Source organism: Papaver somniferum, chromosome 2, assembly GCF_003573695.1.
Source record: "Papaver somniferum cultivar HN1 chromosome 2, ASM357369v1, whole genome shotgun sequence".
NCBI lineage: Eukaryota > Viridiplantae > Streptophyta > Magnoliopsida > Ranunculales > Papaveraceae > Papaver > Papaver somniferum.
In genome coordinates this window covers 151,984,047-152,056,135 of record NC_039359.1, presented here as the reverse complement: position 1 = coordinate 152,056,135, position 72,089 = coordinate 151,984,047, and the positions used below count along the sequence as shown (strand labels likewise).

Genomic DNA, 72,089 nt, shown 5'->3' with positions numbered 1-72,089 from the left:
CCACCAACATCTCAATTTTTCCCATAAAACAACATCCCAAGTCTGAATCCCCTTTCTAACCTACAGGACCATTTCTGTGCCAAACAGAAATTAAAAACACCAAGCATGAGAAGAGTGATCAACTGTAAACCAATTTATGTATAACGCATGCATCAAAACACCTGTATATATACTAGGCTAATTTCAGTTTTTAGTTTTCACTATTTATTTCATGAATCATAAGTAATTCATTAAGTGGCCTAAAATATGTGTCCAATAAACAAAACACTTCGATGAATCAATCTCAAAAAGTAGGAAATATAGTGCGAGTTACATCATGTTCTAGTGGTGCAAGTATTTTCTAGTGCTCATGGCAAGCTTGTTTTATCAGAAACATGGTGGTACTGGTAGACACCGAACCTCTAATGCAAGTAAGATTATCAATATAAATGAAGTCACCTAGTATAAATGAAGTACGATTCAGAAAGAACTTTGATTTTTTCTTTAGGACTTTTAATGAGATTACTTCTCCTACAACTAACTTCTAAATACAATCCCAAAACATTTTCAGCAGCAGTTTCTAAATATGTTACTTAAAAAGAAAATCACACCCTAATTATCATTCAAAATATTACTCCCTTGTGGACCAAAATACCCAAACCCAAATACTCCCTCCATCCCAAATTAATTGATCTATTTGTAATTTACACAGTTATTAAGGCAAAGAGAAAAGGGGAGTACGTTTAAGTATTTTACAATTATACCTCTATGGATGATAACTAGTAAAACGTAGAAATGATTTATATCTTAAACTATATCACGATTTTTCGTAAACTTTATAACGTTGAAAAGCATTTTAAAACACTTACGTAACAAATATAAACATGGCTATCAAATTATACATATTTCTTATAGTAACAATAATCAATTAAAATGGTAGGTTTAGAAATATCCCTTGATTAGTGAGATAGCTCAATTGTTTGTGGGGAAAAATTTAAAACCAATTAGATCAATTAATTTGGACGAAAGCTGTAACACCCGTGTTTTTTTTTCTTCAGCATGGTGCATGCTAAAAGATGTGCCATGGCCTGAGATGAAGCTTCATCCAAAGCTTCCGATGGTTGGTAAGAGGTACATTGGCTCAAGGACAATACCCGTCAAAATGGCGCATTGTGTTTGGCATTTGGCTAAGAGACAAATCTCGCATCAAATGATGCATTACGCCAGTTGGGTAGGTGGCCTTGAGCTTGCAGCATAATCATTGCGTATTATGAAAGCTATTGGCCTATATCCAATACCGCACAATTATTGTGCATCAGGCCAGAGAGGGCTGGCCGAACGAGTGTTGCGCAATCATCACACGCAATCATTGTGCTAATGCGCAATCATCACACGCAATCATTGTGCTAATGCGCAATCATTACACGCAATCATTGTACGGATACGCAATCATTACACGTAATCATTGTGCGAATACTCAATCATTGCTCATGAACAGTGAAGTAGGCATGTCAACTTGGTCCACTTTCCATACTGGTAGAAATTCCATTAAGACATATATAGGGAGGGGTAGTTGGTTGAAGGTGCATATGCAGACTATGTACCAAGTAAGCTTCACAGCTTAGCCGAAAGAGTATAAATGATGCCTAAGGATCATTTATAGTTGTGTAGCCTTGCGAAGAGGGCATTTGATGCTTTGGTATCACTATGCCATATTGCGGACCCGATAATGCATAATCATTGTGCATTTTGACGAAACGGCCTATATGGACCAGGCCATTATCATTATTGCTAGGCCACAACCTTGCAATCGAGTTGGTTTAAGTTGTTGTCCCTTCGTGGATGAACTACTGTCTGTGCTTGATCTCTTTAGAGTAGGGAAGGGTACGTAGGAAGCCGCAATGAGTTGCAACATTTCCGGTCCAACACGTTGGCCCCTCATATCATCTAAGCTCGGTAGATCGATGCAAGAGATGATTATGACCAATCTTGATGAGGTTTAGTTGCATGCCAATAATGGATGTTCATACTTCCTATCAAGCTACATAGAGTTGTTAAGCTACACAAAGTTGGCCTTATATTATACCCTTTCGCGGACAAGGGTAAGTTTGGAATGGTGTGGAAGCTAAGTTAGTTGCATCATGCTCCATGAGCATGCTTTCAGGGGCAAATGGCCGTGCATTTGCCTAGTTCTAAGACACGGATTGTAGCTTCATCATGGTGCATTGGGGGAGTTACGGCCTGCGGGCAACGCGCCAAAGACGTAATTTTCCGGTCTGTCACAAAAGCAATATTGAATTTAGGGATTAATAAGAATCATCAAAGGGAGAGTGGAGATGGAGAATGTTATCATGTCCAGAGAAGTGGTTGTTGCCTTGTTGGTGTTGCAGGAATGAAATTTGAGTACAAGTAGAGGTTTGATTACTTAAAGTTAACTTTTCTGCATAACTTCATGATTATTGTTGGGATTATCATGTGTCGCCTTTGCAAGGGCCAGTCGCACCCGTATCAATTTCTAAATTTGAACTTTGTTGTTATAGGCCTAAAAGCTGTTGCAGACACAGGTTTGTGCTCAACTTATCAAGGAGCTGAGCTTTAGTACCCTTGACCATCAAAACACCTGTGCAAGAGTAAAATAGATGCAATTCCAACATCTTGTTTGGAGAGATTAGGTTAGGTTTTTTATTCTTATTTTTTCTCTACGAAGCAGCTACGTTTTACTCCATCCTTACAGCAGCTATGCGAAATGATTCAAGGGAAAATTCGGTGCCCTTGATAGTATTTTTATGGAAAAGTCAAAGAACAAGTAAAATAGTTTTAGATAATACCAAAGATCCTCTTTATTTAATACTGATGATTACATATACATGACAGATCCCCGTGGATACATTTAGAAAAGGTATCCAAGCAGGGCAAACATCTTACTAGTTATTATTTCTCGAAGGCTTTATTGGATATGATTCTCCTTCGGTTCAGGAGATATAATCTGGGGATATGTTCCACCAAGTATGACACTTGGTGGCTCATGAAGTCTGTCTGCTTCACAGTCGTCTATAACGTCTGCAACTGCGTTGTCGGTCATAACAGATAATAAACGAATGACATCTTCGGAGAATTCTGATTACAGAATAAAATCATTTTATCATATATAATCTTCCAATAATCTTGAACATTGATTAGATTTCTTACGATGTACCCGAAAGCATTAAGCATAACTCAATTTCCACCAACATCTCAAATTTTTTTCCCATAAACCAACATCGCAAATTCGTAATCCCTTTTCTTAATTACATACAAGACCATCACTATGCCAAACTGAAATTAAGAACACCTGGCATGAGAAGAGTGATCAACTGTAAACCAATTTATGTAAATCATCTATCAAAACACCTGTATATACTAGGCTAATTTCAGTTTTCAGTTTTCCCTATTTATTTTATGAATCATAAGTAATTCATTAAGTGGCGTAAAATACATGTCCAATGAACTAAACACTTTGATGAATGAATCTCAAAAAGTAGGAGATGAATTAGAAGTATTTTATAGTACCGTTGTTGTTAAGAAGGGTGTAGGTACACATTTCATCTTCCGCCACGTGTCCACAAAGACACGCGTGGAGGACATGCGGGTGAGAGCATCAAGATATGATATCACACGTGGACAACCAAGAGTCACTTTATCCTATTCCCAGAAAGATCTAATATCTACGGCTGGGGATAGTCCGACTGACGCAGACAAGACAGGGGCAGAAGACAGCTGTCTACCGCGGACAGACATCTCAACTACCCGCATTAAATACCCTCAAACATCATACGTGTCAGTCAGCCAGTGGAGGAAGCGCAGATAACACTGCATACTCAGACAAAACACGCAGACAGAGCCGAGAACACGAAGACTTCTGCGTAAGCGGCACAAGACACAAGAGGATAAGGTTATAACGGGCTTCAGAAGTGGACCCCACGTAACCACCCTATAAATACCCCTCTCTCCCAAGTGAAGAGGGGGATCCGAGAACATTGAGAGGAGAATAGGAGAGAGACAGAGAGATAGAGAAGGTGTAAGTGAAGTTCCTCCTGCTACGCAGGCTTATGTTGATCTCAAAGTCATTCGACTATTTCTGTAACCATCATACATATAATGAAAAACCCAAACCCGCAGACAGAGATCTGAGTGATGAATCATATAATTTAATCGTTTCATCTATATTCATGCATTTATACTTTACATGTTCGATTCGATATTTATGATACATCATGTTCGTACGTTTTATACTTCATCCATTATTTATCTTATTATGCGAGCTAAGAACAATGATTGTAGTTGATGAGACGAGGAAGAGTTTTAGGACTCTGAGTCAAGGATTCGACATAACCAATTCATCCCCCTCATGTGCATCCTATTTACTATATTGTCATGAGTCTGTGCGCATTATTTGTGAACACTCAGATGATAATGATCTTTTTGTTCACAATTTGGCGCTAGAAATAGGGATCTTTATCTCGGTAAAAGATTTATCTTCTCCTGTGACTTGTTTCAAGCTTCGTTCTCTGAAAATAACGATGCATGGAACACTACGGTTTTGCCGTACATAATTTCAAAAAAAAAAAACCAAAATTATCAACAGATCTATGTTTACCTAAGCAGATCTGATTTTCCATGCATTTTCTAAGTTTTCACATCTTTGAAAATCAAAACTTCGAACAGATCTGCGGTCATCTAGATAGATGGGCGCCTTGTGTATCTTCAAGATTTTACACCTTTGAGAACTCAAAATGCTAATAGATATCACGTGGGGCCCATTATCTTCGTGATTCTTTTTCTCTCTTTCAGGAAAACATTAAAAGATAGATAAAAGCAAAGATGTCGGGAAGGCAAAATCTTCGTCAAAAGAGACGCCAAGGACAACCCCAGTTGTAACCAGGAGTAAACAAAGAGGTGAAAAGCTAAAGGCAGCGGATAGGGTACAAGATAATGCAGAAATCACGGCCCCCCATCAATGCCAACATCATCGCAGCAAACACAGTAAATGCCGTGGAAGCCAAAGCTGGAGCTTCAAGAGCTGGCGGATCCAAAGTTGGAGCTCCCAGAGTAACCAAAGCTCAACTACAGGAACATCAGGAAGTCGTAGCAGAGTCAGGAATACAACAATCCCTCTATGGGATGCCCTTAACCAACGAACATAACATACCCTTTCCAGCCAAACAACCGCTTCTAATAGCAGGTCAACCCGCACAACAACCGTCGGGGTCCCAAGGTACACGGTTATTCCCACCAGAACCAGTGATACAGATCGTGGATGAGGAACAAACCATAGCCGCTGATGAAAAATTGCGGGCAGGAACACCAAATCAAGGGTCAAATCATTCCACTCAGATGATGGCCGAGCTGATAGAATAAAGGAAGAACCAGAAGGCATACGCAGATGCTGTGGCGATATTAGCACAAGAGAACCAAACACTCAAGGAAAGAATCATTCATAGCGCAGAGGTAGAAAACCAACGCGACGAAGCTAACTCCAAGGCCCTAGCACCTAATCAAGATAGAAGAATGGTGATCGCAAACAACCCACTTCCATTGAATCGAAGAGGAGCAAGGAGCAGCCAAAGATCAGACCCTGATTACAATCCTGAGAACTCGGACTACTACGACGGTACCACCCTCCTACGAGCAAATCTACCATTCATGAAGAGCACCAGATCGCAATGGAAAATCTGCGTGCTGAGATGCTGGCAGAAATCAAGGAGCTAAAGACTAGGCAGGGAGGCGGAAGACTAGAGCAAGTGATGAAGGAAGCAAACACTACCCCGCTGACGCACACTTGGCCAGGGCTTCCATACCGCAGAAGTGTTCGGTTCCTGCCTTCGATTGCTATGACGGATCAACTGATCCTGCGGCTCATCTTCGATATTATAATCGAATGATGGCCCGTTGGGATAACGAAGACTCCATACTGTGCAGATACTTCCCATCAAGTTTAAAAGGGTCCGCGTTGTCATGGTTTGATAACTTGCCATCAAACTCCATCGACTCCTACGACCAACTCACAGAAAAATTTCTAGCAACATACATGTACAACAAGGTTGTCAATACCGGCATGGACAAGCTATTCTCGCTGGAGATGAAATACAAAGAGACCATCAGAGAATATACTGATAGATGGCACAAGATTTCCAAGCTATTGGCAACGTAGATCCCGTGGTTAGTATCAACTGCTACAAATGGGGGATGGACAGGATGAGTCCTTTGTTTGTCGAGATCCACGGAACCATCCCACCACCGAAGGAGATCTCCGGATAATCATAGAAAAGCATGCAAGGTTAGAAGAAATTCAGCGTGAAAATCCCAGAGCTCATACTCAACGTCCCACACGCACAAATTCCGTGGATCAAGCCAGCGGGTCCAAAAGAGGAATCACAGAAGAGCGTCCCAACGAAGAAAGGAAAGAACGAAGGGATGATAGACGAAGAGATGATCGAAAATTTGAAGATCAAGTCTATACCAAGCTGAATACCAGTTATTCGCGCATCCTGAGAGAGATCAAGGGAGAGAGAACTCGATTGGCCATGGTCCAAGGGAAAGCAGCCTCCTAGATCAGAAAAATCCAAGGAATACTGTGAATACCACTGTTTCAACGGTCATCAAACAGAAAAGTGCAAAAATCTCAAGATAATGATTCAAAAACTAATCGACGCAGGAGACCTGAAGCAATATATACAGAAGATTGATAACGAAGATAGAACCAAGAGAGGCAAGCAGGTTCAATTACCGAAGGCAACCGCACCCTCAACACGATTTCATGTTCAGAGATTCAAGGACCATCCCTAACCGCCCAGATTGGGAAGAGATTGAGAAAACAATTCGAAGATTATTGTGAGCTTTATAAGATCGATGGGAAAGAGGTAAACGAGCACGAACAATGGATGGACGCGCCCATGACTTTCGATGCAGACGATGTGGAAGAAGACATGGAAGACCATAATGATCCTCTAGTCCTCACACTCCCAATAGCAGGGTGCAATGTCAAGAAAATTCTCATCGATGGAGGAAGCTCGTCAACGTCCTGTTCTATGACACGTTCAAACGTATGGAACTCAACGACGAGCAACTGCTGTCATCTTACTACACCATCTACGGATTCAACGGCGCAGCTACAAAGCCCCTAGGGGACATTGTCTTACAAGTAGACGCGGGCCCATGAAAGTGGACACTCGATTCAGCGTCGTAGATGCACCTTCACCCTACAATGCCATCATCGGAAGAAGATGGGTTCACAAGCTCAAGGGAGTAGCTGCAACCTACCATCAATATCTCAGATTCCCAACACCTCTGGGAGTCATGGAAATTAAAGGAGACCAAGTAACTGCGCGGGAATGTCAGACCTTACAGAATCAGATCAATAATGAGCGGAAGAAGCACCAGTCCCGAAGAGCCAAAAATAAGAAAACCATAGATGCATATCTGGAAGAAATCTCCGGAAAAAGCCTTCTGAACGTAAGCACCACTGGCAGCGCAGAAGCAAGCACCTCCGCGACAAAAGAAGACGGAGAGCCTACCAAATAGCAATCAAAGAATGTTCCTCTCTTGGGGAACCAAAACCCACGTTTACACCCGTCGAAGCAGCTAAAGAAGTCAACATAGGTACTGAGGGAAACCCGAAGATGATCAAATAGGCACCTTGATGGATGAAGAAAGAGAACCGCGCTAATCAAACTTCTAAAGGAATACGCGGACATCTTTGCTTGGAAATTGGGGGACATGCCGGGAATTGACCCAAATTAGTTCATCACGAACTTCGAATAAAACCAGGTACCCCCCCCTTTTAGGCAGAAGGTGCGCAAAGTAGCTCCAGAATACCATCGAGCAGTTGAAGTGGAACTCCGCAAACTACTGGACGCAGGATTCATCAAAGAAGTTAAGTACCCAACATGGATCTCTAACATGGTCATCGTACCGAAGAAAAATGGCAGAGTAAGGATATGCATCGACTTTACCAACCTCAATAAGGCTTGCACAAAAGATAGATATCCACTGCCAAGCATTGACCAACTTGTCGAGGCAGTCGAAGGATACGAAGAAATGTCATTCATGGATGGATACTCGGGATACAACCAATTATTCCTAGCAGAAGAAGATCAGCAACATACATCATTTTATACACCACACGACCTCTATTGGTACGTAAGAATGCCCTTTGGACTGCGAAACGCAGGAGCAACCTACCAAAGAATGGTGGATGTAATTTTCAAACCGTGGATTGGAAGTACACTGGAAGTATATGTGGATGATATGCTCGTCAAAAGCAAGCTGCGCAAAGATCATCACCAAGACCTAAAAGATATTTTCCAAGCAATGAGAGAGCACAACATGAAGGTAAACCCAGAGAAGTGCACTTTTGGTGTACTTCCGGAAAGTTCCTCGGATATTTGGTGACGAAGAGGGGCATTGAAGTCGATCCCGCTAAAATTGAAGCCATCGTAAGAATGCCATCCCCAAAGAATTTAAAAGAGGTTCAGAAACTCAATGGTTCACTGGCTGCGCTGGGGAGGTTCATATCCAGGTCCTCGGATAGATGTAAGCACTTTTTTAACATTCTCAAAAAAGGAAGCAAATTCGAATGGACGGCAGAGTGCGAGGAAGCTTTCAAATATCAAAGAATACCTGCTGAGATCCCTATACTACAAAAACCAGACCCCGATGAAGTGTTGGCACTATACATAGCAGCAACAGAAGATGCAGTCAGCGCAGTATTGGTTAAAACCAACACGAAGATAGAGCAGCCCATCTATTACATCAGCAAGACTCTGAACGCAGCAGAGGAACTACACGAAGATCGAGCAGCTCATCTTGGCATTAGTATGGGCAACCCTGAAACTCAGAACTTACTTTTTGACTCACTACGTCCGCGTCCCATGCAAAGCTCCGCTAGAAGCAGTCCTTAAAAACGCAGGAAAGTAGGCAGAATTGCAAAATGGAATACTCACCTAGATCAATTCAATATCATCCATGAGCTACAACACTCTCAGAAGTCACAAGTATTAGCAGATTTCCTAGCAGACTTACCGTTGGATAACTACGAAGAAGTCATCATCGAAGGACGAAGGCAGCAGGACTACCAGAAATGGACGAAGGTAAAGACCCTATAGACATCTTGGAACCAAAAAATCCTAGGCAATGGGAAGTCTTCGTAGATGGGTCGAAAAATAAAGAAGGGGCGGGGATAGGCATCGTAATCACCACCCCAACAGGAGACAGGATCATACATGCTTTCAGGTTAGAATTCAAGGGGCATACCAACAACATAGTTGAATATGAAGCAGTGGTGCATGCCCTTCAGTTGATAATAGAAATGGGCATAACTGACGTGCGTCTGACAAGCGATTCGCAGCTGGTCATCCGACAAATAGGGTTGCAATATAATGTTTATGACAGAACATTGTCAGCATACATGGAATTGGTGCAAACACTGGCATCACAAATTCCAAACATCAAATTCCGACACCTGGCAAGGAAGGAACTCAGGCACGCGGACGCCCTGGCCTACATATCATCGATGCTCAGAAACGAGGACGTCAAAGCAATCAAAGTAACCAGGATTTACGAGCCTTCAATTGATATTCAAGAATCTGCGCTGCACAGCAAGGAACAACGCAGAAGAAGATATTGCAGATGATGACGTGGGAGAATTCATCGCGGATGATTTCCAAGAAGACGACATCATGACTAAGGCAGACCAAGATGAAGACTTCAGCAAAGAAGAAGATTGGAGATCTGAGATTCATCTTTTCCTAAAAGAAGGAATACTACCCTCGGATCTAAAGCAAGCCAGAAAAAACAGTCAAAGGCAGGAAGATATGATCTGAGAAAAGAATTTTGTACAAAAAATCTTTTCTCGGACCGTTATTACGCTGCCTATCCAGATCCGAAGGCATTTGATTTTGAAAGACATACACCGCGGCGACGCAGGCAATCACACACGGAATGAGATCCCTAGCAGATAAGGCGAAAACTCAAGGATATTACTGGCCAACAATGATACGAGACGCTGCAAGAATGTCACGAAGATGCGAAGAATGCCAGCGTTTCGCCAAAAAAATCCACGCACCCGCAACAATGTTGAACCCAGTAGACAGCCCTTGGCCATTCTCAAAATGGGGCATAGACATCGTGGGTCCCCTAATCGAAGGATCAGGGAAGAGAAATTTTTGATAGTGGCCACGGACTATTTCAGCAAATGGGTAGAGGCTAAAGCCCTGGCAAGGATCCGAGACGCAGATGTCTTCACATTCATCTTTCAAAACATCATTTGCAGGTTTGGCATACCAGCTGAGATTGTATCTGACAATGGCAAGCAATTCCAGGGAAAAAACATCGACTTACTCTTCGATACTTTCAAAATTCGAAAGAACAAGTCAACACCAATTTACCCTCAAAGCAATGGTCAGGCAGAAGCCACAAACAAAACCCTCACTCATCCTCAAAAAGCAGTTGACGAATACAAGAAGCGTTGGTGCGAGCAACTACACAACGTTTTGTGGGCTTATAGGACAACTCGAAGATCAGCCACGGGAGAATCCCCATTCTTCACCTATGGAGCCGAAGCTATTATCCCAACAGAAATAATCATGCCAACTACGAAGACTGAAGCATGGGAGAAGAACCTCACAGCGGACATGATGTTGGAAAGGTTGGATGATCTAGAAGAGAGGAGGGAGGCAGCACTACAAAAAATGGAAAACTATCAAAGGAAACTAGCAAGGGAGTACATAAGAGGGTTAAGCTTAGAAATTTCGTAGAAGGGCAGTATGTGCTGAGGACCATTCCCCAATACCAACGAGAAAAGAAGTGGGGAAAATTAGCACCAACATGGGGGGGACCCTTCGTCATACATGATGTTGCAGGAAATGGATCTTATTATCTGCGCAACCTAAAAGGGGAGATCCTCAACACCCATGGAATGCAAAATATCTCAAGCCATACTACCCGTAGAAAGCAACGCAGACCTGCATCTGCGTGAAGAGCACCAGAAGAAGAAAACGACGCTTGCGATCGACATGTTTCTATCTCTGAGAGAGGAATAGCAAACCTCAACCTATCAATCAAGCAAACTTTTGGCAAAAAATAGTCAAATACATGGAGCAACATAGTAACAAGACGACCGTGTAAATACAACACCTCACGAGAACCCTACACCTGTAAATACAGAGAAATGACCTCCGCGTCAATACTTCATCTCCTATTTTTTGCTATTTACTACCTCAGAGGTTCCATCAATGGAATTCTTCTAAATGTAACTCAACAAACTGAATAGACACTTTAACCCTCTTTCACCCGTGGACGTAGACACTCTGCTGTCGAACCACGTAAATACTTGTTAATTGTTGTTTATTTTACTTGGGGAAAGTAGTCACCTACAATCTCTCGGGACTCCCCTATCAGCGTCTATAAGTGTAGGACCATGGGGAAGGCATCCAGCAGAAAGAGATACCCAACCAATCTTATGGCAGCGGGTTGACGGAATGAATGTACATTCCAAACAACTCATATCCTAGAACGCTGCCCCGACCCCCACCGTCTGGGAATCCTCTGGCCCAGGATTAGCCAGCGGGGTGACAGGTCTCAAGACGTTCACGAAGATACACATATCTTCGGGTTCGCACTCAAACACTTCGCTATCCTTGATTACATTCAGTTATATTCCAAATTAACCGTAACAATACTTAAAAGGAAATCGGACAACACAGATAAAAATTAAAAATGATCAATTCATTAAAAGTTGATTACAGGCTTGGCAATGATACGCGGAACAAGAAAATACAAAAGGAATCTCACGAAGCCTTATAATCAACAAAGATCAACTTTCTACAATAATCTACTTGGATAGTTCAACCCCACCAGCAGGTTTAGCACTTCCCCTTCTGCGATGAAGGTACGCTCCCACCCGAGGAAGGCCCTGAAGAACCAGATGTAGGAGGCGGGGGTTTCTCACGGCGCGGATAGCCTTGATAAGGCCATGCTCGGTCTTAAGATCATACTCGATGCTGTCCAGAATCTTGTTAGTCTCTTCCACTAGTTGACATCGAGCCTTGTACGTAATAACAGTATTCATCATCTCAGCCTTTGACAACAACGAGGAAAGGCGACTCACTTCCTTCGAAGCGGCTTGGGAGCCTCGTCCCTTGCTGTAGCTAAACCTTTGTGATAATTAATCTGGCTTTCCTGATGCGCTAATTTAGATTGAGCCTTCGCAAGCTCTTCATTTGCAGTGCGAAGCTGTCCCTGGAGCTCTGCAAGGAAAAGAAAAATGCAGATGGTTAGGTCCAGGAAATTACAGAATCACACTCGATAATATAAATATACCTTCGACTCTCGCCGAAGCTATTTCATATTCGTTAACAACAGCATCACGGGCTTCATCAAGAAAGTCATACTCATCTGACAACTTCTTATAATCCGCTTGAAGGGTTGAAAGAGCGTACTGACTCGCATCTAATTCTACCTGTTTCATTGAATCCAAATGACGAAGATGGTTGACCTCGTTGTTTAATTCCTCCAGACCCTTGTTGAGCCGATACATATTTACTTCAAGATTTCTCTCAGACTCAGCTTGGCGTACCACATCAGCCCTAGACGCAGCTAAAGCTTTGCTAAGAGCGCCAGCCTCAGCCCTAGCGTCATCTCTCTCCCTAGCAAGACGCTGAATGTAATTCTAACATCAGAAGACTGAGAAGAACGAGCTTGACGCAACTTCTTCCAAGAGATTGATTTGCTTCTAAAGATGAGACCTGTTCTCGGGATTCACGAAGATTATCACGCGTCCACAACAACGTTCCATTAAACAAACGACGATCATTGTTATATTTTTTTATCATCAATTTGGACTCGTCTGCCCCGCCACTCCTCTGCCAGAGCATTATGTTCATCGGCACGAGCATTCCACTTATCAGCCTCGCTCTTTATCTTCTCTACCAACTCTGCGATGCGAGATTTTGACGTTGCCGCTCTTCCGAAGCCATACTAACTCGGAACTCCACCCACTGAAGATAGGGTGGGGGAGGGAGACTCAGACAGAACACTAATTACAGTAAAGGACAACAACAAGGAAGAGAAAAGATAATCAAACCTGTAACATCCGAAGAATTCTTCTTGCCTCTTCCAACTCACTACGAGCCATAGCAAGTTCCAAGCGAAGCTTCTCCTCCTCCTTGCCTTGTTGCTCCTTAGCCTTGAGGAGACTCTTCAACTCACCTATCTCCCTATCCCTATCAGAGATAACAGCTCAGCCGGTAAGCTCCTCTTCCCGAAGACGAAGCTTAGCTTCCAACTTGAGGGATTTGGCCTTAAAAAACTGGTACAACATGTGGTTGCAATGCTCACTCCTCATCATCTGCGAATCAGAAATTAGAACACCCTGACTCTAAAATTGCTAAATTGATACAAGGCAAATGATAAGAGAACTCACTTCTAACATCCGTGTTGGGGATCCATACTGATACCCATCAGCCAAGGCCATCATCAGCAACAGTCGAGGGAGCGTCGATCACTAGAGCAGCCTCCAAGGCCCGAAGATTCTTATCCCACGCTTCTGCACCTGGTCCTCGGGAGACAATTGCATCATCTTACGGGTATAGGCATCAGATTTCTTCTCACCCTCCACCACAGGAGCTGGATTGGGTACGAACATCAAATTCTTCTTTTTAAACCAAGCTAAGATGGCATCATCACCCTCAAGGATCAATGACTGAGGAAAATCATCTCCAGAAGACCCAACCGAGGCCCCACCCATGTCCGTGAACTTAGCACCCGAAGAGTTCGAGGCTACTCCCGCATCCAAATCTGGAAGATCTCTAGCACCGCTCCCCTCTGGAATCACTAGCATTCACGACTCCCTTGCCCTTTCCATCCGCCTTGCTAGAGTTACCAAGCACATCCCAATCATCGTTTGGGGAAAGCAGGTTGAACTCAGAAGCCAGGCCCAGGGCAGCGTTATCAAAACTATCCCCGCAGAATAAATCCGACCAAAGGAAAACTCCTGAGACAAGCGGAATTTCACCACCAACACCCTATCACACAAGGAATGTTATCATCACCAGCATCACTGCAACCCGCGGGATTAGCTTCGGCACCAGCACATGGCAACCTGCGGGATTAATTTCACACCAATACCGCTGCCACCAGCGGTAGTATTCCCTTCAACAAATTCTTCATCATCATGACCTGGAGGGGATGTATCAGTACGCTCCTCCATCATACATATCATCTCTCCTCCAAGCTCAGTCACAGGACTGTTAACTTCTTCATGAACCTCCGCCTCCTCGATTGTTGCGGTGGTGGACTGCTTGGGATTTATCCTCCTCTTCTTCGTCGCCTAAAAAGACAAGGCATATAAGAATAAAAATCCCTGGCTTTGAAAAGAATTAAAACTGCCTCAACTAAAGAAGGACAAGGCATATGGAAATCTTACCTTGACAACCGCAGCATTCTTCGTCTGAAGATCAGCATCGGAACTCTCTTCGTCATCTCCATCAACAACATCGAGGGCATATTGGAAATTCATGCCCTCAAAATTCAAATGCCAAGGACGGAAATTCCCATAACGAGCAGGAGGAGCCTCACGTATCTGGCTATCTGCGGTAGGACGCCATCCTTGCGGACCTGGAACCCACCCCCAAGCCCAGGGACCAACAACCTCAATAACAGTCGCGTGCCACTCATAGTCATGATCACGCTTGATCCTCTCACGAGTAGGAAACACCAATTTGTTAGTAGAATTCTCTGTACCCAGGACGTACTTCACCTTAGCACCACTTACTTCACTCAAAAGACGGATCTCACCACGCGGAGCGGCAATATTACGGAGACTCACACTCCACGGTTTATGATTCCTACTGTTAACATAGTCACCAAAAGACTTGTTAAAATTTTCAGGCGTATACCACTCTTTTTCTTCAGGTTTGGGAACATAAAGGGTCATCATTGTCTCTCCTTTGCTCCGAAGATAACACTCCCTCAGTTCACGAAGATAATTCCCATGAAGTTGAGAAATAGAGCGACAGTGAGTGTTCTTCGAAGATCCCTCTCGACCAGCCAACACATCATAATAAAAGGAATCCCCAGACTTGTACAAAGGCAACATAAGACCCGCTTCAAAGGCCCCCACCGTGGTCAGCAGATGAAATTCATCAAACTTATACGTCGATATCATCTCATAAGTAATATCGTCATCAGCATCGTAAAAACGAACATCAAATAGTTGAAGACCATGCTTTTCCTTAAAAACCTCCAGATCAATATGTTTGAAGGTCAATTTCTTCTCCCCAACAACGACGCTGCGTATTTCCTGAGAAATATCTTCCTCCTCCGCGGGATCAGGCGCAGAATCCTTCGAAGGATTTTTATCGGAATATTTTCTCTTAGGAGGAACCTTAGATGCCTCAGTCTTCGAAACCACTTCTTTCGAAGACCTCCCCTTGGGTTGAGACACTGGAGGGGGAGGTAGAGGATGTTGATGAGACGCGGAAGGAGGCGCCACTGACCGAAGAGGTAGGACATCCCGCATTTTCTTGGGATCATCACGCGGATTAATAAAGGGACGAGAAATAGCATACCGGGAACCAGGAGCCTCTTTTGGCCGGTTCCCTTTCTGCGTATTCCCTCTCTGCGACTCACCCTTCTTAGAAGATGAGTACCTCTGACCAGAAGAAGACGAAACCCTATGAACCCGGGCATCACCTTGGGAAGACTTAGACGAACCTCTACCAGGCGTAGAAACATCAGGATCTCTACGCGGAGGAGATCTACGCGGACTCGGCGGTGGAGTTTGATGAGAAACCCGCGGACGGTCAGCCATGTCTGCGTAATACACAAACAAGTTTCAGATTTCCGCGGAGACAAACGAAAATCAAAAAACCCAATTTCATCCAGTTATTCATAATCATGAACCAGATGGAAAATAAGAACAAACCATAAATAAAAAGGGGAAATATCAAATAGGGGCAAGCATACACGAAGGGATAATCATTACTGTTTGAAATAACGAACAGGGGCAATCATACACACATCTATATATATGTTCTTCATCACAAACACATAGCAACATCAGAAAACGAATATATTTTTCATCAAAATATAATCAAACACAGTAAAACCACTTACCTATAAATGAAAAATCATGAAGAAAGCCTCGACGAACAACAACAACAGCAGCAGAAAGCCTCGACGAACAACAGCAGCAGCAGAAAGCTTCGAGGAACAACAAACAGCAGCATCAGAAAACTTTGAGGAACAACAACAGCAGCAGCAGAAAGCTTTGAGGAACAACAGTAGCAGCATCATCAATTAATAACAAGGATACAAAAGCAGAGAACAAAAACTAAAAGCTCTGAGGAAAGAGAAGGAATGAAATTTATGACTATAGAATTTTCACATTCCTTCTCATATATATATGAAAAGAGAAATAAAACCGCCCCACTACCCAAGAAGAAGTTATTGCAAATAGTGGGGAATGTGCCCTAAAATCTAGGAAAATAATAAAGATAATAGGAAGAGAGTAACACGTTTTTTACCAATACCCAAGAAGAAGTTATTGCAAATAGTGGGGAATGTGCCCTAAAATCTAGGAAAATAATAAAGAGAAGATGAAGAGAGTAACACGTTTTTTTCTTTCCACTTCGACTAACCGCCCAGTAGGAGGAAAAGGGGAAAATTGTAGGTACACATTTCATCTTCCGCCACGTGTCCACAAAGACACACGTGGAGGACATGCGGCTGAGAGCATCAAGATATGATATCACACGTGGACAACCAAGAGTCACTTTATCCTATCCCCAGAAAGATCTAAGATCTACGGCTGGGGATAGTTCGACTGACGCAGACAAGACAGGGGCAGAAGACAGCTGTCTACCGCGGACAGACATCGCAACTACCCGCATTAGATACCCTCAAACAGCATACGTGTCAGTCATCCTGTGGAGGAAGCGCAGATAGCGCTGTATACTCAGATAGAACACGCAGACAGAGCCGAGAACACGAAGACTTATGCGTAAGCGGCACAAGACACAAGAGGATAAGGTTATAACGGGCTTCATAAGTGGACCCCACGTAACCACCCTATAAATACCCCTCTCTCCCAAGTGAAGAGGGGGATCCGAGAACATTGAGAGGAGAATAGGAGAGAGACAGAGAGATAAAGAAAGTGTAAGTGAAGTTCCTCCTGCTACGCAGGCTTATGTTGATCTCAAATTCATTCGACTATTTCTGTAACCATCATACATATAATGAAAAACCCAAACCCTCAGACAAAGATCTGAGTGATGAATCATATAAGTTAATCGTTTCATCTATATTCATGCATTTATACTTTACATGTTCGATTCGATATTTATGATACATCATGTTCGTACGTTTTATACTTCATCCATTATTTATCTTATTATGAGAGATAAGAACAATGATTGTATTTGATGAGACGAGGAAGAGTTTTAGGACTCTGAGTCAAGGATTCGACATAACCAATTCATCCCCCTCAGGCGCAGCCTATTTACTATATTGTCATGAGTCTGCACGCATTATTTGTGAACACTCAGATGACAATGATCTTTGTGTTCACAAAGGGAAAGCATGTTTTATCATAAACATAGTGATACTGGTAGACACCGAATCTCTAATGCAAGTAAGATCATCAATATGTTGTTTGTTATTGGACCGATTGGATCATCACGAATTGACTCATCAACAAGTCACCTGGTATAAATGAAGTACGACTCATAAAGAATTTTGATTTTGCTTTTTTCTTTGGGACTTTTAATGGGAAATTTTATATGAATTTAGGGTACCTACAAATATCATCAGAAGAACGGTATTCCTCTAAATTGAGTCTTGCTCACTGTTTAAGGTTTGTCGCAATTCTTATTTCCGTCTAAGCAAATTAAGCAACAAAACCTAGACGGATATGGCAGAAAAGGAAACAAACAAACACATCATGCATTAAATTAATCTTAAGTTTATATTAATAACCTCCTGATTACATAGTGCAAGTAACCTTAATCATCCATATTCATTTTATTTAGTACTTATATTTCCATGCACTTTATGTCAAATTTCTCTTGAAAGATTTCTTCCAAAACCTTCATCTCCGCATGCAACACTGCAAAAACCAAAATAAAAGTTAGACAAAACAAAGAAGGAAGAAATTTGTGATGATATAAGAGTAATTCATTAGTAGGTGATAGAATTATTTGTCGCAGTTCATGTAAGGAGAAATGAGTGAGATTTTATAGAATTTAGATCCATAGTTGTTTGAGATATCTCCGACACGAGTATTGTTAAGGGTACCGGTAGTAGGAATGGCAAGCTTAATACATTGGCACAAACTTTTTCTATCTTCCTTCTCGGGCACCTGTTGGTCGAGTACTTTGATGTTATCGCAACAACTTGTTGAAGGTACAGAACCAACATTTTTCAAGTATGATAAACACGGAGTTAAGTTAGTTTTTTTTTTTTTTTGATCGGTCGAAAAGAGAAGTTATTGAAAAGAGGCACTTAAGAGGGGTACCTCAGCCCAATGATTACAACCGAACAAAAAAGGGGAGCCGAAAGAGGATTCGGCTACCCAAGTAAAAACCACAAAAAACTACGGAGACCGATACAAGGAATTCCATAAAGAGATCACTATATTTGCCGTAAGCCCTAACATCCTTATGTTTGATTCGGCCCAAAAGAAAGCTTGTAATTTGATATCTCTAATTAGGCTTGCCAAAGTTTTCTTTTTTTTTTTATCGAAGATTCTAGCATTTCGCTCTTTCCATATGCACCACCATATTGCAACCGAGATGTTATTCCATATTCGACTAAGCCTTTCATCTCCCCAATTAAACTTCCAAGTCTTCATAGATGTAGTAATGTTAGGATCGTATGTTCATAGGAAGTGGCACCCTTCAACAAAATTATCCCATACTCTCCGGGTTCTCCAACATTCGTAGAACAAGTGCGAGCTCGATTCATTATCCTCTTCACAAAAACGACAAACACTAGAGATATCCATACCTCTTCTTAAAAGATTATCCGCCGTCATTACCCTATCATGAGAAAGAAGCCAAAGAAAGAAATTGACTTTTTGAGGGTAATCATGGCTCCAAATGATATTAGTTGGGTAATTCGGCTCGTTTTGATCACCATCTTCTCCAATTCCATCCTTAACCGTATATTGACCACGATGACTTCCAACCCATATTCGGTTATCCGTAACACCTTCTTTAATAGATATAGAGGAAAGAAGGTTTGATATTGATAAGACTTCACTTGAGATATTTTGCGAGTATCTTTGTCTAGACAAAAATTTCCATTTTACACCACCTTCCCTAACTTCATACATATTAGCCACCACACACTCTTTGGTTCTTGAAGCTTCGAAAGCCAAAGGAAACACACCACAAAATTTTCCATCACCAAGCCATACATCTTTCCAAAATCTAGTTTCGTTTCCCCTGCCAATTTTGAATCTTATATTTCTATTAATCTCTTTGTAGATATTAAACCACAAACTACCGCCTTTTGATCCTTTGGGTTGGAGAGTTTCCCAATCGGTGGGTGTTTCATCATATTTTTCAACCATAATCTTCCTCCACAAAGCATCTTTCTCTAAACCAAATCGCCACCACCATTTTTTAAGTAAAGCCGAATTCACTTGCTTAGTCCTTCTAATACCTAGACCACCTTTCTCTTTTGGTTTAGAGACCATTGTCCACTTAACATTATGAACTCGTTTCTTGATAGCATAGTCATTCCATGAGAAGTCTCTTACAACTTTATCAATTTTCTTAATTTTGGAGCAACGGGAAAGAAAAATGGAAAGATAATAAATTGGCAAACTCGCCAAAACACTTTTGATGAGAGTCAATTTACCTCCTCTAGAAAGTGTTTTCCCATTCCAATAACCAATTCTTTTTACGCAAGTTTCAAGATTTTTTTCCCATTTTCGCGAACCTTCTACCTTGTCCCCCAAGGGAAGACCAAGATAAACACTAGGTAAAGTACCATTCTTGCAACCCAACATGTTAGCAAAGATATCAATTCCCTCTTCAAACACGACCCCAAATAAACTAGTTTTCAAGAAATTTATATTCAAACCCGAAACTAACTCGAAACAAAGAAGTAAGTAGCACAAAGCATCGACTTGTTGTCTCTTAGCATTAAGAAAAATGATAGTATCATCGGAAAATTGCAAAGTGATTTATTTTTGTTCCCCCCTCCTTCACCGAGAAACCCGAGATTTGATCAAGTTCTTGTGCTTTGCTCAACATACAACTTAAGACTTCACCAATGATAGTAAAAAGAAAAGGAGAAAGTGGGTCACCTTGGCGAAGTCCCTTTTCACTACCAAAATAACCATAAGACGATCCATTAACAAGAACCGAAAACTTTGAGAATGTTAAACAATTTCTAATCCAAGCTCTCCACTTACCGCCAAAACCCATTTTGAATAATATTTCATTTAGAAAGTTCCAATTCACATTATCAAAAGCCTTTTCAAAATCAAGCTTGCAAACCAGCCCCGGTAGTTTTTGACGAATTCTAGAATACACATTCATTCGCTATCAACACTCCATCAAGAATTTGTCTTCCTTTAATAAAACTAGATTGAAATTGAGATATTAGGGTGGGAAGATGTACCTTTAGGCGCTTCGCTAAAACCTTTGAGATGATTTTATACACACTCCCAATAAGACTAATTGGCCGAAAATCCTTAACTTCCTCTACTCCCGCTTTCTTAGGGATAAGAGAAATGAAATTGTTTTTCAATGACTTATCAAGGATATTGTGATCGTGAAATTCTTCAAAAACCTTCATCAAATCTTCTTTTAGAAAATCCTAACCAACAATAAAAAACTTCATAGGGAAGCCATTCGGTCCCGAAGCACGGTCAACTCCCAAATTCTTTATTGCATTCTTCACCTCCTCTTCACTAAAATACCTCTCCAACCAAACACTTTCATTCTAATCAATACGCCTTGGTCACATATTCTTGATTCTTGGACGATTATTAGAAACTTCTTTAAATGCTAACTCGAACTGATTTGCAATTCCCGTCTTTATCTTCCCTTTGTTCCCGGTCCATCTACCATTAATACGAAGGTTGTTGATGTTGTTCAAAGCTCTATGACCTTTCACCACTCTATGAAAATATTTTGTATTTCTATCGCCCTCTCTAAAGTATCTAATTCTCGACTTTTGTCTCATCAATATGCTTTGGCGACGATGAGCTACATAAAATTTCACTTTATTCGTCACAAGCGTGTCGTCTTCGACTTCGGTTAGACCCCTATCATCATCTATATCTTCCAATTCTTTCAATTTAGAAAGTGTCGTGTCTATCGCCCTATCGATGCTCCCAAATACATCTCTATTCCACTCCTTCAATTTCTCCTTTAAAGCATTTAACTTCTTTTAAAAACATGAATCCGTCGTACCTACAAAAGAAAAAGACTCTCACCATTCTTTCATTAAAGAGATTATGTTAGTACCTTCAAGCCAAGATAATTAAAATCGAAAAGGACAAGCGCCCCAATTTGAGTCCGTTAAGCATAACTCGATAGGAAAATTATCCGTAAGGGTCTTGCAAGGCGTTTGAGGATAATATTTGGAAAATGATCTTCCCAATCCGTAGAGAAAATAAAGCGGTCGATTTTTCTCTTCTTATTAGGCGGCCTACTCCATGTGTACTTCGCTATGGATAAAGGAAAATCCACAAGATCAAAATCATTACATAAATCATCAAATAGCTTCATCAAGTTTGATGTTCTTCTACAACCTCTTCTCTCCGCCATAAATCTTGTCTCATTGAAGTCTCCACCAAAACACAGAGGCATGCCATCCTAATAACCAAGTAACGTAGCTAGCTCCGTACGAAAACTCTTGTTTTCATTCACATTGCAAGGACCATAAACACCAATTAAGACCCAACGGAAATTATCCTCAACATTGCGACAAGTTATACTTATAGTGAAAGTACCTTCAAGAAAGTCATCAACTTCAATCAAATCTGAATTCCATATCACCAAAATCGCACCCGATCTTCCATAAGAATTTAGCGCAATCCATCTACAAGGAGTGGCACCCCAACATTGCCGCACGATGACATCATTACAAGTGTTAAGTTTTGTTTCTTGAATTATAAGAATTGTGGGCTTCCACCGTTTGACTAGTTTTTTTAACTTTGACTGTTTATCCGGATCACCAAGACCTTTAACATTCCAAGATACTATTTTAAACATTGATAAAGATAACGAGCCAAGACAATTACCCCAAAGCCAAGAGCAGTCAATGTCCTTCACCTTCTCCCGGCACAAGCTCATCACTAAAAGCCTCCGCATGAGCCATGATTGTATTTGTAACAAATGAAACTTCTCGCTTGAAGAAAACAATTCCCGAGGGATTTTGTCATGTACCACGTAGTTCAGTATGCATACCTTATATTTCTGAATTAGCTACTAAGGGGTGCAATTAACCAATTATTGGGCGTACTCATCCTAGAGTCATTTCCTCGAGTTCTGTAATGAGTTATTAGCCGTTGATACTGTTAGAGAGGATTGGTCTATTAAAGACCAATCATTCTTCTCCTGAAACAATGTAATGAAAACCTAATTAAACTTCAATTGAAGTCCAGGCTCTGTTTATCAGAGAGAAGGTAGCTTGCTACCATTTTTATCCAAATTTCATCTTGTAGTTGTACTAGATACACTACAATTGGTATCAGACTCCATCCTGGAACCTGTAACCATGGCCACCAAGGAAAAACTTCAAGAAATCTCTAACATCGTTACTCAACATACTGATTCAATCTCTGAGATGAAATCTGAGATTCAATCTTTGGGTGATAAGATGAATCTTCTTATTAATTTGTTTCAATCAACGCAACCTACCCACCCTGAAGCTTCTGGATCGGAGAATCAGCAATCAAATCCTGGTAACCCATTTACAGATCTTCATCAGGTGATTCATAATTTCTCAACTACTGAATCTCGTAAGTTCACTCATACCCCCAAGGTTGATTTCCCACGTTTTAATGGTACTAATCCTCGTGGTTGGGCTCTTAAGTGTGAAAGGTATTTTAATTTACATAGATTTCCTGATGATGAACGTGTTGATATGGCTGCAATACATTTTAATTCACCAATTGATTCATGGTTCTTAAACTACCAACAGAGTAAAGAGTTTATTTCTTGGGAGTCTTTTAAACATGATATTTGTGCTAGATTTGAAGATATTGCTCAGGAAAACTATGTAGGTAGTTTCAATAATTTAAATCAAACTACCAATATAGAGGATTACTATGATATATGGGAACATTATAAAAGCTATATGGTAGCTAACAATCCTTATTTGTCTGAGAGTGTTTATATTTTAAGCTTCATTAGTGGGTTAAAAGAAGAGATCCGTACAGTTGTGCAAATGTTCAAGCCTGAGAATACTGCAACAACTTTTTATCTGGCTAGGATACAACAAGCTTCTATGCATCACCAGCCCAAACCAACTAAATCATTCTCTAGACCATTTACACCTTCTCCACTTTCTGTTTCACACCCACCGTCTGCCATGAAATCTTTTTTCTCTCCCTCCTCTACCCTTGCTAAGACCAATACTTCTTCATCATCTCCCATTGTAACTCACCCTCCCACACCCACTAAAACTTCACCAGACAATTCTATTCCTCCTATTAAAAGGCTCACCCATGCACAAATGCAGGTTAGGAAGGATAAAGGGCCCTGCTATAACTGTGATGAGTTTTACAGACAAGGTCATCGATGTAAAAACCAGCAGCTCTTCATGCTCATTGTTGATTAAGATGTAGAGGAAACTGGATCATTATCTACTGAAGAAATTCCTGAGACATCTCCTTCGTCTTCTGATTCTACAACCGAAATTTCCTTACATGCTTTGACAGGGAATATTACTCATGATACTATTCGAATTGGTAGTCATCTTAACAAGCATCCTGTGGTTGTACTTATTGATACAAGAAGTACTCGTAGTTTCATTGATGCTTCTCTCACCTTCTAATTAGGCATTTATGTTTCTTCCACTGGTAAAATGCTTGTCACAGTTGCTAATGGAGATAACACCATCAGCAGGGGTATTTTCCAACACCTCAACTGGGAAATGCAAGGACATCAATTCTCTGCAAATTTACGCGTTCTTCCTCTAGGTGGTTGCGATATTGTTTTGGGAGCTGACTGGTTGCGCAAACTTGGTGATGTTACTTTTAACTTCAGTCAATTGAGTATTTCCTTTGTACATCAAGGCACACCAATCACCCTTCAAGGTACTTCTTCTCTTAAGAAGTTTTTAAAGAGTAATACCCCTACACTCATAGGCCAATTTTTCTCCATTTCTACTACACCTATACTTCCACCACCACCTGCAGTCTCCACCCTTCTAGAAAGTTTTTCAGATGTTTTTGCAGAACCCATAGGACTTCCTCCTTCTAGGTTACTTGACCATAAAATTCCACTCAAAACTGGTTCTGACCCAACTTCTCAAAGGCCATACAAGTTCCCTTATGTTTATAAGTCCGTAGTAGAATCCTTAGTCTATGAAATGCTCTCCTCTGGTATGATACAACCCAGGCATAGCCCATTTGCTGCTCCTATTCCTTGTTAGGAAGAAGGATGGAACTTGGCGTTTTGTATCGATTATCGTAAACTCAATGACATCACTGTCAAAGACAAGTTTCCTATTCCACTTATAGAGGAATTGCTAGACGAGTTGAATGGATCTATGGTGTTCACCAAAATTGATCTTCGTTCTGGTTACTACCAAATACGAGTTTATGCACCAGACATTCACAAGACTGCCTTTCGCACCCATCATGGCCATTACGAGTTCAGAGTTATGCCATTAGGGCTTACTAATGCCCCTACAACTTTTCAGGCCCTCATGAATGAGGTTTTTCAGCCTTATCTCAGTAAGTTCGTCCTGGTGTTATTTGACGATATATTGGTTTACAAACCATCCATGGAAGATCATCTGGAGCATTTACATCTTACATTGGCCTTACTAAGGAAGAACTCTCTGTTTGCCAAGCTATCCAAGTGTGCATTTTCTCAGGCACAACTAGAGTACCTTGGCAACATTATTAATGCCAATGGTGTTGCTGCAGACCCTGACAAAGTTGCAGCCATGGTTAATTGGCCACAACCACAAACACTGAAGCAACTTAGAGGCTTTTTTGGGTCTTACAGGTTACTATCGCAAGTTCATAAAAAACTATGGCAATATCTGTAAACCCCTCACAGACCTACTCAAAAAGGATTCTTTTACATGGTCTGATGTTGCAACTCAAGCTTTTTCTTCCATCAAAACTGCTATGACTTCAGCACCGGTTTTGGCTTTACCAGATTTTTCTCAGCCATTCACCTTGGAAACTGATGCATGTTCACAGGGAATTGGTGTTGTACTAATGAATAATAGTAAACCAATTGCCTTTCTAAGTAAACCATTGGGTCCTAAGGCATTGGCACTGTCTACTTATGAGAAGGAGTTTTTGGCCATTGTCATGGCTGTTCAAAAATGGAAGCACTATTTATGTAGTCAACAGTTCATCATCCATTATCAAAGTTTGAAGTATCTTATGGGTCAGAAGTTGTCCACTTCCCTGCAGCAAAAACGGCTAGTCAAATTAATGGGTTTTGACTATGTCATTAAGTACAAAAAGGGATTAGAAAATCAGGCTGTTGATGCATTGTCCAGATTGCCTTCTGCTTCTTGTTCTTCCTTATCGTTATCTCAGCCTCAGTGGGTGCAAGACATCATCTCCAGCTATGCATCTGACTCCACAGCACAACAACTTCTGACTCAACTAGCTGTGACTCCTACACAGGGAAATTACTCTTATGCACAGGGCATTATCAGATTCAAAAGGAAACTCTATATTGGCTCAGGTACTGCACTAAGATATTCTATATTACATTCCTTGCATACCTCTGCTGTTGGAGGCCATTCTGGCATCAATTTCACCTACCACAGAGCTAGAACTTCATTCTTTGGCCCAACATTAAGACTGATATAATTGAACTTGTCACCACTTGTGATGTATGTCAATGCAACAAGGGAGACAACTCATTTCCAAGGGGTCTCCTCTAACCACTTCCCATACCTGATACTGCTTGGAAACACATATCATTAGATTTTATAGAAGGCCTTTCAATGTCATTTAAAAAGAATGTCATTCTAGTGGTTGTAGACAGATTAACAAAGTATAGTCACTTCATCCCTCTTGGCCATCCATTCACTGCCATGACAGTTTCTAAGGAGTTTCTTTCTCATGTGTTTAAACTTCATGGACTTCCTAGTTCAATTGTGAGTGACAGAGATAAGATTTTCATTAGCCAATTCTGGCAAGCTCTGTTCAAATTATTGGGCACTACTTTGAAGCTCAGTTCTTCCTACCATCCTCAAACTGATGGGAAAACTGAAAGAACAAATGCATGTGTTGAGCAGTACTTGAGGTGCATGACAGGTGCTCACCCAAAATAGTGGTTGCAATGGTTAGCTTTAGCTGAGTGGTGGTTTAACACTAACTACCACTCCAGCCTAAAAATGTCTCCGTTTCAGGCATTATATGGATATGCTCCTCCACATCTGGTTTTTCCCATTCCTTCTTCTACTTCTGTTGCTACTGTAGAGAATTACTTGCAGGAAAGAGACATTATGTTACAATTGTTGAAGGAAGAACTGTCCAAGGCACAAAGTAGAATGAAATTTTTTGCAGATAAAAAGAGGTCTGATAGAAACTTTGAAGTGGGTTACTTAGTTTTCTTGAAGATACAGCCTTATAGGAAGACATCAGTTGCTGTGAGGAAGAATTTCAAGCTCTCATCCAAATACTTTGGGCCTTTTGAAGTCATACAAAAAATTGGAGTTGTTGCCTATAAACTCACGCTTCATGTGGGGTCTAGAATCCATCCAGTCTTTCATGTCTCTCAACTGAAGAAGAAAATTGGATTGCAAGCTTTTTTATCACCTCAACTTCCCCTAGTGGACCATGCAGGTCAGTTTGTAATTGAACCCATTGTTGTTTTGGACACTAGAACTACTGTTAGAGGCACAACTCAAATTCCACAAGTCTTGGTACAATGGTGCAACTCAGACCCTTCAGACTCAACACGGGAGGATGCTGCTCATATCCAAGCTCAGTTTCCAGACTTCATCCTTGAGGACAAGGATCTCCAAATTGGAGGCGCAGTGTCATGTACCACATAGTTCAGTATGCATACCTTATATTTCTGAATTAGCTACTAAGGGGTGCAATTAACCAATTATTGGGTGTACTCATCCTAGAGTCATTTCCTCGAGTTCTGTAATGAGTTAGATGAGTTATTAGCCTTTGATACTGTTAGAGAGGATTGGTATATTAAATACCAATCATTCTTCTCCTAAAACAATGTAATGAAAACCTAATTAAACTTCAAGTCCATGCTCTGTTTATCAGAGAGAAGGTAGCTTGCTACCATTTTTATCCAAATTTCATCTTGTAGTTGTACTAGATAAACTACAGATTTCCGGAATTCTTAAGTTTGTTGAGGAGAATTGCCACCTTTGGATTATTAACGGGTGCATTAGTGTTACTCCTCACACTACCACTTGTATGAAACGCCGCATCATCGTTATCTTCATTGCATTTGTTGTTCCTGGAAACAATATCCTTGCCAATATCTCCCGTTGACAAAGACCGATTCTCTTTGTTGACTTCATCGTCACTAACATTTCCCATGTTTTTATTATGGGAAAAATACGGTTTAGTCCAAAATCCCATCCAAATATACTAGTTAGTCCACACCCATTCAACTAGGTACAATTTAGTCCAAAATTATTTAAAATATGAAAAGTACACATATAACCTTCCTGATTTACAATTTAGTCCAAACATTACAGTTTAGTCCAAAATGACTCAAAATAATGTCAGCAATTTTAAATAATATAAAAAAAAACAATTTATCTTTAGAACCATTTGTCCAAAATTCGCAAACTTTATATATTCAGAAAGCTCTTTCCGAGAGCTACAAAAAGAGTAACCATATGACTATATAATTCTCATTTTGTAAAAATCTTACTTTACATTGACGTACAAGCATGTACATGTCTACAAAAATCCAAAAAATCAAAAGACAAGATAAGATGCACCAATTTGTACACCACATACAACCAACAACAATGACCATTTTGTCAACTCTGCTGCCATTATTCGATCTCGTTCATTTTCTCAATCGTCGTTATCAACAAAATGACCATCTGCAAGATAGACAACAAAAAATTTGAATTAAAACATGGACAACTCGTTCATACCAGATCAAACCCAGTTCCGAGCTCTGGGTGCAACTGTCTGCTCAAAAAAGAAAAGAAAAAGAGTTGTGGGTATCATCACTTTCACGGTTTCACTAGCACTTTTGGGTAAGAAGAGTAAGTTGTAGTTGCAGGAAATCCTACACTACACCCCTCATATGATTTCATTATTACTCAACTCATTTTTAGACTTACACTCTTAATTTTATTGATCAATCTTTGAATGTTCTTAAAAGAAAAGATAAAGGAATCAAGAATGACCTCTGCTCTAGACTTTCTCTTTCCTATTTACTTGTTTCTTGCTCAAAAAGATCTCTCCCCTCTCTTTACAACTTGAACGACTATTTATAGGGAAATACATAGTGGATGACAGCTAATCTTTCCTTTATTTTCGGGTATGGTCTGCGACATTCTCGCAACCTTACAAATGTTAATCTCGCAAGCTTTCCAATTTTTGCAGGACTATCACATCTTTCTCGTGATTCTAGCTGACGTCGTTTATCGTATCATTTCTGAAATTGTTCTGCGACGATGTTGTGTTGTTGATAATTTCGCTGAGACATTATCGTTGCGAGATTCTGATCCTACATCTTGCTTCTTCTCATATCTTCTCTGCAAAGTAGAGAATGATGTGAGAAATACCGCAGATGTTCATCTCTTCATATTCTGCATTTATCACACGTATTCTTTCTTCCATCTGTTTCTTGACACGTCTTCTGTAACCGTTGCTTTTCGACCGCTCACGTATTTTCGTCTTAATGGTGTTTATTTCTTCGAGTAAAAAAAATCTCCTTTATATATTCTTATTACTCTTCTTTCCACTTTATTTTTACTTTCTCTTCTCTTTTTATTCTCTCATCTCTGCAACTCTGTTATTCTTCTGCAAGTTCTGCTACTGTAATTTTTGCCCCTTCAATCTTCTTACTTTTTATTCATTCCCATACTCTATATTCAAATATGCCTCCAAGTGGTCATAGACATGAGAAGAATTTAAAAGATGTCCAAAAAGATCTTGCTGAGAAAGGTTTCACACTCTCTACCATTCCTGGTGAAAGTGCCAAGTCAATTCTTTCCGTCAAACTTTTCTCTGATCAGTATTGTGATGACCAATCAATCATAATTTTGCTAGGTAAGATTCTCGCAGGTCTCCCCATTCCTCTTTATGACCCAGATATTCCTCTATTCTATGAAATTCTCGCTCACTCGGGATTTTCGCGAGCTATCTTCCAACTGAGTGGGGACTGCATCCGTCTGATGCTAGAGTTCGCTAACCGTGGTGCTGGTAAAGGATCTCTGTATTCCAAAGAACCTAGGGATCCCAAATTCGCAGACCTAGAGATAATTGCTGAGAAATACACAGTAGCGAGTTTCTTTGAGAACTATGAACTAATCTCCATGAAGAAAGAGAATACTCGCTGGGGTATTCGCTTAAAAAGGAAAGATAACATTGATGAAGCTAAAATTCTCATGCAAGACATTGACTGGCATTCTGGTAAAAACACAACTCCTCGCCAATCCAAAGATGATAAATGGTCTATTTTTCCTTTAATGCTAAAAGGAGCTTACATTGCTGGGTCAAATGTTCTTCTTGCGAATCTCGCTGCTTATCAACCTTGGGTTTTCTCTTGGCCCGAGAAGGAGAAAGAGGTATGTTTATTCCCGTTTAGTTCACTTTATATTTCTTTATTTATCTTTATTCTTTTATTCGCCGACTCTTGCGACATTCTGCAGATCCAAAAACTGAAAGATATCTATAACATGACTGGGAAAGCTAGTACTCTGTTAGATCTTCGTTCATACACAGATGAGGTAAGAAATATTCTCTTATGATCTTAAACAGTGTATTGTTGCTTCTATTTCTTATTTTTATCTGTTGTGTGAAGATTATTGCTGAAATAGAAGAATCTGTCAATGTTGCGAAGATTGGTGATAAAGGAAAAGGTGTTCTTCGCAGAGAAAAATCAACTGCTCCTCCTTTAAAGAAAAGAAAAGTTCGTTCTTCCCCTCCTTCAAATATTCCTTCTCATGAAAACTCTGAGAATAATAAGGATAATGAGAATAATGACGTCCTTGCTGAAATAGAAGAGTCTCCATTTTAATCTTCTATGGCTAAGCTCTCTGGTCTCTTTTCTGATTCTTTGCAAGGAATGGGAGATAATCAATTCGCTAACACCTGTAAAGCTCTCGCTACAATTTGTGATGTCCCTTTACTGGATGGTCATAGTTCTCTTCGTGGAGTTTCTAGATCAGTGACGACTTCTTGCATTCTCTTAATAGTCTGGTATACTTTCATCCTTTTACTTCTTCATTGTCATAACTCAAAATCTCTTTCTATATTAATATTTTTTTATATTTTCTCGCAGGCTGGAAAAGCTTCTTTCGCTGTTGCCTCGGATCTAGAGAGGAGACGCGAAAATCTTGGATAGAAGAATCTTCAATTTCACACAAAGAATGAAGAATTGGAAGCTGAAGTTAAAGGTCTCCGCGAGAAAAATAAGTATGATAAAGTAAGATGTTCACAGAGCTTCCAGTATCGATTAGAATTCTATTAATTGTCCATGAATCTTCAGCTTCATCATCCTCATCTTCTTTCGGTTTTGGATTAATTTCTAATTTTACTACCAATGGATTATCATGCACCTCTTCACCTTCGGGGATCTCTTCTGCGGTAAAAGAAATGATTTGTTTCTGCCATTCCTCTAGTGGCGAGATTTTTGCAATATTCATAATTTCTCTTCCATCATTATCTCTTGCGAACACTCTACTCAAAACATTGTCATGAAAATCTTCGATTGTCTTATATGAATGTACGATAGAGTGACGGAATAGATTCTTTGCTTTGGCACCAACTTCTATGAAGAATGTTTCCTTCTTTTTCATCGTGTTTACTTTGTGATGCTCCGGTGGTGGTGGTAATGGTTGAGATTGTGGGTGCCCTACCAAAAAGTGGTTTAGTTTTCCTTGATCTATCATTCTCAAAATAATTCTTTTTACATTTCTGCAATCATTTGTTGTATGTCCATGAAAATGATGATAAGAACAAAACTCATGGCTTCTGTGGTTTGGAGGTGGTTCCGTTCCCATGTTCCATGGTATTGGTATATTCTCCATCAAAATTATAGCTTCCCATATTTTCTCCACACTTGCATTTAGAGGTGGCATCTTGATTTCTTCACATACTACCTTGTGACCTCCTTGTCCTCTATTATAGTTTTGTCTTTGACCTCCATAAGTTTCTTGTGGTTGATCGAGTCTATGAATCTTGTTATTTCCACCACGACTGTATAAATTTCTTTCTCTTCATACTCTTCTTGATCTCGGCTTCCCATAGCCACCAGTTTCTGTTGATTGTTACCCGTCACCTTCTATTGTTGTACTTGCGAAGTATTCGCTACTGTGTTTATTATCTTGGGTAATAAGCTTGCATTCGCTGTTTGTGAGCTGGTGTTCGCAACTGGATGTGATTCCATTTCATTTTGCCTTTCCTCTAGAGCAACGTATTCTTCTTGAAGTTCTCGCAATTCAGTCATTGTGATCGTATTCTTGACTCTGAAAATTTGGACATACAATAGGTTTGTTGAAAACATAGCATTGATAATTGATAATATAAGATATCTCTCATCTACACGGCCAGCCATTTCGCTACACATAGTTCTCCATCTATTAGTCAAGTGCTTCAAAATTTCTCCAATCCTCTGTTTTAATCCAAACACATCTTCTATACCAGGTCGCGAAGAATTATTACTTATATATGCCCCTAGGAATGTAGTCTGCAGATGATTGAAGGATGTTATTGTATTCTTTGGTAGACCTTCAAGCCATTTTAACACCTCTCCTGTTAAGCTGGATGCGAAATATTTGCACAATAGGGCATCATGATTTTCCCATTTCAACATGCACCTCACGTAGGCTTTAATGCGGGTTTTCGAAGCTTCTTTTATAGCTTCATCCAATTGTCTTCTGCCTACTTCTCCTCTATTATTTAGCATTCCTCTCATTTCTTCTAACTCTTTCAAGATTTGTTTATTTACACATGAATTTTGATCCATTGGTCTTTTTAATTTCGCCTCTGTTCTTCTGCGTTCATGTCTTTCTTCTCTCGCGAAATTTTGCATTTCTTCTTCATTATTCTCATCTCGTCTTCTTCTGTGAGTTTTTTCTTCATCTCTATCTTAAATTCGCAAATGATTATGTCTTTCATTTTCCCCTTCATGATTTTGTGCATTTCTTATTAATTCCATTCACTGCCTTTCAGCCATCATCTTTATTCTATCGTACTCTTCATTGATATTACCGTTATTCCGGTTTTGTGTACGCCTTCTTTCTCGATTGTCGTGATTGTTCTGGAGAATTGTCTCCTGAAGCTCTTGTTCTTCCATTTCCGCTCTCAATCTTTCACGTTCGCAAATTAAACGTGATTGTTCAGCATAATGTCTTTCAATTTCTTCTTCAATCGTCTGTTGATTTCTTTGAATTTCTCTTTCATGCAAAATTCTTCTTCCTTCCTCTCGATTTCCTTCGCCATCTTGGTCATTTCGTCCCTGACGTTGTTCGTTCTCTTTATTTTTACCATTTTGCCCATCATCAAAAATTTCATTTTGTGGAACGTAACGATCATCAGCTCTTTCTCTATTTTCGCGATATTCTTCATTAGGATTTGATATTTCTTCTTGAATATTGTTTCTAGCATTAATTGTGGGTGAGTTTCGCCTCATTTCTCTTCTAGTCGATCTTGAATATGATTTTGTAATACTTCTCGGTCTTCTATTCTGTAGTCTTATATTTTCCATCCTCAATTCGTGATTTTGCCTTGTTAGATTTGCACGTTCTTCTGCCTCAGCTCTTCTTTCTTCATGTATTCTTTGTCTCAATGTTTCTAACGCTCCAATTTCCTCATCTCCATGAATTATTCCTTCATCCGCTTCTTGATTTCTCTCTACCTGTCTATGGTTTCTAGTTTGTTGCTCTTCTTCTACTTCTTCTTCCGAATTTGATTGCCAAGTGTGTATACTCGCCCTATCATAATCTGTATTCCTCCCTTGTACTAGTGTTTGTTGAATTGGTGATTGAATTTGATTTTCTCTATTACTTATCATTCTAGTAGATTTTCCCATTTCACTTCTTTCTCTCACAACAATTCTCTTGCTTCTTCTAACAGTAGTCGGTTGTTCGGATGTATTTCTTCTTCTAGCCATTTCTTCAATGTTAACAATATTGCAAGAAATTATGTAAAATTCTTAATCAATCACTCTAAACCTTCACAAATCTCAATATTAATCTTCAATTTTTTCTAGAATAATCTTCAATACTCCCTGTTTCTAGCACCATTATGTAGTTGCAGGAAATCCTACACTACACACCTCAAATGATTTCATTATTACTCAACTCATTTTTAGACTTACACTCTTAATTTTATTGATCAATATTTGAATGTTCTTACAAGAAAAGATAAAGGAATCAAGAATGACCTCTTCTCTAGACTTTCTCTCTCCTATTTACTTGTTTCTTACTCAAAAAGATCTCTCCCCTCTCTTTACAACTTGAACGACTATTTATAGGGAAATACATAGTGGATGACAGCTAATCTGCCCTTTATTTTCGGGTATGGTCTGCGACATTCTCGCAACCTTACAAATGTTAATCTCGCAAGCTTTCTAATTTTCTCAGGACTATCACATCTTTCTCGTGATTCTATCTGACGTCGTTTATCTTATCATTTCTGAAATTGTTCTGCAACGCTGTTGTGTTGTGTTGTTGATAATTTCCCTGAGACATTATCGTTGCGAGATTCTGATCCTACATAAGTGATCAGAGCTAAGAAAGAAAAAACCTTTCCTTGACGAATATCTTCAATTGCATCACCTACATAAGCGACTTCACCCGTTGGTGTATCCCAATCAGGCTCATCCTTGTGCATACATTAATCATCAGTTATAGGAAGCATATCCGCTGCCAGTGTCTCAAATGCACCTGATAATTTAGAATGTTCAACCCCAAAAACAACTGCATCTCCAACTCTGCTACCACCTTCGCATGAATTACTCGGTCTAATCATTGGAAAAGTCTATGTGTTTGCATTTTCTCCAAATAAGTTCTTACATCTTAGACCATTGAACCAGTTATAATATTTATTCCATCTTCATAACAAATAAAGTAATCAGATTAATCCCCAGAACAAAAAAATTCAAAGAAACCCAAACATATTTTAACAATTTCACAATACAAAGGAACCTTCATAATACTAGTTGCAAGCTCTTATAGAACCAGGCACTCATTTGTTTCACAAAGATAGGCATATTTGTTATTTAGAGTTTACTAAAAATGATAGGTATGTTTATTTTGGGTTTGGTCAAAGAAAAATAAAATATGCTTGTTTCTAGAATGACAGTGAAATCCACCATCTCAATTCCTACAAAAGGCTTGTTTCTAGGATGAAATGACAGTGAAATCCACTTGCACTCATCTTGTTACAGGTGCACCAATATGTACACTTGTATTAGAGGTGCACCAATTTGTACACTTGTATTTAGGGTAAGTTTATCAAGTAAAAACTCCCCTTCTCTGCCTCACAACCTTTTGCTTGCTGACAGCATATTTTCAACATTTGAAACTAAATTCACAAATATTCATGTACAGAGCTAACAAAATAAATAAATAAATCTAACCTCTAAAAATTCACTACCAGCAAGAGCCATTGCACGATGAAAGCCTCATTCATCCGACTGATCAGAATCGACCCAATCCAGATTAAGCCTTCCAACTATTGCAGAAAGACCTCTGTTATTCACATATCTTGGAGGAAGATCTGTATTATCAATAACATCAATTTCCTGTAACAAGTAGAAGAGAACAACAAAACTTCAATAAGTAGTCTTGTCCGAAACACCTCACAAATGAATCTATCTTGTTCAAAATATTTCACATTTAACAAACTTCTAAAGTACACACATATAGTTACCTCCATAAAACCATAATACTAACTTGAAACTAACACATACATAAGCTTATGCGATATATGTCCACCATCTTGTGATTTTTGTCACATGCTCACAACAATGTACACCTGTATTAAAAAGTGCACAACAATGTAAACTTGTATTAGATGTGCGATATTATGTACACATGTAATTTCTATCACATGTGTACAACAATGTACACTTATATTGTAAGTGTACTAATATGTACACATGTAGTTTCTGTCATAATAGTAAGTGACTCACAGCATCACTGATTCGACATCTAAGAAAAGAAAAAAGATTGCTCACTAAAATTTGATTAAGAGTCCTACAGTGGATTATTATGCACACATGCAACTTATGTCACATGTGTACTACAATATACACTTATATCATAGGTGTACAAATATGTACACATCTAATTTCTGTCATAACCAACAAGAAGTGGCTCTTCAATAGTTGAGATTAATAACACCACTACATTTTCTAATTCATAATTCTAGACTAAAAGACTAAAAACTTTGATATAATATTAAGATCAACATGGGGACTTAGTCATAAGAAGAGTTATCTAATTCAAAAAATTTCTAAATCCAAATAAAATACATGTGTACAATAAAGTACACATTAAGAATTACTGGAGAATCCAAATAAAATCATCTCGTATCATCTCATATCCGTTATTTTATTAGTCCGAATAGAATCCAAATAAAATCTTTATCAACCCATAGCAAAATCATATATCAAGTAATTAAACCCAATGCAGTAAATTCAACAAAACTAGAGAGTGGATTAAAAAGACAAACCAATTGGTCATCCTCATCCTCATTAGGTTCAAAATCATATATTGTAGAATTCTTTATCCATGTCGTCTTCTACATCATCCATTTCATAATCATCCCCCATGTAGTCCATATCGTCGTACTGGGACATGTTATCCTCCACAAACTGAGACATCAAAACAAACCTCATAATTAACACAAATCATGCCAATCAGAATCAAATTCAACTTTTGTAATCATACAAAACAAAAATCAGATCTTTGAATTGTTGAATACATAAAGGTAAAAATGGTCTGAAACAAATATAATCACAAGTACGATGATGCAACAAATTTCTGATGTTGTAGTGTACCTTCTTGTTCACTGGTTATGTTGCAGTGTACCATCTTGTACACTAGTCTACTAAGTAAAATCTATGAAGTCCATATGTTGTAAATTCAAAATCCATACAGTAAATTAAGAAAAATCAAATCGATGAAATAAATATTAATGTTTACAAAAATTGAGCAACGAAAATAAGAGATTCATATAAATTTCACCATATTTTCACAAAATTAAGTTTATCAAGTTCTCTCATGTCGATTTTCGCATGTAGAGTCGTAACCGTCCTTTAATAGTTACAACAAACGAAATTCAACTATTCACATCTCTTTGATTAATCAACTTAAGGTGAACAAATAAATGCAGAATTTAACAAAAAAAAATCCAAAGAAGTCAAAATAATAAGAAAACTTATTGGATCTGTCATAATGGTTTTTTCTTAATAGCGTAGTCAATGAGACATGTAAAACTCGAATTAATTGATGAAGATTAGTACGTTACTAGCAGTAGCAGAAGAAAATCAAACGTAGGAAATTGAAGAATTCGAAATCTATCTCTCTAAAACGAAAAATCATGAAGTACAAAAACCTATTTCTCGCCAAAAATCTCAGATCTAAAACTTCTAGACACTCTCTCTCTCTCTCTCCCTCTCCCTCTTAATCTATATGCGTAAAAATAAACGGGGTATTTAGGGTAACAAGAAAATGTATGATTTTCTGGATCGGGAACAGTTTAGACTAACTCGTCCAAGTTTGGACTGAACTGTCTATGCGGGGAACATGTGGACTAGCGAGTATTAGGCCTGAAGACGCTGGACTAAACTGTCTAAAGCCCAGTAAAAATGGGACTAAACATCAATTTTTACTTTTATTATTACCCATGCAGGAGCCAGACATCTTGGATTTCAACTGTTTCCTTAAACTTCTCAGAGGAGGAATCCAATCCAATTGAGATGGATAAGTGAGCACCGGGCCCAAAACCAGGGGTAATAAGACCATCTCCTGAGTTTGAAAGCCCACTGCCTTCTCTTTCTGTTCTCAGTAAATTAGAGTTGGACCCACTAGCACCACGTGTATCTAATTCACGCTCCACAAATTCAAAATTTGACGAAATTAAGTTAAAGTTCTCTTGGACACGTATCTCCTTGTTATTCGACCTCTCAACTGCTACATTTGTCCCACCGAGTTGACCGCAGACCCCTACTATAGACACGTGATTATCTACCCGTTGGGTCTGACTCTGATCCACCACTATATTGTTGCCATCACGTTTAGTACTGTCATTTTCTTCGCTACTGGTCACCGGAGGTGATCTTCGTCGCCAAAATTGTCCCTGAGGAGGTTCCATTCGATCAATGGCAATAGAAACAGGCTTCATGTCTTGACGAGAAGGCTCCAATACCTCACCGATAATTCTGGTCACCGGAGGTGATCTTCGTCGCCAAAATTGTTAATAATTAACTCCTGACACCATTTTCCATTACTTACAGGGCCATGAACAAGAACCCTTATCTTCAATAAATCAGTTGCCATTGATGATTCAGGACTAATATCAACCAGGCCCCCAAACTTCTCACCAATAATTTTGAAAGTTGAAAAATCCCACAAGTTAAAAGGAACTCATCTTACCCCAATCCGCTGCTTCTTAAAACTCAGGTGATTTGGTTTATGAGTGGCATTAATTCCGGCAAACCAAGGGAAGATTCGAATATCAATATCTCCAACCTTCCAATTTTCAAATTTTCGGACCCTGGAGAATTCAACATAAGTGTTTACCGTAAAAACATCCCTGAGATCATCTATTGGTTATAATTCAAAACCATGACTCCAGCCAAACTTTGCCATTAACCATTTTCCCACTTCTTTCCATTCAAATTCAAGGACTACTGATGCAATTTCCACCGCAAGAGTTCTTTGTCAAAAAGAGTTTATACCCTGTTCAAAATTGGGTTTAATGGAAGATAGCTGAATATCATCTTTCTTATGATTTCGATCCAACCAAGCATTTGAAACTTGCTTAACTCGCATCTCTTTCCCCACTTTCCTTTCTTTTTGCTTAGACACACTAGTCATTAACTCCTCAATAAAAGCCCCTGTAGCCCACCACCCAACCCCATTGTTACCGGCTGGGAAAAATAGCGTCTCCGGGTAAGCCTTGTTATGAGAAACCTGTAGACGTATATATTCACCAAATTCATTTTCTTCTCTAACAACTAACATTCAATCTTCGTCTTCTCTAGAATTCCATTTGGATGACTTCCCATCACCACCATTTGCCTCCATCTCAAAAATTCGAGCTAACCAGATTCCACCCTTGAAACTAAGCCAGCAAAATCTTCTTTTGTTACTTTTTTTTTTTTTTTTTTTTTTTTTTTTTTGAAGCATGCAAAACTTAAAAAACGACTAGACTGTTATTACACGAGGGAATTTTATACCCATTGCATCATTTAAAAAAACTTGATTTTTGCATAGGGGATAGTTTGGTCCCAAATTTTGGTTGAGAAATTTGCTGATTGGCTTCCATCTGTCGCTTCATTTGCTAGACCGTCTGCTGTTTGATTTCCTTCTCGGTATGTGTGTTGGATATCGCAGACTGGCATGTGGCGCATTCTTTGGTTTATTTCTGCAATCATTTCTGAAATATACCATGGAGCTTCCGTTGGTGTCTTTATGAATCTCATGAGATTTTATGAATCCGTTTCGAAAAGCACTTTGTTCCATTGTCTCTCTGTCGTCGTTCTGGTAGCTAGAATCGTCGCCCACGTCTCAGCGGTGATTGCATCTGTTATTCTTAAAGGTTGTGCAATAGCCAGAACCGTAGACGCGCTTGAGTTCCTGCATATGATCCCTGCTCCTGCCATACCTGGGTGTCTTCTAGCTGCTCCGTCAGTATTTATCTTGATCCAGTCTGGTTCTGGTCTGGTCCAGCTGTCTGAGGTAATCCTGATCAGTTGTTCTCCAGGGAGAACCGGGGGAGAGAAATTTTTTGCCCATTCAAATTCTTGTTGGTGTTGTATTGCTCTTGAAAGAATGGATTGAGGAGAGGAGGTGGGCTGGTTGAAGACGAGTTCGTTTCTGGTTGTCCATAGTGACCAAAAAAGATAACAATAGGTTGTGATTGTATCCGTATTGGCTGTAGTTTGAAGTATATGAGCTATTGTTGTATGTGTTGTAATTGTAATTGGGTGGTTGTCGTCGGTGCTTGATGTTGGTGATATGAGAATATTTAGCCTGTTCCAAGTGTCTATTGCTATTTGGCAGTGTATAAGCATGTGGTTTGTTGATTCTGGTGTTGTTTTACATCTTGGACACAAATTGGAATTTGCAAGGTTGATATGGTGTAATAGAGATAAGGTTGGAAGACCTTCGTTGATAGTTTTCCACAAGAAAAGCCGAATTTTTGGTGGACAAGGTAACGTCCACAGGAATTTGGTTGGTGGTAGGAGGATTTGTTGTGAACTTATATCATGTTGAATCAGACTATTGTATCCAGAAGCTGTTGTATATTTTCCTGATTTGGAAAGCGGCCAAATAATTTTGTCTGGGGTGTTTTTAATAGGGATATGGATGTTAATAATATGTTGGATTGATGTTTGCGGGAGGTTGACTAATTGATCGTGGTTCCAATTATGGGTGATAGGGTCAAGGATATCCGACACGGTTTGTAGGGGGTAACATTGGGATGGGTCAAGGTTTTGATAATCAGGTATCCAATTCGTATGGATAGGTGTTTCTAATCCGTTTCCTATTTGGTGAAAAATTTGTTGTTTAAAGTAGGGAATGAGAGATGACATTTGTTTCCATTGTGTACTGACATTTGTTTACCTGTCCAAATTGCAACATGAATAATATCTCTACTCTCTTTTTTTCCCATGGAAGCACCAATAATTTTCCTTTTAACCTTAATATTTTTCCTATCATTCACCTTGATTTCAGATCTCATCCTGCCATTCTCTTCATAAGTCTTGACCGAGTCGCATTCTCTGGGTTTTGTTCTCCTTCTTGATTGAGTCATAAAGCCGTCCTGATCTGCACTCCTGTTAAAATTTACCATTTTCCGGCGAGAAAACGACTGGAAAAGACCTCTATCTCTCTGGAATTTCTCTCTCTTGGTTATTTTTTTTTATCAAGGTCACCTTATTCAATCGGATTGGAGCTAAGCTAGTTATAACAACATCACATGAAGGTGCAACACTCATGGCTGGCATCACAACCAACAAGAGACTCATTAGAACACAAACAATGATAAACTTAGAATTCATGATAGGAATGGTAATTTTTTTTGTTTTTTCTGAATCACATAAGCTTTATTAAACTTTCAAAATTGTTACAGTTCAATTACAAGAGAGAAAAATTGACATTTGAAAATTGACTAAAACTCAAACTGAAACTTGATGCTCTTCCTAGAAAAATCTGAAGTAGTCCACATCTGGCATTTCAATCCTTGGTAGATAAGGTGGTCTTCCGATGTGTAATAATCTTACCCCTGCTGCCAAAGAAGCACCTTTTTTGGCAATGCCATTAGCTGAGAAATTTACTTCTCTGTAGCAGTGATGATATCTTATTCTTGACACCTTTCCTTGTTCTATTTTCCATCTCCCTTTCAGAAACCAAGGAATCTTCCCCTGAGCAAATTCTGCAAGAACTGTTTTTGAATCTGAAACAATAATGATATCCTGCAATTTCCATTCAACTGCCAACTCCAAAGAATTCATGACACCATAAGTTTCTGCTAAGTAGTTTGTAGCTACTCCTATACCACCAGTGAGAGTACCAATTACCTGACAATTAGAGTCTCTAGCAACAACACCAAAACCTGCAGAGCCTGGATTACCAAAGGATGAGCCATCATAGCAAAACATAACCACACCTAGCTCAGGAGGAATCCAACAACATTTTTTTATGATCTGAAACTTGGAATGCCTAATTCCTAGATCAAAAGCAGTAATGATCTGTTGATCATAATTCTGACACCATTTAGTTCCTTTGATTCTCAATCCAGTTTCATGAACCAGCTTTAAAACTCTGCACTTGAATCTCTGCATATTAGGCTTTATGTCTTCAAAAAATCTTTTGTTCTTCTGAAACCATAGCTCCTTAAGAATGATACAAGATGCACATATCCATACTTGTTTAACCAAAAGGTCTAACATTAGTTGCTCTCTCCCACACATCATCAAAGGAATTTGGTATTTGAAATTGGAATATAGCACAAATCCACCCCTAGATTTTAGACCTAAATTTACACTCCCAAAGCAAGTTAAACATACTATCTTCATTTTCTTCACAAATACAACATCTTGAAACCATGTCATACCCATTCTTTATCATTGTTTGATCATCAGTGTACACTCCTTGAATTAATTTCCAGATGTTGCTATCCACAGAAGGATGAAGAAAGTTCTTCCATATATATCTATACCAGTTCACTGGCTGTTCTTTGTGCCTTAGATTATTCACTGCTAACGAAACTGAGAATTCACCTTTCAAATCACCAGTCCAAACTTGAATGCCTTCTCCTCCTGCAACTTCTGGTGGTCTAAGATTGTGTAACATCATTTGAAGTTCAGTATCAAAGGACCAATTACCATCTATCATTATATCTGAAACCTTCAAGTTAATATTTTCAGCAATGTAATCAGTGTATCCAAATCTGTCAATGAGTGATCTATCCCCAATCCACAGATCAAACCATACTGAAATGTTGGTTCCATCCCCAATACTCCATCTGATATCATCTTTAAGAGCATTCCAGGCCCATTTTAAGGCCGGCCATACTGAAGATTTTTGCCATTTTGTGCTCCATTGACCATTTTTTATCCTTGTATTTTGCATGAAAAAACAAAGCCCAATCTTCATCTGACTTATCGATCTTCCACATCATCTTCATGAGAAATACTTTTTTGATAACTTCAAGTCTTGAAATTCCCAAACCCCCTTCATTAAGTGGTGTACATACTCTCTTCCATGAGAATTTTTGATATTTCCTTATATTTTCATCCCCTGACCAAAGAAAATTTCTCATAATTTTTTCACAAATTTTAATGATTGAAGTTGGCCATTTGTAGATAGCCATACTATATACAGGAATCCTACTTAGCACTAACTTAATCAGCACTAATCTTTCTTGAAAAGACAATAACTTACCCTTCCAAGCAGCAAGTTTTTTTTTGCATCATTTCTACCATTGGCCATAATGTGGAGGTTTTCACTCTTCCTTGAATAATCACTACACCCAAATACTTTTCAGGGAATTCACTTCTTTCCATTTGAATCATCTCTTTAATCTGCATTTTCCTCAACTCAGAAGTACCATCAATGAACATCTTACTTTTGGTTTTGTTTATAATTTGACCAGAACATTTTTGATAATCTTCAAGAAGTTGCATTAGATTCAAAATACTCTTTTTAGCTCCATTAATAAAGATGAAGACATCATCTGCAAAGAATAAATAAGTTGGATGAATACCTTTCCTTTCTACCATTGGAAAAATTGAACCTTCATTAACCAGTTGAGTAAGTCTTCTACTTAACGCTTCCTCCATTAACATAAAAAGGATTGGAGATAAAGGATCACCCTGCCTCAATCCTCTACCAACATAAAGAAACCAAAAGGCCCACCATTCACCATTACTGATATTCTAGCTGACTGAAATAAAATATGCAACCACTCATACCATTTTTTTGAGAAGCCAAATTTCTGCAAAACCAAAAATAGAAACTCCCAACTAACTGAATCATAAGCTTGAGAAATGTCAACCTTAAGAGCTACATTGCCACATCTTCTTTTCCTTGACATTTCATTCACTAATTCTGAAGCTAACATTATATGGTCTTGAATACATCTACCCTTAACATAAGCCACTTGCTGAGGAGAGACCAATTTATGCATTAGATTACCAATTCTTGTTGCAAAAATTTTTGTGAAATTTTGAAGCTTACATTACTCAGGCCAATGGGCATGTATTGACTTGGTTTCCTTGCACCTTCAGTTTTTGGAATAAGTACTAAAACGTTGGAGTTGAGACCTTTGGGTATAAACCTTCTTCTCCAGCAGAATTGAATTGCTTCCACTACATCTTGATGTATGATATCCCAGCAAAACCTATAGAAACAACTTGAAAATCCATCAGGACCAGGTGCACTGTCTTGGTCCATGTCAAATAGTGTGGCTTTAATTTCTTCTTCATCTGGAACTTTCTCAATCATTTCCTGATCTTCACTAGTTATCCCTTCTGGAATATTATTCAACATATGCTCAATATCTTCCACTTCCTTGTACTTGAATTTCTGTTCAAAATATTCAATTAGTTCTTCTGAAATTATCTTTTGGTATGAAATTATATTACCATTTTGATCCTCAAGATCACTGATACTATTTCTTGCTTGCCTAATCATGAGTTTAGCATGTAAGAAACCTGTATTAGCAGCTCCATCTTTTATCCATTTATTCCTTGATTTTTGTTTTAGAAAAGTATGTAACTGAGCTTTTTTAGAGCTATGCAAATTCTGAGCTGCCACCAAATTATCTAGTGCTTCTTCATCAAAAGGGTTATTATCTGACTTTAACATAGCCTCTTGAACTTTTTCTTCTGCCTCCTTGACTTGAACATTAATATTACCAAATACATTCCAATTCCAATCCCTTAGAATCTTCTTTAATTTTTTCAGCTTATGTTGAAAGAAAAAAGCTGGATCACCAACAATTTTTTAGACCAACAATTCTGCACAACATCCATAAAGTTTGGATGTGATAACCACATTTTTTGAAATCTCATTGGAGCATTTTTTGGTTTGGGAATATTGACACAACCACCTAGTAGGGGAGCATGATCTGAAGCTACTATTAAATCAACTTTATACTCCCAACCTTCAAATTTTTGTAACCATAACTGATTAAACACAACTCTATCTAAATTACACAAAACTCTTTTACTTCCATGATGACAATTAGACCAAGAGTGCATAAGACCAGTTTTAGGAGCTTGCATAAGTGCACAGGTATCAAGAAAATTATTGATCTCCATCATTGCACTTCTTTTTGGAGGTTTACCACCAATTTTTCCATCAACTGAAGTAATTGCATTAAATCTCCAATTTCCAACCATGAAAAATTCAGATCACTAATAACTTCCATCTCTGCCCATAAGATTCTTCTCTGAAAAATTCCCACATGAGTATGAACTCCAGATACAAGAACACCACCAATATCCACTGTAACCATCTGACTTGACATAGATACTACTGAAGGAGTAGGTAAATTTTTATTCCAAAACAACCATATGTTGCCCTTTTTATTTGAAATTGAGTTATGAATCACCGTACATTGCATGCCTGGTAAGTCCAGTTTATTGCAAAAAGAAGAAGAACAAAAAACCTTGGGTTCTGCAACCCAAACAACAGAAGGATTAAATTGATTTATTAGAGCTCTTAATTTATTTTGAGACCTGGCTCTTCTAAGGTCTCTTAAATTACAAAAAAGGACTTTCATTTCTCAGATTGGAGGCCTATAGTGTCTCCCTTTCCTTGATTCTTTCTGAAGTTGTATTTACTAGGCAATTGTGTACCAGTTGAAGTAGGAGCAGTATTTACCTGACCTGGCAATTGGGTACTAGTTGAAGTAGAAGCAGCATTTACCTGACATACTGTAGTTTCACCTTCTCCAATTTTTGCTTTTTGTGATGAAGGTTTCTGAACAATTCTAGACCAAGAAGTGACTGGGACTCTTTCAGAAGAGACTGTGCCATCTTTTCCATTAACAAACTTAATCACACTTGATTCCAAAGAATTGTCTTCCACCATTTGAAGTATTTTTGTTGGAGTGATCATTTCTTGTGGAATTCTTTCAGTACTAGATTCTTCTTCATTTACTTCAAAATATTGCAGAAAACTGAATATTCCTTCAGTGATAGGAATCTCAGAGTTTGGAAGAGGAGTTCCTACTACTGACATTATTGAAGGTGGACAAATATCAAAGGATTATTATGGCTTCATATTCTGACCTTTATCCATTGGCTTCTCAACACTACCCACTTGAACCACTGTGGGATTTTCCTTATTAGTGTTGTTCTTGAACCTACATTCTGTTAAAGCATGACCAACAATTTTACAATGAGAGCAAAACTTGGGTAATTTGTTAAAAACAAGGCCCTGTGAGAAACTTCCATATTTGGTGATAATCCATAGCTTATTTGGTATTGGTTGTGAAAGATCTAGCTCAACCAACACTTTTACAGCATACCCACTTGAAAATTTAAGAGTAGCATCATCCACCTTGACCGGATTTCCAATTGCATCACATATTGTAAATAACGTTTTCTCATCCCAATATTCCAAGCTTAATCCTGGTAGAGACACCCATATCAAGGCATGAGAGGTTCTCTGATTTTTAAGTATAAAATTGGGAATCCAATTTCTAGTTCTCAACACCTGATCCTGGACATCCCAATGATAATTTGAAATATAGTTCTTATCTTCTTCATTAAACATCTTAATCGTGAAAAACCCTTACCCAAAGGAATTAAATGACAACTACCAGTTAATTTCCATTGACCTTTTAAAATATTCATCGCATCTGCAAACTTAATTCGAAGAAAATCCAATCTACCTATCAAAGAAAACTTCCATGAATCATACCTGTTGTCTCCTTGATCATCAATCAAAGAAATCGAAGGACATTTTTCTGAAATTTTTGTAATGTTGACAACCCTCAATCCACTAGCTGAAAGATTATCTGCCATAATTTCAACGATTTCTTTTAGTGAAGCTCCATTAATAACTCGTGACTTTGAAGATCTAAATTTCCCCACCAGATTCATCTGAATAACAATGAATTAATGAAGAAAGGTGAAGATCCAGAATTTTTGAACTGAGTCAGTCGCCGATTCGCAGACCTCGGCTCAGTCCGATTCCCAAATTCATGGGAATGGTAATTAAAGGGAATAAAAGCAACTAAATTTGTATTTCAATAGTGGATAGCTGAGATTGTGCTTAATCGTGATGACTTGTGGTTACATTTTATATACTCCCTCCGTTCTTTTTTAATAGGCCGGTTTGGGATAGCGGGAAGATTAAGGTTTTTATCAGTTCCGCTGTTTTCTGTGTTTTTCCTTTTTTTCCCTCACCGAATAAATTCCTCTCTCCGAAATTGAAACTGAGAACAATTTTCCAAATTCAAAATTTCTCTCCGAAATTGAAACTGAGAAAACAATTTTCCAAATTCAAAATTCGTGTTTTCTGGATCTGTTGAATTGAATTAAAGATGGGGAAAGGATGTATCAGATTGTTTGAGAGATTTTAAAGTTGATAAAGAATTCGGATTAACTAAAGAAGAAGTTGAGAAGCGTCGTCAGATCTATGGTTTGAATGAATTAGAGAAACATGACGGTCCTTCGATTTGGAGTTTGGTTTTAGATCAGTTGAAAGATACTCTAGTTAGGATTTTACTTGTTGCTGTTGTTGTTTCGTTTGTTTTAGCTTGCTATGATGGTGATGAAGGAGAACTTAGTGTCGATGAATTCCAGCTGATATCAGAGTATTGAATCTGATAAGTTCTACAACGAGGATCGAAATTATAATGATGAAGAAGAACTTAGTGTCGATGAATTCTGTTAGGTAATAACAACAAGTGGCTATTATTCTCAGTGTGTGTCAATGGGGATTCACCCTTTACGTGTTTGATAAAATTACCAAGTGAAATGGGTTTTGACTTGAATCAAATTCCTGAGGATAATCTATCTCAAGGTAATTTTCCATAAACTACTCCAATTACAATTCCATCTCCAATTACAATTACATTTCCAATTACAATTCCATCTCCAACTATTATTGATTCAAATCAATATTGTCTCATAGATTTAAACGAATGTTACCCGGAAGAAAATGATGATGGTGAAGAAGAAGAAGAAGAAGAGGAGGAGGAGATACACTATCACATTAACACCATCGCAGAACCAGAACCTATTCACCATGGAAATAAGAAGAAGAATTTAACTTATGATGTGCAGAGAAGGATTCTTGAAAAATTGATGCAAGGAAGCACAGATGGGAGACTTCACAAGGGAATTATCACTGATATTGCCGCTCGATTTGGAGTTAGTTTTGGAACGGTTTCGAGATTATGGCTTGATGCAAAACTGGCTAATGCAAATAGAGATGTGGTTGATATCTCTTCTAAGATGGTCAATAGAGTTGGTAGAAAGAGAATTCAATTAGATTTACATAGAATTAAGTTGATACCTCTTCGCAAACGAACAATGATAAGAGGAATAACACACGCACTAAACTTGTCAACAACAACCGTACATAGACGAATCAAGGATGAAAATCTTCGACCACATTCAAATGCATTAAGGCCGGGAGTTGTGGATGAAAACAAGATAGCAAGGGTGATTTTTTTCTTAAAAATGATAGACAAAATATGACCCAATCTTCAAATTCATTCATTGACATGTTGGATCGGACTCATATAGATGAAAAATGGTTTTACATTACAAAAAGAGCACAAAAGTATTATCTTCATGCCAAAGAAGAAAAGCCTTTACGCACGTGCAAAAGTAAAAATTTTATCACCAAAATCATTTTTTTAACGGTCGTGGCTCGTCCTCGGTTGGGTTTTGATGGTAAAATCGGAATATGGACTTTTGTGGTTAAAGAAGCCGCAAAAACCGCAAAGCTGGGACAATGGAAACCAAGGCAATGAAATATGTTGACAAAGAGGTTATGAGGTGTTTTTTGATTGAGAAATTGTTGCCTGCTATCAATAAGAAATGGCCGTTTAATAATTGTAAGAAAATCTTTGTACAACAAGATAATGCAAAACCACATGTCCACAAGGATGATAAAAAAATTGTGGAAGCGGTTAGAAGTTACGGGTTAGATATCGAGTTGTTGTGTCAACCTCCGAACAACCCCGACTTGAATGTTTTAGACCTTGAGTTCTTCAGCGCTATTTCTGCACTTCATCATACTGATGCTCCAACCACAGTAGACGAGTTTATCGCAAGTGTTAAGAGAGCGTTTGAAAATTTCTGGGTTGAAGACGCAAACAATGTTTTCATAGCATTACAATCTTGCATGAAGGAGATTCTTAGAATCAAGGGTGGGATTCACTACAAGATTACTCGTATGCATAAATGGTGTTTAATTAGAGATGGCCAACTCCCTAATGTACTTGAGTGTGATCCTCAAGTATTGAATGAGGCCAGGGAATTTATGAGGGAGTATGAAATTATGAAACAAAGTTCTTCAGGTATGTGATTTCAAACTTTTTTTTTTCTTTTCCTTGTTACTTGAGTTTGTGTGTTTGTGCCTTGGGAAATCATGTACTTTTATGGAACCATGTATTTTTGGGAAATGATGGATTTATGGAACCATGTATTTTTTGCCTATTGGGTAGTTATCAGTTTTAGACCCTATGAAAGCAAATCAAATGAAGGCGAATACGAAAAGAAAAAGAACGGGCCAGCTTGCTATGGATTTTAAACAAACTATCATCGGCAACGATATTTACCAGAGCTGGCTTGAGGACGCCTCTGACCTTGTCGGAAGAAAGAAGGTTTTAATATTGCACCACCTTCTATGCAATATCTATGACTGGGAACAATACTTGGTGACTCTGCGGTCTTTTCCTTGTATCTAAAAACACCTTTGTACTATGATGTTTTTGCAGAGAGCCAAATCTATCAATAAAATGAAGATAGCACAGCTCATGGACCTCCCTCCAGTAGCGACTGTATGTGGGTTGGCAGGAAAGCATTGCACGGAGATCTGTTATCCGAAGCCACTGCTTGAGCTATATAAGAGAAGAATCCACATTCGTCCACCTCGTGATTCAGCACCCAAACCCCCTGAACCAGTAAGCGAACTCCTCACACTACTATTAAGTTTAATAGACCATGATTAAGCTAAGTTTGGGAGCCTGAATAGATCGTTGCAGTGGCAGAGCTACATGAAATTTCTATTATGTTATCGGTGATGACTCTCATTTCTATTAGTTGCATCTTAATCTGTCATTTCTATTAGTTTTAGATAGATGAAGGAACAAGTTTTTGTTGCTGAAAATATAAGTACCTAAGATTTTCATAGTCGGGAAGATGAGAGAAATGGGTGGTACTAGTATTAATTTCAGACTTCCAATCTTTTGCTAGTTTCTTTCGTGTTTACACTACTTGTGTCCATTGCACAAATTCTAGAGAGCCAATTTCAGTTTTGTCTTTTAGTAAATCTCTTTAGTCAAGTTATCTTTTATCGGTAGAAAGTAGAAACTGTCTTCTTGCAATCAGAGATGTTTTGAATCTTTAATTTTTAGCCAATTTCAGTTTTACAATCAGAGAGTAGTAAATCTCTGAATGCACATGACTCTTGATAATCTGATTTAGTAGGATTGAGTACACTTGTTAAGCACTCAACCGAATGATAGACACATTTTTGTGTCTACTTTGTCCTCAATGTCTGTATTGTTGGAACTCTATTTTTGTACTAATATTGTGTTTTTATGTATTTTTAGGAAATAAACATTTTTGGAAAATTCGGCTCGAAAAGTTGATTTTGGCACCCGGAGGACAAGTGTTATTCGGACTCTCGCTTTTGGATAAGGGGTAACCTAATTACTAAGGGGCACCCCTAGGTCACCCCCAAGGCATCTGTTATTCGCACCGCTGTTCAGGATAGGGGGCATATCATCTTCAACATTCAAATTCGTGTTTTGGCGGGAAAACCATTTTCACTCCTGACAGATTTTCAATCAGCAAAATGAAGGTGTTCTAGTGCGATTCAATCGCTGAAAATTGGTGAGAAGTTGTGATTTAACATGGAAAAGATGTTGTGAGTGTTCTCTTAGATCAAATTTGGCTAGAATTGGCTATCCAATTCACGGGCTCAAAACAGGTAAAACACATGCAGAAGAGTTTCTCTACGACTTCTGGAAGATTTTGTGTGTGTTCTGCTCGTGTTTCATGCATCGAGAAACATGTTGGAGCATGTGTAATCGAATTGGAGCGTGCTGGAAAAGAGAAAACGCGTGAAAAGCTAAAACATGAAAGAAAATATCCGAAAATATTTTCTTTCACTGCCGAGGATTTGTGGAGTTATGGAGGAGATTCGATGCATGCTTCGGGTTTAAATAGAGTCCTTGGAGGTCAGAGAAAGGGGGTCGAGAGTTTTGGGAGCTAGGGAGAGATAGAGAAGACGAAATCAGAGTTTAACAAAACTCTGTTTCTGCTGCTGCATGAAGATGAACACGAAGAACAATAGACTGTAAGAGACTGTCGTTCTTCAACAGTGACAGCGACAATGGAGTGTGGGTCGTAGTTTCCCAAAGACTACATCATTTCATATGTATCGTTCTTGTGTGACGCTTCCTGTGGGTTGCACATTAGCTGTTTACACCATTTTCTCTTCTTCTCATCATTTGTAAACCATTTTTGAGCTATAATAAATTATTTTGAGAGCATTTATACTATGATGAGCTAATTCCCTCGTAACCAAGGCAATGGAGGAAGCTATTCACGCAACATAAATGGGTAACTATTTCATTTAATTATATAATTCACCTAACCGCTGCTTTTGCAGAGTTTTAAATTGTTTGAATGATTGTCTTAATTATTTATTATTCAGTTTGATAGGTTATGCTTGGTTTAATCTCTTGATAATCTATGCTTAAGGTTTACAAATAATGTTTGAGAATCTGTATGATTGATAGTGAATTAAAGATAAAAGAGGAATTAAGAATTGAATAGAGTTTTGAAATATTTATCATTCAATTTTGCATAATAGTGGAATCTAGTGTCTTGGTTACCTCTCGCACCCATTGTTAATAATTTTGTATATAATTTTATTAAATATTTAAATTTAATCTTCACAAGTCCGAGAGTTTGAACCTCATTACTACAATCACAATCAAAATTTTAATCATTTTGGCGCCGCCGACGCGGATTTGTGCTTAGGTAGAATTTTTAGGTTATTATTTTTTTTTTTAGGTTATTATTTGTTCATTTTTATGTTTCTTTTTGTGTCTTTGATTTGCAGGTTCGAAGTGGAATACTAAGGACTTGGGAACAAAAATCTTAAAGCTAAAAGCTAAAAGAGAAGAAAAAAAGACATAATTTTTTTTTAGGATTTGTAAATAGGCTTTATTTTTCATAATTTTTGTAATTTTTGGACTTTTTATTTGGACTTTATTCTGGACAATTTGACTTTATTCTTTTTTTAACCCTACGGAAGGGTATTATTAAAAAAAATAAAAAAAAATTATATAAACTGTGTGCAGGGAAGGACGACGATTACTATATCGTCTCGGCCCCTCGGGTTCGTACATGACATAGGAGTCGTGGCCCGAGTCGACTTCAACGGTCCATCCCCCGTCTGGTACGAGAGGTAAGTCCATCGAAACACTCGCGAATCTCCTGTCAGCGGGTTTACTGTATTCTTTAAGGTGATTCATTGATTGAGGACGAATTTGGGTAACGAGCTTAATAGGAAACTCGTTTGAAAAATATTGGTTTCTCTTTAAGCACACTTCAAAGTTCATGATGGTTTCTGTGAGTTGAATGCGTGACTGCGCCGCCTTCTAATGCGGTGAGGCCTTGGGTATCAAAGCTCTACTAAGCTTCCCTCGCCTCGATTCAAATTACATTAGCTCGGATTGATTCCAGAGGGGTGTGCTCAAATTGTAACGAATTCCTTTTCGAAGGAGTAGAAGCTGGTCTAGAAAACAATCTAAGTGAAGCCATCATGCTTTTTGTTTGCTATAAATCTTTAGGTTTGTTTTGGTAGAGTCGAGTCGGCCTTGTTTGTGGTTGTGTAGAATTCCCTTGCAATTAAGAATGTCGAACTGGTATGATAGAAGCCAATACAATGACTATCGACCTGAATTTGAATACGGACATCATCATTTTTATGACCATGGTGGGAATAGTAGTTGGGAACGCCAACCTTTTCAAGGTTATGGTTCATACCATGGTGAGCCCAATTACTATCCACACGCGAATTGGTCTTACGATCAATAAAATCAGGAACACTGTAGTACTGGTTACTCGTTTTTGGAAACTAGTCCTGATTATGATATTTCTGAACCTGTTCCATCTCTAGAAGAGACCCAATAACGGATTGAAAGGACGTATAAATGTTTAGTTGCAATGAATAGTTCAAAAGAAGAGTGTACACGATATTCTGAGTTGATAAACGAGAGTGGTGAACGTATAAGTGTTATGCTCAGTGAAATTCAGGCACGTCTAGAGGCAGAAAATGAACAGTTGGCTAATGCTGCTCGAAATAATCTAAATTTCCAAAATAGGGTTTCTAATTCTACCCTTGATATCAATAGTGAATATTTGCCTAATTTAGAGGACGAGGCTAGAATAAAAGACACTACTTATTTAGATAAGGTTCAATCATCTTTGTACTATTATGATGATGAGGATAGTAGTAATGAAGAATCTGAGATATGTAGGCATAATGATCAGGAATCTATTAATCCAATTGAGCTTTATAATAACTATATTATTTCTAGTTCAAATCCAAATAATTTTAATAATTATTCACCTATTCAAAAGAATGTGGATTTGACTAGAGATACCACCGTTTTAGACGATGTAGTTCATGATCCTTTAGCCTGCAGTATGTTGGATAATCCATTATTTGATGTGCCTATCAGTGAATCGGAGGAGGTAACTATGATTAAAACCTTAGTTTATGAGCCTTTTTCTGATAATCCTTTATATGATTGTGATGATGGTTTAGAGGAAAGAGTTTACCCTTAGAATACTGTTTTAGAATCTAGCGATTTAGAAACACTAGTCTTAGAAGATGATAAACTCGTAGAAATGAGTGAGGATGAACCGAACTTAGAAGAATCTATTGACCATTTCCAGGAATCTGATGATCTAGAAATTAGGGAAGTTGTGACTAGTCTTTCTAGAGACACAAAAAACTCTAAGTTTGGGGGTGATTATCATTCTCCGTGTGCTTTAACTCTTAGAAAGTACCCTCCTGTAGGACTTGACATTTGTGCCTCAACCATCTTACAAGATTATCTTCATACACGTTTTCCCGAACCTAATGATGTCCAAAAAGAAGCTCAGTTGTTAGAAACCCATCCTCTGGTTGATGTGGTTAACCCATGCTATGATACCAAGATTGACTTTGTTTTCCCACCAAAAACTTTTCAACCAATTTTGGGAACTTTTGATTTTAAGATGTGTCGGTTATTAAGTTTTGAGACTAAACCTAATCACTTTAGGATATTAGGGTCGACACATTTTCTTAAGGAAGACCACCTCTTTCACTGTGGTCAGCTATGTAAGTCATATCTGATTGACATAGAGGATCCGCAATTATTTAGGTTATTACTTCGTGATTCTAAGTTCGTATTTGAGTTTTTACAGACTCTAAGACCTAGTGATTCGGATCCCATCTATTAAGAAACGAAGCCAATGAAAATATTCTATTTAGACCCTTTCATAGAACCTGAACCTGAACCGCAATTAGCGATAGTTTTCAGGAAACTAGGTAAGGGCATGCTTTTCTTGTCCATTTTCTTGGTTCACTGCAGTTTCCTATGGTCAGCTCAATTTGGTTTTGAAGACCCACAGTTATTTCGACTGTTACTTTATGGTTCGAGTTGACCAATCCTTTTCTAAGTCTGGCTGAAGACTTTAAACTTAACACTTCTTGGGAGGTAACCCAATCTCATGCAACACGGTAATATCCTTCCTTAACTATTTTGCTTCAAATAGTAACCGTTTCTCCTTGTTCATGCTTTTAATTTCATCTTTAGAACATTGAGGACAATGTTAGATTTAAGTTTGGGGGTATGGGAGAAACTTTTTAGTTGCATATAGTAAAATCCAGAGCCTAGAAATTTATGCCTATTAAGGTTTGCACTAACCAATCTAAGTGGATGGGAACATCTTGGTTATAGGAGTTGAGGAACCAATCTGATTAGATGGAAACATCGAAAGAGTCTATTCATAAAAGCATAGAGCTCAGGTGTTAGAAATAACATGATATTTGCACCATATCTCGTTGAGTCCTTTTCATTTCTTTTTTATTTTATTTTTCATTTTAAACTATATTTCTCTAAGTGATTAGGTGGGGCACACGATTCAAGTTGTTACCACTGCTAGGGTGAATTAGAGTGACTGAGTTACTAAAAAAAAAAAAAAAGACCGGACCAGTTAGACCAATCGGAATAAGTATTAACACTTGGATAGCAATATGCGTGTGTTCTCCCTGTTTCCGCCGCCTAAGCAAGCGTGGAATGCAAGACCCGTGGGAACTATCGTGTAATCTGCTGACAAAAAGCATGCGCTTGGATCAAAAAGATCTATTCATGCCGTTAAGTTAAAAAAAAAAAAAAATGGTTATTGTTCTGTGTAGTCAACTGCTGGTTCCCTTGTATTTACCAGTTTGTTGATCTAGATTTAAGTTATCGACCACTGGTTCCCTTGTATATGCCAGTTGTGTTGATATTAGTCAGACCGGTATCGCAGTCCATTAGGATAGGTTCATTCTGGCAGTGGCCTTCAGAAAGATATGTGAAACATCGATCATTTGGTTAACATCAAAACCATCTACATTTTTCTATTTCCATCTCATTTTTTTCTATCCATATGATTAGTTTGACTCCGAATATGATGTCCATAGTGCAACTATCTGAGTATAGCTCTGTCACTTTATATGAATTTTAGTATGCTTGAGTGTAAACTCGTGTACAACAATTGGAATTTCGCATCAGGGTACTTCCTCCTGTAGTCAGTGATTGTAAGCCAACCAAGGAGGTTCTTTAGTGCCTTCCAAGGTTCGTTGTAGATAGCTAGGGTCTGGAGTAAAGGTTTTGTGGGTACACCTCTGGTAAACCCTCCGGAGACAACACTCCGCCACTAGGGCCACCTAGTGGTTTAACGGCTTACTGCACGTGCTAAGTGTAGTCATTTTATTTTTTAGATTAGATTTGCTCGAGGACTAGCAAATAATAGGTTTGGGGGTATTTGATATACACATTTTTGTGTCTACTTTGTCCTCAATGTCTGTATTGTTGGAACTCTATTTTTGTACTAATATTGTGTTTTTATGTATTTTTAGGAAATAAACATTTTTGGAAAATTCGGCTCGAAAAGTTGATTTTGGCACCCGGAGGACAAGTGTTATTCGGACTCTCGCTTTTGGATAAGGGGTAACCTAATTACTAAGGGGCACCCCTAGGTCACCCCCAAGGCATCTGTTATTCGCACCGCTGTTCAGGATAGGGGGCATATCATCTTCAACATTCAAATTCGTGTTTTGGCGGGAAAACCATTTTCACTCCTGACAGATTTTCAATCAGCAAAATGAAGGTGTTCTAGTGCGATTCAATCGCTGAAAATTGGTGAGAAGTTGTGATTTAACATGGAAAAGCTGTTGTGAGTGTTCTCTTAGATCAAATTTGGCTAGAATTGGCTATCCAATTCACTGGCTCAAAACAGGTAAAACACATGCAGAAGAGTTTCTCTACGACTTCTGGAAGATTTTGTGTGTGTTCTGCTCGTGTTTCATTCATCGAACAACCTGTTGGAGCATGTGTAATCGAATTGGAGCGTGCTAGACCATAGAAAACGCGTGAAAAGCTAAAACAGGAAAGAAAATATCCTAAAATAATTTCTTTCACTGCCGAGGATTTGTGGAGTTATGGAGGAGATTCGATGCATGCTTCGGGTTTAAATAGAGTCCTTGGAGGTCAGAGAAAGGGGGTCGAGAGTTTTGGGAGCTAGGGAGAGCTAGAGAAGACGAAATCAGAGTTTATCAAAACTCTGTTTCTGCTGCTGCATGAAGATGAACACGAAAAACAATAGACTGTAAGAGACTGTCGTTCTTCAACAGTGACAGCGACAGTAGAGTGTGGGTCGTAGTTTCCCAAAGACTACAGCATTTCATATGTATCGTTCTTGTGTGACGCTTCCTGTGGGTCGCACATTAGCTGTTTACACCATTTTCTCTTCTTCTCATCATTTGTAAACCATTTTTGAGCCATAATAAATTATTTTGAGAGCATTTATACTATGATGAGCTAATTCCCTCGTAACCAAGGCAATGGAGGAAGCTATTCACGCAACATAAATGTGTAACTATTTCATTTAATTATATAATTCACCTAATCGCTGCTTTTGCAGAGTTTTAAATTGTTTGAATGATTGTCTTAATTATTTGTTATTCAGTTTGATAGGTTATGCTTGGTTTAATCTCTTGATAATCTATGCTTAAGGTTTACAAATAATGTTTGAGAATCTGTATGATTGATAGTGAATTAAAGATAAAAGAGGACTTAAGAATTGAATAGAGTTTTGAAATATTTATCATTCAATTTTGCATAATAGTGAAATCTAGTATCTTGGTTACCTCTCGCACCCATTGTTAATAATTTTGTATATAATTTTATTAAATCTTTAAATTTAATCTTCACAAGTCCGAGAGTTTGAACCTCATTACTACAACCCACAAAAAATCATTAATCACCGAACACACATTTTTACTATAACCTGCAAATTCTACTGAACAGTATCCATTGTTACCTAATTTTCATAGTGGGAAGATGAGAGAAATGGGTAGTACTAGTATTAATTTGGTGGTGGTGGTGGTGCAATTAGTGGTGGTGGTTTCTTTGTTGTGTATGGGAATGGGTTTTTGTCAAGAAGATGAGAATTCAACTGCATCAATTTATCACTTGGTTAGTATACTTACTGAGTTTTTGGCTGTAGCATTACCATCACTGCCTCTTAAGTGTCGTGTAGCTACATTTTATAGATCTCCATTTGAATTATTTTTACAACAGAGAGACACCACCGGACCCAAAGAGAAGCTTTATAGAGAGCATCATTGTATTTCAACAAACTAGGCGTCTAAGTCCAGCACGTACTAGGTCTTATCACAAAGATCATGATCTTTACTTCTTATCGAGGGAACCTTTCTTGCCTAGCACTCATTTGATTAGTCACAAAAATGATGGTACATCAACTGAAACTGAAAGGTGCAGAAGTGTTCGAACAAGCCTACTAATAAGACACACTAGTCCACAATTTTCTAGTTTATTTGTTCTAGTTTTCGATTTGGTTTTTGGGTTTCAATGGAATTTTAGTATTGTTTTCTGTTTGTCTCTTTGTGTGTTCTGATTAGGTCGTTCCGCTTATCCCAATGGAAGAAAACAATGGCTTTGGCGCTCAATGGTTAATGCCATTACTAGAAGCAAACTATTTCATTCCCTGTAGAGACCATGGGGAAGAAATGTCTAAAAGTGAATGCAAATATTTTTGCTTGGATTGTATGGGTAAATCCATTTGTTCTTACTGTCTGATTCATCATAGAGAACATCGCATTGTTCAAGTAAGTTCTCTCAGTTTATTTTCTTTTCGATTTTTTTTTTTTTTTTTGATTTTTGAAAACCCACTTCGAAGATTGAACTCTTATTAACATTTTAATTCCACCAATTGCAGATAAGGAGGTCTAACTACCACAACGTTATAAGGGTTAATGAAGTTCAGAAGCACATAGACATTTCTGGTGTTCAATATTATGTAATCAACTGTGCTGAAATCGTTTTTCTCAACGAACGCCCTCAATTAAGACCTGGTAAAGGATTTACAAATACATGTGAAATTTGTGTCAGGAGCTTGCTTGATTCATTCAGATTTTGTTCTTTGGGTTGTAAGGTAATTTTCAGTCAACTATACACAGAACCCATCACTTGAATGGCGCTATAGGTTACGCTTCAGCTCCCGTATTGAAAATATTTGAATAATTGTGTCTGCATATACAGGCGAAGAAGATGATGTATGCTATCAAAAAAGCTATGGAATTTGTGGAAAAGCTTTCCAAGTAAACATGTCAGATCCAGAACTTCAATCAGGCCACTTTGATATTTGTTCAGGTTGCAGGATAGCAATAAGGAAAACACCAAATTGGTTTGCACTAAAGAAAATCCTTTGCCAAGGAGGAAAATACAGAAAAGGAACGTCTGTACAGGAAAAGGAAAGGGAGGAAAGCGTTAACAATTCGCCAACCAGTTTTTTACCTTCTGATTCATTCTTTAACAAACACTTCTAGTACTCCATTGAAGTCTAGAGATTGTATTCATGATGATTCATTCTTTAACAAAAACTCATTTCAATAAAAACACTTCCTGCACAACTTTTTGCCGTTCAAGGAATACAAGAGATTATAGAAATGATTCATTTTCCATTGCACACGTAATTAGACCCAAGTACAAACTTATGCAATAATCATTTTAAGACTAAAGTGAAACAACAAGAATCTACTGGCATTACAAACTTACCATCCATTATCACCCACAACATTTCCTTACCACCCATTCTGCCAATTCCAAATTCTGCAACACAGTGCAACACAACTTGAAACTCCACTAGCTCAGTTTTCAATCACTACCATTCAAATAACACCAAACTCAGCAACATCATTATTAACTCCATAACCTCATTCATATCCTGTAACTTACACAACCACTACCAACAAAGTAACATTTCAGCTCAGAGTTGCTGATGGACGTCAAAGATTTGCCATTCAACACCATTAGTAAACCAGGAAACTCATTCGAGTTCGTATTCACCAATATTGTCTTAGCTAAAATTGAACAATCTAACATGAAATTCTCATTCGGGACTTTCTTCAAACAACTTGTGGGCGTAAAATTCTCATCAGTTACTGATTTCTTCTAATCCGATTTGTTCATCAACGAAAAGCAGCAACAAATTTTAATGAAGGTTATAGGCATCAGTGGCAGACCACTCCGATTTCAATGCATACTAATTTCCAATTTCGCTTCAATTTCACTTCAATTCCAATTGCACGTAACAGAGTTGCTTGTTATTAGTGGTGGTGGGTAGTGGTGGTGGTGAAGGCAAAAAGAAGAAAAGATGGATATGTCAATTTATGGCATGCAATTGAAGAAAAGCAAATAGAAGAGAAGGCTGAAATCGATGGGGAAGAAAAATCACATGGAGCGTTGAGAAGAGTAGCTGTTATGATTAGGTTAAGGAACAACATTGGGTTTGCTGTTATGATGATGGTCTTTGCTGTAATGGTGGCGATGGTGTTGCTGGTGGTGGTTTGTGTGGGAGAAGATGAAGCTGAAGGAGGTTTGTAATGGCGGTGAAGATGTTTCGGTGATAATAGTAGAGGAGGAAAAAACGATTTTATGAAGGTTAAAACCGTAAAAGTGAAACCTAGTACCTTCCCAATTAGGATACCTGCCTATTTTTTTGAAACGTCTATTTTAGAAAACCAGCATATTTTGAACGTCTATAATAACTCGATTCAATTTGGGGAATATGCTTGAAAATTGGTCATGCTTGTTAGCATTTGGAGCTTCATATTTTTTTTTGATTGTAATTATCGTGCGGCTTGATTTATGTGCCCATGCAAATTTTACGATCCTTTGGCATGAATCTTGGATTCCTCCTTCTATCTTTGCTTGGATAAACGACCATGATCCGTGCTCAAGACCTGATTGTCTATCATCTTCCTTGTTTTTCCGATCATCAGTCAATCTCGTAGTGAGAGCCCGTCTAATTTTCTCTTTCTCGTCACAAAAGGAAAGATAAATCAATAACCACAAACAGTAGAAATTTTGACCAAAACGGTTAACCTTGACTGACATTTGGTATTTATTGAGTATCCTCAAAATAGTTTGGGATAATTGGAGTTTAGTACTCAGGTTTTGACCAACACTAGGTTTTGGTCTAATATTTGTCCAACGTTAGAACTTGGTACCTGAACTGGACATTGATTTAAATCGACTTAATTAGATTTTAACTTCTGTTTATAAATTTATTAAAAATAAAATAAAATAAAATTGTTAGTAGAATTTACTATCTTACCCCTTCATTTTCCATTACCCTAGACCTAACTCTTTCTTCTTCACTCTTTTTCTCACGCCCGCCTCTCCCCAGTTAGAATTTGAGCAACAGAGTATCTATACAAATCCATCCCAATCTCCATCTCCATCATCTTCTTCTTGCATAACATGATCATATCCCCCACCACTGTCACCTTCCCATCATCATAATCCATCCATAAACTATAATCCTAGCTAGTCTCCTCCATTAACCTTTCCAAATTCCACCTGAAATTCAGAAAAGAGAAAATTGGTAATGATTCTGAAATTGCAGATGAAGAACAAGGAATGATGGGTTTTAATGCTTGTCAAGAACAATAAAACGGTGTTTTTGAAGAGAGTAGAACTAATTGAAGAAGAGGTGAAGTTGTTATCAGATTTACAGGGAAGAACATCGATTATTGCTGGTTATTTGAGGGGTTGGAGGAAATTTATGGTGATAATAAGCTTTAACATGAGAATGAAAATAGGGTTTGCATCAATTTTGGGTTCTAATCTAGTTATGAGACGATGGCGAAGTATTCAAATCGATGAAATTAGGGTTTATAGATTGAGAACCAGAAGAACATGTTAATTAGAGAAATTGAAGTTAGGGTTTTCTTTAGGAAATCGATTTAATGATGGATAAGAAGAGATTGAAGATTGGGTAAGTCCCTAACTGTTTTAATTTCAGTATTTTGAATTGATTGAACTGTTTAGTCTCTCTGCCTGTGAATATAACTGGGATTGAGATGAGTGTAGAATGTAGTTGTGGTTGTTGTGATTGTGAAGTTGGAGGTGTTAGTGGTTAGCTACAAATGGTGGTGTTACTGAGTTTACAATGAAGGGTTGAATTGGTGGGGAATTATAGAAGGTGTTAGTGGAGTTGTGATGTGCAGTGTTGCCTAAAATGAAAATTAGGTGAACAGTTTGTACAACTGAATCACGAAGAATGATGTAATTGATGAGTTTAGAGTGAATTGAAGCTGTAGGTGTATGTTAGGTTGTTGCAGATGGCATGGTGGTGTTAACTGTGAAACTACAGGTTGAACTGTAATTGATGAAGATAACAGTGGAGTTTAGAATGTATATAATGGATGTGTACTCAAGGTGAAAGGTATGGGTTGATGAATGGAACTGGCAGCATTGAATTGTTGTTGGAAGTTATTGAAAACTGGAACTGCAAGTGGAGGAGTGGTGAAACTATTGGAGTGAATGTTACAAAGAACAAGTATAGATACTTTAAGTGATTGTGGTGTATTGTGTTGAGTATTGTGGATTACCTGAAAGAAATGGTTATGACATTGCCGGTATTAGGAATTGAAGATGGATATATAAGGCGAAATGTGGTAACGCCGGTAGTTTTCTTCACCATTTGATCCGAGTAAACTGAACCATGATATGTTCAAGGGATGGATTTAATTAAAAAGAAAAAAATATAGTGGAGATTCTAAAGAATCGAGATGGCAGTAGCAGGGAGCTAGATAGAGGAGAAGAATTCCATATTTGTGAATGCCTATTGTCGGTGTCGGAGATAAGAGAGAAAAAAATGGAGACATCAGGACCGTAAGATTATTGTTTTCTTTATAACCCTTGAATACTTCAAGGGTATACTTGTAAACTTAGTATTGTAAAATATTTTTATTTCATAAATTAAATTAAAATGTGGTCATTAACAGTCAACGTGGGTCAACGTCTGGTCCAGGTACCAAGCTCTAACGTTGGACAAATATTAGACCAAAACCTAGTGTTGGTCTAAATTTGAGTACTAAACTCCAATTATTCCAAATAATTTTCTTCAAAAGAGGCATAATTTGATATAATAGGTCGCTAGCTCATTTACTTCAACCACGCTACACAACTTATACCGCTGGTGGATAGGAATGAGCCACGCGACGTAAGAAGGATGCATGTCTATTATTTTGCCCATGCGTTTGTCTAGTCAAATGATCAAAAACAATGATTTTGATGCTTGTTGTGTAGAGATAATTATTTAGTGTTGTGACTGATATTCGGTATCAATATCCAAATGGCTTAGACTCAGTTGGCGCTCGGAACTACTCAAGCGAGTAAACAAGGTTGGCTGGAAAAGATCAATAATCTATAAAATTTCAAGTAATCGATTTACAATAATGAGGTAATTAATTTGAACACCAACAAGGATGTTTGAGGGAAGAATGACTAGGTTAATATCCAAGAGATGATACTGAACTTGTCAAAGTTAATTACAGATAAAAAGAAAAAACGGAAATTTGATACATAGTTTGAATGTATTCACTCGTACCTAATCCACCATACTGAACTATTCCCTGGTTCCACTGAATTGGATTTTCGATAGCCAATATCAAACTACAAAGCCTTGAGGCAATGCTTCATCTTCATTTCATTCATGTAGAAGTTACTTATTTCCACCTTATACTAAACACCTGTGCACAAAAATAATAAGTGCCGAGGCAACAACCATCATTTCCAAAACAATTTACCAACAAAAAACAAATTAGCTACACCAATTTAGTTGTGTTTGGGTAAAGAAGGAAGAATTTGAAAGCATAACTCAATTTCCACCAGCATCTCAATTTTCGACCATAGACCAGCAGCATCTCAATGTTATACCTTTTTATATATATATATATCTATAAGACCATCACGGTTCTAAGAAAAAAAAGGAAAAAACCTAATTGGGCAGCGCGATCAACAGTGAACAATTAAATTATAGCTTCAATCAGAACACCAACATATTATGCTAGGTTATTTTCAGTGGTCACTATTTCATGAATCATAACTAATCCATTTAGTGGCGTACGATATACGTGTCCAACAAACTAAGCGCTTTGATGAATGAATCTCAAGTATGAAATGAAGTTACACCCCTCTTCATTGTTGATTTCTACTTGTTGGTGTTGGTAGAGAAGATAATGAAATTAGGCAGGAAAGGACAGAGCCGATAGAGTTATGCACATCATTGACATCAATGTTACAGTTTTCCAACATTGTTAATAGGGGTATCAAATTAAGTGGGGGTGTACCAAAAATATAATAAGACAAAACATATTTTCATATAGGACAAAACAATCTTTACCGTGGCATGGTATAACCTCACTGAACCTGGCACCCCATTAGTAGCCTTCCGGTTTTCTTTCTTAATTTACTTGATTTTGAACGGAAATGAGTTATCAACTGATGTAGAAATACCGAAAATCACACCACAATAGATAAAAACAGGGGACCCATTTAACATTCTTACCATCCCAATGCAAGAGTCATTAAATGACTGCCACACGGTCAATTCTAAGGAGAAATCTTGGTTAAAAATTCGGTGGGTCTAGCATTCTACGATTTTAAAAGGGAAAGGAAAAATAGAAAAATATCAAGTGGGAGTTTTACGGTCGAAAATGAATGGATATTTTGTTCATGGATATGATCAGCTGCTCAAACTTTGTTGGTACTTTAGACTAAAATGTGATCGATCAAATTTTGTTCTTTCAAAAGTAGAAAGATTTTGCAAATTATATTAGCAAAAGGAAGATTAGTAGCGGGTGATTAATGAAGAGTCTCCTAGAATCGGATTCTAAGCACATTATACTAAAGAACACTTGTGAGGACCATATATATAAACCACAAAATTGGTTAAAAAAATCAAAATCAACAATTACTGTGTGAAACGGACATTTAGATTTTTAATACTGTTTAAATGGACAAAAATGTAAAAATAGCAAGGATGTAAACAGTTTCATCCAACCCATTTTCAAATATTTTTTTTATTTTTAATTTACATCAGGATGCATCCAGTTTCATCCTTGCTATTTCTTTAGTTTAAGTCATACTAATTTTTACTCGTCCATTTGAACCATGTTTTAAAAATATTTGGACAAATGACCCATTTTCCGTATATAAACACTAGGACTAGATCAACAAAAGTTAAGCTCATCGTAATATTGAATTCAGCTGACCATAGCTAAAGAAAGTTCGCAGTTTCTTGTTTGGTTTATAGTATGTCTGGAAACCAGATTCATAAGTCAATTTTTGAAGCTAGAGGCAAAGAAATTGTGCTTAACGAAAACTTAGCAATTTTACTTCTAAAAATCATTTTGTAATGGTGTTGCTAAACAAACTTTTCACTTTTTAGAACACATTAATGTTCCCATCAAAAATTATTAGGGAAAACTTACTACCAAATTTTGCAAATCTAAATCACAACCGAATTTGCAGGATTTTGGTTTTGCAGTGTGCTGCAAAAGTTCGCATCACACCAAGCAAGGCCTTAATGTCTTGCGCAATCTGTGAAGTCCACCTCCGACACTTAATGAAGACAAAGGCTGAAATGAGGCATCTGAGTAAGACCAAGTCGATTGTCTAGCTGTTTGATGCACCCGTCTCTGAGCCTAGTACTACTTCCGCAACTATTCACATCACGTTCAAACGTAACATTATAGACAAAGTGGATTGCTGAACCGGTATCTTTTTCACTAATAAGTCGAGCTCAAATGAGCTGTGCAAATTCAGTAATTACAATCATACATATCAGAGTCTTATCAGATGGACTACTCTTGAATGATTGAAAAGATAAGAATATATAAGATATTGACGATGTTGATGACTAGCTGATTGCAAGTTGAGCACATTAGTGTGGTAATTCTCTTTACTTGATTTTGAAAGGGAAATGGGAAAATAAAAAATATCAAGGGAGTTTTTCTGCCAGATGCTACATCGCCCCTTGTTACTAATGAATATTTCAATGATTCCCCCAGCTCGTAGAATCCAACAGTGAAGATGACTGAGAAAGGGGTCATTGTAGCCCAAGATTGCACAATTTGACAACGAAAGATTATAATCTCAAATATACCTGAATTGGGATTAGTGAACGGAAATCCGAATGGCCTAGGCTCAGTAACTCAGTTGGTGACTCGAAACAAAACCATTAAGAGGAAGTGAACAAGGTTGCTTGATGGAGGATAAATAAATAGTCCCACTAATCTAAAAAGAATTAATAATTTAGTAGAATTGCAGTATGATGTAATTCGAGCTCCAACAACAGTCTTTAGTGGAAAAATGGTTAGACGATCCTTATCTTTTCTCAAAATTTATAGGATTCACATGCTAAAATCACTTGAGCATATATAAGCTCCGAATGAGGCTGAATGTTGACCGGAATTTGTACCCAAAAGTTTAATTGAGAAACAAATAAGAAGTTTAATATTGAAAAATCTGGCGTTCTTTGCATTATGATGGATGAGTAGATTTCTTTATACACTACGATCCGAAAGTATTAAGAATAACTCAATTTCCACTAACATCTCGATTTTTCCACATAAACCAACATTGCCATTCCTAATCCTTTTTCTTATCAACAAGACTATTATTGATACAAATTGGAAAATAAGAAAAAAAAGAATAGTCGAGCAAAGTAATGAACTGTGAAATTTTTTATAGCTTCTATTAAAACACCTAATTTCAATTTTCACTAAACATTTTGGCGGATGAATCACCAGAAGTAGGAAATGAAGTGTGACAAGTATCATGTTTTATTGTTGTAAGTATTTTCTAGTACTCGTTGCTGTTAAGAACAACAAGCCTGTTTTATCAGAATCACGGTGGTACTCGTAAACATCGAACCTAGATCTAATGTAACTAAGATCAATCTAAAATTTTCATTAACTTCAATTTATTACTTTCAATATTATTTGTGATTGGATCGATTAAAACATCACACCAGTTGCCTCACTGTAGATACACGAAATAGGATCGCCACGTGTCACACCAAGAAGAGTTAGGGAATCTTAGTCAAAGATCCTCGTCAGTGACATGTCAAATCAGTCAGTATCAGAAGTCGAAGTACAATTCGAAGCGCGAGAAAGCTCCCCGCCCCGAACTAAAGAAGGAGGACCATTAGGGTATTAAGGCAGAGCCACGAAGAGTTTACTTGGCGAAGAAGGAAAGACGCGAAGTAGATAAATTATCAAGCAAGAAATAGAACAGGTATCCCGACAAGACCACGTGAAGTCAGCGAAAGGTGGGGGAAAACTTTATGGAATATGGTCCAGGCGAAGTATAAAGTAACCTCGGCGAGATAATGTGGGTTGTATACCATTAGGGTTGTTGGAGGCTATAAATAGAGACCTTTGGGCAATGTAAAGGGAGAGATCTGGTGGAGAGGGAAAGGTCTAGAATAGGATAGAGATAATTAGGGTTTCCTTGTAATTCATAGGCTTGGAGAAGGTATTAGGGTTTCCTAGTAACTCACGAGTGTAACTTGTATTTCGCTTGAGATTAATAAATAAACTTAAGTTCTTGTGTTTATCATGTCTTAGATCTTACTTACTTTCAATTTGGGTGTGTTTCTGGATTTCCAGTAATCACATTTTGGCGTCCAGAAACAGGTATCTTAGATTGGGGGTCAATCCTCATCTAAGAGTTAGAATAAAGTCTAGGTTGTGAAAATAGGAGATCTAGATAATTAGGGTTGGAAAAAGTTCAGTTGATATTGAAATAAGGATAGGTTGATGGCTAGAACATCAAATCAAGCAGTGCATGTGATAGCAATAAGGAAAAGCAAACGATTGGCAGATAAGAGGGGAGGGATGAAACGGGCCGGAACATCAGCTGTGGGAGACATAGGAGAAGAGAACCAGCGACAGACGGAAGAAGATGGCCTCAGGGAAGGTTCAGTACACACATCCGATACAGACACCGTTGTCGAGGAGGAGATGACTCGCGAGGATATGGAAGAGAGTATCGGAGAAGAAAACATGACGTTGGACCAGTTAAGGGAGACGCTTCACCGTGAACGAGAACGGGACCGGGACTTGGCGGAACAGCAGGTGCAGTTGGTAAGGCATAATGCTAGGTTGAGGCAACAAAACCGGCAACTTAACGAAAACGTGGAGATGAATGCCATAGATTCGGAAGGAAACACTGTATCTTCGGAGGAAGATGAACTACGGCGAAGGAGATATGACTACGAGGAAGATGAAGGAGGATGAAGAAGAAGACGACAAATGGATGTCGACGAAGAAAGATACTTGAGAAGAGCACTGGAGATCTCACAATGGGAAGATCAGAGGAGGATACATGAGGAACAGAGGCAGGAGGACGAACTGCAACGTCAGGCGAATCTTATCCGAGATGAGGAGCAAAGACGACGACCAGGCGAAGCGAGGCTTAGCGTGATGAGAGGCCGTCACCATGAGGAGGATGGAGGAAACTTGAACCAGTAATGTTCTAAACGAGCTGAGAGGCATGAGGGCTTTAATAAATAACTCACGAAGAGGTGGAAGAGTGCAGTTAGCAGAAGTAATAGAGGAAGCAGATAAGTCTCCATTCACCTATGAGATCATGCATGCGGACATCCCGGAGAAATGCGTGTTACCAACACTTACAAGCATATTCAATGGATCAGAAAGTGCAGTGCAACACTTGAAGCAATATACCCTTTCGCTGATGCAATGGGGACGAAATGACGCAGTACTTTGTCGATATTTCCCTGCGAGCTTAGCAGGGGAGGCATTAGCCTGGTTTGATGGATTCTCGGAAAAGTCAGTATCATCATTCAAAGATTTGCAGAAGATATTCTTGGCGACGTATATAAGCAACAACTTGTTGAGGCCAGGGATAGAGACTCTGTTCAACCTGAGGAGAAGGCCAACGGAAAGCTTGCGAGGGTTGGTCACGAGATGGAGAACAGTGTGTAGCGAGTTAGCAGAGAGAGTTGATGAACGAAACTTCATCTTATCCTTCGTGAATTCTTTGATCCCAACAGACCTGCTGTACACACAAATATTCATTATTCGGAACTCGATAACGATGAATGAGCTGAGGGAGTACCAGGAGGAATACATAGCGTTGGAGGAAAAGCAGAAGCAGGTCATTGAAATGACATTGGCCCCAGCGAAATAAGGGAATTCTAGTCTATTACCAAGGACGGTGAACGCAGTAGAGGATGAACCCAGACGAGGAAAGGGAGAGCCAACAGTTCCAATCCCAGCAAATCTTGTGGCCGTCTCGAGTGGAGATCATGAGTGGATTGATCAACAAAGGTATGAGGAGTCAAAAAAAATAAATCATGAGCCACGAAGCTACAATACGGGATACCAACCTAGGTATAATCAAGGACCCAAATACGGGGAAAGGAGACCCAATGGACCAATCTTCGTAGATGTGAAACTCCCACGACTTAACACAACCGTGGAAAAAGTGCGGGAGGCAATGGTGATGACGGAGGAAATCCCGCCCCCACCAAATTTCGGAAGAGAGCCTCCACCAGGATTTCGAAGTCATGAATTCTGTAAGTATCATCGCTTCCATGGGCACCAAACAAGTGATTGCAGGAACGTTCGGAGAATTATACTTCGCTTGATAGACCAAGGGAAACTCACACATTTCCTAGAGAGCTATGTGCCATCACCGCCACCTCATGAGAATCAACCAATATACCGTATCGAGATAGACCGAGGAAAACATCAATTAAAGTGTAATTCGATAATTCATGCGGCAAAAAGTCTCCAAGACTTTCATGACAATGTGCTTAAAAGAATTCACAAAATGGATTTCGAGGGAAATGAAATATTCAGCGTCATGATGAAAGAGACATTAGAGGAATGGCATAAGAGGGAGATAAGCTTCTCGGAGAAGGATGCACCTGATGGGGAAATTTCGCACACAAATCCTTTGGTCGTGACCTTGGGATTCGGAAAATATTCCAGATGGGAGGAAGATCAAGCTGAGGAAAGAAGAATTTGGGCAATAGACAGAATCTTAGTTGATACTGGGAGTTCAGTCGATATCCTCTTTTTCCATACCTTCAGGACCATGGGATACTAGGACTCGGATCTTGTACCTTCTACATATAACATATATGGGTTCAATGGGGTAGCGTCCAAGCCGAAAGGGGAACTGACCGTGAATATTTTCGCTGGAGAGCTAGAGACGAAGGTCACAATCTGTGTCGTAGATGTCGATTTTCCCTACAATGCTCTCATAGGGCGGCCTTGGATACATGGAATAAAAGGAGTCGCCTCAACATATCACCAGGCGATACGGTTCCCAATGCCAAGTGAAATCGGCGAGATAAGAGGATATCTGAGAGATGCAAAAGACTGTATAACAAAAGACATGCATAACTACGAGGATAAGTTAAGAAAGAAGATGGAACAAAGGAAGAAAGCCAGCGAAGAAAGAAGGTCCGAACAGCTGATGGTATTTACGATAGAATCTAGCAAAGAACTGAGTGGAACGCATGAGGATGAGGAGGAAACTAATGAAGCAAAAACTCATATCGAGGAAGATAATAACGCAACTCCAGAGGAAGGAGGCCATGTGATGTAATTTTTTAAGTGGTAAATGATGTTCGTTCTGTAGAGACTCTATTCTAGACTTAATAAAAGAAAATACTAAAATAAAGAAAATATATTCACAAGATTGTCACGATAACGAGAGATACTAGGATTTCGGATTCCACCAATTCTCATGTTCATGTGGTTCAACTAATTATTCTAGACATTTATAGCTCCAAAGTTAACTTTTTATAGACTCTTCTTCTTTTGCCAAGGTGGATTTTTAAAAGATTAATTGTAAATCACAATCATAACGCATCAAAAGTATTAAGACTAAGCATACGTTATCAAACGAAATCACAACTAATTAGTGAAAATCATAAAACAATTAAATCAAGTGCAAAAAGTCATACAAGAAATAAGTAGAATTACCACATGCATGAAAAATAGCTTCCTCCTTTGTCCCAGTATTGGGGTTTAGCTCCTCATATTATTCACGTTCTCAAAATAGGTGTTCATAGCTCAAATAGGTGAAAAACAAGAGAAAACTTATAAAGCAGACAGTTTGCAATGCTGTACTGGCGTTACAAACAGCTATTACAACGGGTGTTGAACTATTACAGAGAAAAGATGACATCTTATGATATATGTGATCTATTGAACATCGATACTTCTGATGTGCTGTTTGAATACGACAACCTTTGCGACTGTTCTCGTCTGTCCAATGTTCTTCAGCTTCTCTTGTTCACCAGCAACAGGTGAATATTCCTGCAACTTCACCTGCGCTTCTCTGCTCCGATTCTATCTACCCCCAAACTCTCGACCTCCTCCCTTGAACTCCCAGCAACTTATATATAGCCAACAGAGCGATTTAATCTCCCCAAAACTCCTCGAGATCTCTTCTTTCCTTCCTTGGCAGTTACGGATATAATCTCTTCTCTAAATCGTTCCACGCGTTTCTGTGCTTTCCCGATTGTCTCAAACTCTTCCATACATATATATGTATCTTTGAAAAGAGTTTTAGGTCTTTAGTCTCTCTAGAACTTCTAAAAATAAGCTCAATAAGGTCCGTGTAAAAATAGTTTCCCTGTTTATCTCCAACTCGGTTTCTAGCCAATTTGGGTGCAATTCAAAGACTTCACTAGGCCTGTTTAGGCCTAGGGAGTAAACCCAATCAATTTCAGCCATTGAATCGCTCTGGAACTCGATCGAATCATCACCCAAAAATCATGTAGACGGGATGAACATTTTCCCGCCAATTTTTTTATTTGAATTTGGGAAGAAAGTGACCTCCCCCTTATCTATGGCTAGTCTCTCTTTAGCAGATGCCTGGAAATGGGTCACCCTTTAGTAATTAGGTTACCCCTTATCCAAAGTGAGAGTCTGTATAGTAATTTTCGTCCACGAGCGCAAAAACCCCTTTTTTAGCCAATTTCGCCTCAAAAGCTTATTTCTCCAAAAATACCTACAGGGACATAAAAAGCCATAATAAATATAAAATCGAGCACTAATAATATACAATTGAGATTATATAAGACACAAAAATGTGCATATCAAATACCCCCAAACTTATTATTTGCTAGTCCTCGAGAAAAAAAAATAGAAAATAAAATCCTAACTCACTATCGCAGGCATTGTCGATTGCATTTAGCGTATGCAATAATCCTTTAAACCCCTAGGTGGCCCTAGTGGCCGAGTTATAGTCTCGGGAGGGCTTACAAGATATATACCCACAAAACCTTTACTCCAGACCCTAACTATCTACGCAGAACCTTGGAAGGCACTAAAAAATCTCCTTGGTTGGCATACTTATTGACTATAAGAGGAAGTACCCTGATGCGAAATTCCAATTGATGTACACGAGTTTGCACTCAAGCATACTAAAATTCATATAAAGTGACAGAGCTCTACTCAGATAGTCGCACTATGGACATCAATATCCGGAGTCAAAACTAATCACATGGATAGATCAAGAAGATGGATATAGAGAAAAACATAGATGGTTTTGATGTTTACTAAGTGAACGGCGTTTCCCATATCTGTCTGAAGGCCTCCGCCAAAATGAACCTATCCTAATGGATTGAGGTACTAGTCTGACTAATATCAACACACTGGCATATACAAGGGAACCAGTGGTCGATAACCTAACTCTAGGTCAATACAACTGGCATATACAAGGGTACCAGTGGTCGACTTTATTAAATTTATTCCTTTTGGTCAAATGGTTTTGTCTCAATTTCTTTTTTTTTTCTTTTTCAACTTTTTTTTTTTCAATTTTTTTTTTTCAATTTTTTTTTAATAGTATCTCAATCACTCTAATTCACACTAGCATTGGTAACAACTTGAATCGTGAGCCCCACCAAATCACTTACAAACATATTTAAAAAGAAAAATAAAAACAGAAGTGAAAAGGACTCAACGAGATATGGCGAAACTACCATGTTATTTCTAACACCTGCGCTCTGTGCTCTTATGAATAGACTCTTTAGATGTTTCCTTCTAATCAGATTGGTTCCTCAACTCCTATAACCAAAATGCTTCCATCCACTTAGATTGGTTAGTGCAATCCTTAATAGGCATAAATTTCT

The 72,089-nt window shown here is 38.4% G+C and overlaps 4 protein-coding genes and 1 long non-coding RNA gene across 5 annotated transcripts; 3 read left to right on the top strand and 2 right to left on the bottom strand.

Moving 5' to 3' along the window:
* Nucleotides 1-22,752: 22,752 nt before the first annotated feature.
* On the top strand, nt 22,753-25,257 carry LOC113352269. Its single transcript, XM_026596112.1, has 4 exons — nt 22,753-23,779; nt 23,918-23,995; nt 24,038-24,534; nt 24,634-25,257. Exons 1-4 carry the CDS (start codon nt 22,753-22,755, stop codon nt 25,255-25,257), a joined length of 2,226 nt encoding a protein of 741 aa, XP_026451897.1.
* A 1,314-nt stretch (nt 25,258-26,571) lies between these two features.
* Nucleotides 26,572-27,234, top strand: LOC113352268. The gene has a single exon (XM_026596111.1). It carries the CDS (start codon nt 26,572-26,574, stop codon nt 27,232-27,234), a length of 663 nt encoding a protein of 220 aa, XP_026451896.1.
* A 13,541-nt stretch (nt 27,235-40,775) lies between these two features.
* Nucleotides 40,776-41,525, bottom strand: LOC113352267. Its single transcript, XM_026596110.1, has one exon. The coding sequence runs from the start codon at nt 41,523-41,525 to the stop codon at nt 40,776-40,778; it is 750 nt and encodes a 249-aa protein (XP_026451895.1).
* Nucleotides 41,526-58,496: 16,971 nt separating this feature from the next.
* LOC113349466 lies at nt 58,497-61,909 on the bottom strand. The gene is made up of 2 exons (XR_003360189.1): nt 61,516-61,909; nt 58,497-60,481 (listed from the first exon to the last, which is right to left on the bottom strand). It is a non-coding gene; the product is annotated as an uncharacterized LOC113349466 (long non-coding RNA).
* Nucleotides 61,910-67,468: 5,559 nt separating this feature from the next.
* On the top strand, nt 67,469-68,125 carry LOC113352265. The gene has a single exon (XM_026596109.1). The coding sequence runs from the start codon at nt 67,469-67,471 to the stop codon at nt 68,123-68,125; it is 657 nt and encodes a 218-aa protein (XP_026451894.1).
* The last annotated feature ends 3,964 nt before the right edge of the window (nt 68,126-72,089 follow it).

Coding starts and splice junctions, on each gene's coding strand:
- LOC113352267 (XM_026596110.1), bottom strand. CDS start 41,525: ATGTTAGACCTTTTGGTTAAACAAGTATGGATATGTGCATCTTGTATC.
- LOC113352269 (XM_026596112.1), top strand. CDS start 22,753: ATGGCCACCAAGGAAAAACTTCAAGAAATCTCTAACATCGTTACTCAA. Junction 23,780..23,917: donor TTACAGACAAGGTCATCGAT/GTAAAAACCAGC, acceptor ATGCTTTGACAG/GGAATATTACTCATGATACT. Junction 24,535..24,633: donor GGCCATACAAGTTCCCTTAT/GTTTATAAGTCC, acceptor ATTCCTTGTTAG/GAAGAAGGATGGAACTTGGC.
- LOC113352268 (XM_026596111.1), top strand. CDS start 26,572: ATGTCTCCGTTTCAGGCATTATATGGATATGCTCCTCCACATCTGGTT.
- LOC113352265 (XM_026596109.1), top strand. CDS start 67,469: ATGAGGGCTTTAATAAATAACTCACGAAGAGGTGGAAGAGTGCAGTTA.